Genomic DNA, 72,089 nt, shown 5'->3' with positions numbered 1-72,089 from the left:
TAATACATGCATATTTCAACTTAACCAAAACATCTACACATTTCGAACCAAGTATAAACCAACCCATAACCATCACCAATTCAAGAACACAAAACAATATTAACCGCTACTGCTACTTGCCTTCTTCAAACCAATCGGCCACCACCTCCGATCATATTTGACTATTGCTATTCTGTCTCGGTTCAAAACAAGCATCACAACACACACCATCATCGATCGCTTTTTGATTCACTTTGGCAGAGAACCATCAACCCAAGACCTGCAAAATTTTTGCTGTTGGATTCAGTCACCACTTGTTCGATACCTGGAGGCTGCTGATTCCTCTTCGGTTTTGTTGTTCGAAGACCAAAAACCACCTGCACTCCTTCTTCCCTTCTATTTCAAATTCGAACACCAATAGCCACCAAGAACACCATGAGCCTCTGTGATTGAACGAATGCTGCTGCAAGCCTACTGTTTCCTGTGTTGTTGTCATGAAACCGACACCACATCATCCTCAAACCATCAAATTAACACCACTTGTTACTTATCACTTGCTATCGAACAAACCCAGCCAAACCTCTTAACCAACTGCGTATTACCTGCCAAATAAACCCAAAACCATCGAACCTGTTACAACTGCGTCCCTTCCCTGCCCCTTTTCTTTGTTTTCTGACCGAACACCATCAAATAACCATCACTATCATCACCCTTGTTAGTTATCAAACACATACCTGCATCTGTTTATCTCTAATTGCCACTCGATAATTACAAACCAAGAACACCATTTATTACTGTAACATCCTCAATCGGGCCTAGTTGTAAGATTACTATTTTGCCTTTAAGTTAGTATTGTGTTATTATATGCTTTTATTTTTATTTAATGTTTGTCATTATTTAATGATGTGGTTAGGACCAGTTCGTGACAAGGGTCACAGAACAGGTTTGTTTATTTAACTTGAACTTCGTTTGGGTTGCCAAATGATGTACGAAAGATATCAGATAACTGATAAATACCCGTGTGTTGCACAGTGTAGGATTTAACCCACTTTAAGTGACTAGTGCTCCCATTTTCTTCTTTGGGTTTCCAGAAATTTCTCACACACAAACACACCCGTACTTCATCTTCTTCAACTACCAAAACCCTAAATTCTAATCCTTGTTCTTGAGCTCAAATCTTTTACATTATCTTGTTCCTTTAGATTTACTGAGTCTATCAAGGTAAGATTTGTAGCATTTCATGCTTTAATCATTGAGAAAATTGAGTTTTTGTGTTAGTTTTTACAAAGTGTGTATTTTGGGTCAAAAGAGTTAGATTTGATGTAGTTTGAGTCTAAATCTTGTGGGTTTATGTTTCTTAATGTTTAGTGTCTTCGATTTGGTGAGTTTTGAGGTTAAAAACGAGCTCTAGATCGAGAATTGATGAGTTTGGTGAGAAACCCGTCACTTTGGTAGCTGCTGCTGCAGATGAACTACCATTGACCGATGGTCTCTGACCACCGACCGATGGTGTGTGACGATCGGTCGATGGACTAGACGATCGACCGATGGTGGAAGTCCTTCGACCAACTGTTGTAATTTTAACGATCGGCCGATAGTGTGGTCGATCGGCCGATGGTGTAGTGACGATCGGCCGATGGTTTATGCAGTAGAAATTTTTACTAAGTGTTGATTTTTAGCCGTTATGCTGCCCGTTTTTATTTTGATGATTTTGATGTAAATTTTAATTTTGAAAGTGCATAAGTGTTAAGCAAAAAATTTTAGCGAATACTTTTTCTGACAAAAATTTCTGTATTGTGCTGTTTTCTGCTATCGGATAAAAACTAACTTGTGTATATATTTTTCTCAGGAGAAAAGGAGAAAGAGAAGGTTCAGTGATTAGATAGCTGAATACCTTCTCGTTTGCTGGTATTTGGTGAGTGGGACTAACTGGAGAATATAGTATATAGAAGCATGTTATATTATGATTGCCATGCTTGTTAGATATACTTATTGTTGTGGTTAGTTAGTTGTTGTGATGACTGCATGTTAGTTGATGCTTGTCTGCTGGAGCCCAGTGCGTTCCTATTGTGTGGTGGCCTCGGTAGGAGAGATCAACCTGCAGGTTGGGTTCCTCATGTGGTGGCCTAGACAGCCGTGGTGTATATATATGTGAATGACGCGTCCGTCGCGTGTGGATTATGTATATACATACGGTGGTGGAGGAACTTCTGGTAAGCCCCAGTCCGATCAGCTGGTGGTTAATGGTTTGGCCGAGCCGCCAGAGTCTCTGTAGACGGCACTTGGGTGATGTTTGTATGTTAGACTATTGTGACATGATTAGTATAACACTTATGTATGCTATGGCATGTAGTTAGTCGTACTCACTTAGCTTCGTGCTAATTCCCCTCCATCTCCTCCCTGCAGGTTGTTAGCTTTTGTAGATAGTGCTTTTGGGAGAAGACGGGCATGATGATGTTATGTTTGACAGGATTAACTCTGATGTGGTCTTTTAGAATATGAACCGTGTACTTTTGAAAACAGAATGTATTTACGTCTCTTCCTGTTAATATGTAAATTGTTTTAATGACACGTGATATCGGTTTGTACAAATGTCGATATCGTATTTAATTAATATTATGCTTCCGCCACGTATTTATAAAAAAAAAAAAAAAATTAGCGGTGTCACAATTACCCTTTATGTTAATCCAATTAAAAAGTACACTATATATATATATATATATATATATATATATATATATATATATATATATATATAGATGAAGAAATTAAGAAAATATCATTAAACCAATTACCTATTTGATCATTAATGAACCGATTACATAGTTGAGTGATGAAGGATGAACGATGATGATTCTGATACAATAGATTGATGACCTACTATTCGGGTTGATTAAAGCTCGAACGATGATGATGATGAATCGACGACCTAATAAACATTGGTGATTTTTGCTTAGTCGATTGATTAATGATGTGATGAACCCTTGAATTCACGATTTTTCCTTCTCCTGCGTGTGCTATCTTCAATCTGTTTTAGCCGACCCGTTTCCCCTTTTAATTGGAATCGATGATGATTGTGAACCCATAACATACTGTACATCGGTGGTTGTTTGATCAGTTGATGAATCTAAGAACCCTAAAACCGTGATATGTGTTCTGCACCTTATCTCTGTTAACTTCGATCTGTTTTGGGAAATCACCAACAACACACCTGGTTCCTTTATATTAGGTATATATAATCAGTATTATTAGTTTTATTATTATTAAAATTATTATTATTATTATTATTATTATTAATGTTATTATTATTATTATTATCATTATTATTATTGTTATTATTATTATTATTAAAATTATTATTAATAATACCATTAATATTATTATTAGTATCATTTTTATTAAAAACTATTATTTATATTAAAAGTATCATTTTTACTATTATTATTATTATTATCATTATTAGAGAAATTATCATTTTTTTTATCAAAATTATTATTATTACTATCATTATTATTATTTTGACATTAATATTATTATATTATCAATATTATTATCATAATAACTATTATTATTATTATTGTAAAATAAGACAACTTTTATTTATTATTATTATCAATATTATTTTATCAAATAACAATTAGTTATCTAAAACCATGTTTACTATACATAACATAACTATATTAATACTTTTATAATAAATATTAATAAATATAATTAATTAAGTTATTAATAAACCATCCAGGCATAGCTTGGATGGCCACCAACACTTTCAATGAAGGTGAGGTCACGAGTTCGATTCCCTTCAAGGCACTTCAAACGCTTGGGGCGAACTTAAGAGACCAATAGCCTGAGGATGCTTTACCTGGTAGCGGTGGAGGGTTGGCTTGCCGTTTACCCGGGGTTTACCCTCTGCGGGGGGGCCAATGTGCCCGTTCGTAGTAGGGGTTCCTCGTAAAAAAAAAAGTTATTAATAAAACACCTAATTAAAATAACAATTAAATCACTAATAATATATAAATTTGTTCGACTACCATTATATGTGTTAACATATATAAATGATATAGGTTCGTGAACCCAAGGTCAACCCTATACTTGTTCAATGACGTCATATGTATTTTTACTACAAAATACAGTATGGTGAGTTTCATTTGCTCCCTTTTTAATTGCTTTTGCAATATATATTTTTGGGCTGAGAATACATGCGCTGTTTTATAAATGTTTTACGAAATAGGCACAAGTACTAAAACTAATTCTACATGGATTTAAACCAGAAATATACCCTTAGCTTGGTAACATTAAACTACTTGTCTATGTACGGTAGGCGCGAATCCTAAAGATAGATCTATTGGGCCTGACAAACCCCATCCTGACTATGGGATGCTTTAGTACTTCGAAGTTATATTAAACACACCTGATCTGGTGTACTTTAGAGGGTAAAACATGAACGTTAAGGCTTGTTACTGGGTGCCTACAACTTATAGAGTACTTTTATATACTTGCGAGTGTACATATATTTATAAACAGAAATCTTGTGGTCTATTAATATACTGAAATGATTGTTATGATAAACCTATGAACTTACCAACCTTTTGGTTGACACTTGTAAGCATGTTTATTCTCAGGCATGAAAGAAATCTTTCGCTGTGCATTTTCTCATTCTAAAGATATTATATGAAGTCGTACATGGCATATTTAGGTCAATACCTCGCAATGGGACCAGATGTTGATGACTTCGTCCAGTTGGATTAGGATGGGTCACTACAGTTGGTATAAGAGCGGTGGTCTTAGCGAACCAGGTCTTGCATTAGTGTGTCTAACTGATAGTTGCTTAGATGCATTAGTGAGTCTGAACTTCGACCGTGTCTGCATGTTAAAAGTTTTGCTTATCATCCTTAAGGTCTAGACATATCTTACTGCATTGATTGCATGAATAGTGTATAGACAAAATTCATATCTTAGCGTATCTGTTATTGTTACCTTTGCCTGACAGCTTCCGTAGATTCCTCCGTAACTTATGGGATTTTAGTATTATATATGCATATGTAAATTATGTATTGCAGGGTACTAATCTACATCCTATAATTTATTTCTTATCGAAAATCCTTCATCTGATCGTACGAGATGAATCCCTCAACCAGTTCGAATTCCTCAGATTCCGACAGCTATTTCGATATGGAGTTTCACCTAAGCTCCGAAAGCAGTGTCACTAGAATGAATCAACCAATCATCCATCCCAATTCATCTGATGAGTTCGTAGTTGACTTAATCAATGGAGACACGAAGAAGGCGATCCTTTCCACCAACCGAATTCACCTCTTGACGGAGAATCCGAAGCACTTACCGGCGAACTAGTCTGAAACACTATTTTCACCCTCATTTCCCGAATACCACGCCACGATTATATTCTATCTAAAATTCTAAACCTTATTCATTCGCTCGTTCTTACCGACAATCATCCCGGAGTAATCGAAGAAGTCATCGAGCTTCGCGCTCGAGTAATCAATTTGGAGAATATGGTGCAAAATTTACCAGCTTCAACAACATCCATGGCACCAACAGTACCATCAACAATCCATGTCTCAACATCTCATTCTGTACCTCGAGCATAATCATCGTTCTACATGACGTTCTACATTATTTATCTTCGTTCGGCATGACAATTATGTAATCTCTAATATTTTAGAGATTATATATTCTTGTTCTAACGGTAAATCAAATGAGTTTAATATCATATTAACTCATTAAATCCATGATTATATCTGAAGAGAATATATATGTAAGTATATTTTCATAAAGATTGTAATTAAAAATTCTTTTGTACAAACTGTTAATGGTGAAAATATTTTAACGGGTAGGTAATACCCGAGGAAATATTTAACTTTCATATTAACATGTTATACTGTACATTCTTCAAATCTGATTCAACGGTCATTTACTATCCTACTTACATCCACAGATATACGTATTTGTTTACAACAGAATAACCATTTTCCTTCAATTTCATATTTGGATTTTGACCTATCAGAATCCAACAAGTAGCATAATGAAGAAAACATTGGACAAAATAAAATTTGTTAGAAACAAAAAAATTAACTATGAGAAATTTTGTTAAGAATCCACGCTAACCAAATCCTAGCTAACTGTTCCCAGCTAACTGATTACATTTTATTTATCACAGTTTATTTATTGCAATTTAATTATCGCAATTTTATTTATCGTCATTTAATTTCTGTTATTTACTTTACGCACTTTATTTATCGTCATTTAATTTCTGTTATTTATTTTACGCACCTTAAATATCGGGACACGTATACAAGGTTTTGACATATCATATCGACGCATCTATATATATTATTTGGAATAACCATAGACACTCTATATGCAGTAATGCTGGAGTTAGCTATACATGGTTGAGGTTGATTCTACAATAATATATATAGTTTGAGTTGTGATCGAGTCTGAGACGTATACGGGTCACGACACGTATTAATTAATTCGAATATAATATATTAAACTATATATGAATTACTAGAATGTTAACTGTGGACTATCGACTGTGGCCTAATAACATTGGACAATTAAAAGGAATTAAAATATTGATTATAACATATGAAACTAAACAATTCTTCAAGTTTGCCACTTGATTTTATCTTAAATCTCATTTGTATCTTGAAGATTACAAACTGCGTTCAAACCTTTCATGATTCTTGAAAACACCTCAATCGAGGAGATGAACCAACCGCACTTCATCTACGGAAGAAAAGATTAATGCATATAGTATGCACCTGAAAAACTCTCGGAATCTGGGTAAATGTTTAACACATAGCTGTGCTAATTCCTTTAGTGTTATTATTACTCAAAATAATTTGGTAATCCCTTTCAAAGTAGCAAATTTTGTCACAACTCCAACAAGTCAACTTCGATTTTTTGTCCGAAACAACCTTATTATAACTTTGATATATATGCGTGCTCCTTATTGTTATCGGGGAACCTTTTATATTTTACCATATTACCATCAACGTTTAATCATCTAAAAACACAATTCTTCTTAAACCACCCCGGATTGATAACCGATGATTCAGATATCGTAGCATTAAATGCAGAGGAAATAGAAAAATTGTAGATGATCTAAACGGCCAAAAGTTTGATGATAAAGAAAGGAGTGTTTGGAAACGCTCAATAGAAAATTTAGTACCGAAAAGCGGATTATGATAACTATGAAGGAAGCCGTGGACAAATCACAAAGACTAAACTTGCCTTCACAGAATCCAAATAATTCAATGCCCGATGAAATCTTTAGAGAATATTCTACTCCGAAGTCATGTTAAAATCTTACGGAAAAATTTTCTTCATCAACTTTCGAACTTAGAAGTTCCAAAATATCATCATAAATATCTCCGATATTTCTGAAGATATTTTCCTAAATATTCTCATCCGAAACTATATACCTCTTCGTGCTATCTGTATTCCATTATATTGAAAACTTATGTAAAATCTAAGTATAAACTATGAATGAATAGTGGAGAAGTGTTGGGAATTGAAGCATGGGTTAGTATAATATAATGACGCTTGGCCAACGTGATTATATTACAGTAAGTCATTCTGAGTTTCTAATAGGACATGATGATTCACAGATTATAACGTCATCATGTGCCATGTTACATAACTCTTTCATTCTACTTAACTTCTGAACATATCAAGAAAATGTATTCTTGATAGTTCCATCTTCTGTAATTTTGATAAATTTGAAAATCAAATCGTGCAATCACGTTCCATCCTGCATAAAACATTATAATCATTCGAAACTCTATATCTACGAATTCTGGACCATTATTCGCTTGACTTGGAGTCGGGAAGGAAAAAAAAGAGAGCATAAAGCTCCGAAAAATAAAGGAAAATATAAAGCCTATCACAAACACAGGAATTACAAACCGTGTATATCAATGTTTATCGCAACATAAAGACACGGGAGAATTAAAAACATTATAACCCCAAGGGCGAAGTAGAAGAAAACAGATTCCTCCGGTGGTAATTGGAAAAGGAGAATGATTGTTGCGATAGTGAGGATAAGAACAAGAATCAGAACTGGATTAAACATTTTCACAGTCTTTTGAATTCAGGGATTGAGTATAGAAGTGGTGAAAACTAATGGAACGGAAAAGGTAAATTTATAATGGAAGTATCAGACGTAGTAATCGGGACAGATCATCGCATTTAATTAAAAAGATCCTAATTTCCTTAATCCCGAGGAAATCAGATCTTGTTCAGATTTCAAAGATTTTCTTCAAATCCCTTGAATTCCGAAATTCAACCAAGACAACGTCAAAAGAAAAAATGCCCCTTATTTTCTAAATTCAAACGGAACTACGTTGAAAGTTAAGATAAACTTGACTTTCCTCATTTCACTATTTTATGATAGCTTCATCCGTACGCTTCGAGTAATCGAATTATTTTATCTATATTACTCAATGATGATAAAACTCTATTTATCAACTCATATTCGTCATGAAAACATTTTTATTGTTAGTTATGACGACCTCGATCAAATTTCGGGACGAAATTTCTTTAACGGGTAGGTATTGTGACGACCCGGAAAATTTCGACTAATTTTAAACCAAACTCTTGATACGATTTAATATCTTTGACACGATAAGCAAAGTCTGTAATGTTTAGTCTCAAAAATCTTGAACTGTTTTCACACAATCAATTATCCTTCGACCATATCCGACGATTCACGAACAACAAATTGTAAATAAATGTGTGTATATATATACATATATGTATATATAATAACTTGAAATAATATTATGCGATTTAATTATTAGAACTAAATATGTAAAATAATGTACAAAATAATTAAGTTGTTATTAAAATGAAATTATATATATACATAAAGCGTAATAGATATAATTACTAAATGATTTTAATGCTCGTTTGACATCTCGATTGATAATGAACAAGTCTAAATTCAAACTTATGAGAAGTTGAAATAAAACGTTGGTCCATAATTAAGTTTTATCAATTTTAGTTTGACAAAAATATAGTTGTTATAGTAAATGGTGACGGCTAACAAATTAACACGTATAAATCTAAATTATATTATAATCATTAATTGGAAAACACTGTGCTTGAATGAATCCCATTTCAGTTCATATCGCTTTCGTATTATATATATATATATATATATATATATATATATATATATATATATATATATATATATATATGTATATGTATACCATCTTGATTAAATTTATATATGTAGCAATCATATAGCAAATTGACAGTCACGATACTCTTTCTTCCACTCAATTGTGTCTTTGTTCTTTGTTCTTTTCTTTGGCAAGCACATGTATAACATCACATATATACGTACATAACACCTATTAGATATATGAGACAACTTTAATCACATCACCTATCATTATCATTTACTCATCTTTTCACTAACACCACAAACAAAAACCCCAATCACTTCCTTCATTCATGCTAACTATTACAAGATTCCTTGCTAATCTTTTTCTTGTGTTAATCTATGCAAGTGGGAAAGGGCTTTTATAAATTGATATAATATAATACATGCATATTTCAACTTAACCAAAACATCTACACATTTCGAACCAAGTATAAACCAACCCATAACCATCACCAATTCAAGAACACAAAACAATATTAACCGCTACTGCTAGATACATGTTACTAACCAAAAGTAGTGGTTGGGTCTACATTAAACTCAATGATATCAGCATGTGGCACTGGTTGAAAACCATCAAGAGCTTCTTTGCTTAATAAAAGCTTTGTATTAAATGAATTGGAAACTTGACACTCATGAGTGTTAGTTGCTTTTCCATTCTGAAAGTTCCTGCAACCATGAATACCACTATATCATCAAGTCAAGAATGACATATAGAACCTAAAGAGCGAGAATAATCATTTTTACTCATAGTAGTACAACTATTAAGTCAATCTCATCCATGATCCATCATTGTCATTTTAACATACAAAGTGCATCTATAATATAAAACAATCAAATTGCAACACCATTTGATTTTGTAAAAGCCAATTACCATCAACAATACTGATCAATTATTGAATGATATCAACACCTACCCATTTCAACCCTTGATGACAGGTAGCATCACTGCATCAGTATCTTTTTAACTTTTACAGATTCAAGTATTGTGTTCATTGAGACATAACCACAAACACCTAGTGTGCAAAACCAACTTAAGAAATTTTGAAACTACCAACACAATCATCATATATATCACTTTACAAATTTAAATCATCTCTTTAAACCTCATGTGAATATAAAAAATAAAGATAACTTACAGTGATTATTTAAACCATAATCATTCAAGGAGAAATTAGTAATATGAATATGAAATTTCATGCCGCAAAATAATATAAAAAACCACAAATATCATATCATAATCGCATAAACAGAATCGCATCGCTCGATTCAACTTCAAAATTCACGGATTTAAACCCTAAAAATTAACAATTCCAATAACTGTTAAAAGAAAGTAGAACATTAGATAGGAACCAAAAATCGTAAATGAGAAAAATACCTGTTGAGAAGAAATCTTGATTGCAATCGGCCGTTTCATTGAATCTCAAACCAAAGAAGAAGAAGGAAATGAAAAGATGATGGCGGTGATGGTGGCTGTAAGTGTTTTTTGATTTGTAATTAAATTAGGGTTTATAGTCAAATTAAGATGTATTCAAAATTTAAATTCTTATTGAAGAGATGGAGATGGCGTGCAATATATGGAGTATAAATTTAGGGTAATGGAAAATACTGATTTGTCTTGGAAGAAGGAAGCGTGCGTGCAGTTTTTTTTTTAATAATTTTTTTTAGATTTTATTTTTTTTAATATAACACATTAAATTTAATTCTAAAATAAATTTTTTTATGACATCACCATCCTTGCTTCTCCTTTTTTGTTTTTTATTTTGATTTTTTTTAAGCATGAGTTAACCTTGTTTATGACATCATAGTTTTAGGCTAATATTAGATAAGAATAGATTCATTATAAAAACCGAAAACCAAAAGTTTTATAAAAGAACCAAATCATATCAAACCATAGTTGCTCTCTATAATTCTGGTCGCAAAACACAACAACTCAAATTTGTGAACCTTCAATTAACTGAAAAAGTAAGTCTAATTATCTGATAGGAGAGACTTCTTTGCTTTCATGGTTAAAGACTTAACGCACAGCGGAGATGATCCCCGTTCTTGTTTGAGTAAGGTCTATCACCAAATACTTGTGTAAGGTCAACTGTTTTAGTACCTTCAGGTGTCATAGTAGAACCACACTGAAATAATTATAACTGAAAGTAAGATGGAAATATTTTAATTAACCATAGCCTAAATAATTACAAATATTGCAATATGATAGTAAAACAACTAATATAAGAATTTTCACCTCATTTTTCATATTTCTTTGTCCTGTATTTGTAAACACAATTGTACAAAATACAATTATTATTATGAAACAGAAGTGAAATCTATGAAGTTGTCCTTTGATACCTGATACATGGAAGTTTAAGTGGATATTCTAGATGAAACTTGATCTAATAAACAACTACAGTTGCGTAGAAAATGGCCACAGTAAGATGGCTAGACCTGAAAATGACACATATACCCTCCAGAAGAGAAATCTCTTCCTCCTTGTATAATAAATTAACAACCCATAAACCTTTTACTGTAGTCAAAATCGCAATTCAACAGTGAATGAACTCAATGGTTTATTGGTTCACGTGACCTTCACCTTAAATATTATACAAAAGGAAATATAAGATTGGACTTACAAATTTAGACTCACTTCTACATAACTCTTTAAGAGTTTATTCCAGTAGCGAAACTCCTCGAATATAGATATCTGGACAATCACATGGCGTAAAAGTTACTCAAACCGTATGCTTATAAAAATAACAAATTTTACATGCTAGAACTACTGCATCAAGTGAACACTGTAGTGGAACTTATATACATAAGAGAGTGAAACAAAATAGTAGCTTGAAACAAAATGCAGCTTTTTAAAGGCTATCGATAGAATTTGAAAGTGACTATATACGTCAAATGTATATGGCATTTCATGAACTTGTACTAACAAACTTTCTTATATAATATTATAATATACTTAACCTAATTTACGACAACTATAACCCGTTTCACCTATTCGATCCATTGTTCAAGTTCACCTTTTAACAGTAAAAGTTCAAGTTCATTTGACTATATCTGAGTTATACTAAAACCAAACATCTATTCATAAATAAAATAAGTGCAATTGCCACCTTTAAATGTGTGAATTAACAAAATAAGTGCAATTGCCACCTCTAAATGTGGGCTTAAGAATGTAAAATGATATGCATTTGTATGTACTTCCGGCTAACTTTCACTCCATCTTTTTCTATATAAGGTTTTAACTTAGTTTGTTTTTCGTGTACTCTACACCCAACTCCTCAATTCCAATATTTTTAGTTTAAGGAGTCAAATGGGCTTAAGATGCCAAACAGGTTAGAAGTTAACCAAAAGTGCATTCGACTTGTGTAACCTTTTATACTATTCTATTTATATATATAAAAATAATATTTCTTATTGTAACCAAAATGTTATAGTATTGACATATTATCAATTTGAGGTTCTTAATATATGAATTTTAAAGTGTGTTTGATGTTCAACAAGACCGACTTGGCCGAGGTGTTTTTTCTTGATTCAATTCCAGTATGAACCTTTTTGTGCCCCATTAACGAACCATGTTAACCAAACTGCTCAAACCACCCATCTTACCACCCGTAAATAGAAATAGGCTGATATTTATGGACCTGATCTTGAGTTGCTACAATGAGGAAATATGAGAAGAGTAACTTTACCTAATACATATGGCTTGGTGGTACCTCAAAATGAATCTTAACGAGGGGTGAAACTATCATGCTTGAGATCTGTCCGAATACATTTTGTCCATATAAGTTTACAACATATCCCACATCTTTTCAGACCTGTTTATTGATGTATGAGTATAGCACGAATCATTAGAAAGTATAAAAAATGCTTGCGTTTATAAATACAAAATATAAAGTAGCTTCTTAGGAAACTAATGTCCAACTCACCGCTATGGACCTAATATTGAACTATATGTATCTATTATTCAGCAAGGGTAATGAAATCATTCTCATATAATAAAGTTATCAAACATATTATAAACTAAGAGTTAGTACTTATCTAAAAAGGGTTTTAACATCTTTTTAAGGTCAAACAAACCCGTATTTGATCTTAGTCCTTTTAAGTGAAAAAAAGGAGGAAATAATTTTCCAAAAATAAGCACATTATTCTAACGGAATAAGAGGATATATATATAGTGTTCGAATAAGAGGAGACATTTTTGTTAAAATTGGCACATTATCCTTACTAAATAAGAGGACATATATTCAGATATGGACTATTAGATGATAACTTGATAGTCATTAGTTTTACCAAACTGTATTAGCAAGACTCACACATGTACCAGCACCTGATTGAGAAATGTATTCAATAAATTGACTTGCAAATGCAACCCATAATGTGCAGGTAATTTTTACACCAACTATATGTGATAATAAATAAATAAATAAATATGTATGTATATAGAAGCAGTGAATAAGATTACTTGCTCTAAGTCAATAAAATTGACATTGAGGTATTTTGAATTGAGCGCTTCACGTTAAGCATACTGCTTAAGTTCAGTCTAATCTTCGACCAGACCATAACATCTATAATAACATATAGATGATAGTTCAACCAAAACTTGACTAAATTTATTACAATTTAAAATAATCATGAAAGTTTGATGATCACTTACCAACAATCACACCTTTGCCAATGGGTAATGATTTAATATCGCAGTAAGAAACCAACATAAACCCATTCGGCCCATTCCATGCCTCTGCTTCAATTGATTTTACAGTGGAAGTGTAAGTCAATATCAACTTAAAGTTATCATTATAGTGGTTTAATCACCACTTGGGTAGATTATCAACAACACTTATGCCTCTGATGACGTAGGCATTGTTCTCATTCATTGAATTCGCTAGCATTGGTCAAAGTTTGCTCTTAATGGTGAGCCCAATCTTGTATCCCAGGTGAGCTAAATCAGACCGCAAGGCAACAACACAAGTTATCGACTATGACACAACCATTAGACTCCCCACTGCTCATTTATCTGATCAAACATCAAATCATCTTGGCTCCATTATTACCAAATCGTGGTTCCCATAGTACAAGTGATAAGGCTAAAAAGGAACATATATTTCATAGCAATATCCCTCCTAAATAATAGGTTTTCATATGTAATTGTATTATATTTTCATTGTAATTGTTTAAATAAATAAGTGCGAAGACAAAAGGCGAAAACGAAGATTTGAAGACGCAAACGTCCAAAAAGCTCAAATGTACAAGATACAATCCAAGTGGTTCAAATTATTGATGAGAAACGTCTAAAAATGACAAGAGTACAAGTTACAAAACGCAAAGTACAAGATATTAAATTGTACGCAAGGGCGTTCGAAAATTCGGAACCGAGACATGAACCAACTTTCAACGCTCGACGCAACGGAGCTAAAATTACAAGTTAACTATGCTCAAGAATATAATATAATATTTAAATAATTCATAATAAGAATAATAATAAATAATAAAAAGTTGTTAATTGAGCATAGTTAAGGGGTCATAAGTGAAAATTTCAAATCACCAATTGTCTATAAAATGAAATTCACGGTGTAATGAAAAGAACACCTTTCTTCATATTTCTTTCTCTCTTCTGTAATATGTAATATATATTTATATTATAATTTTAATATAAGTTAATTTTAATAATAAAGTTATAGTTTAGTTGGGTTATTGTAAGAAATGTTTTACGGGTTTTAAGTCGAAATTCTGTCCGTGCTACGCTACGCGATTAATCACCACTGTAAGCTATGTTCTTCCTTTTTAATTTAATGTCTCGTAACTAAGTTATTATTATGCTTATTTGAGCCGAAGTAATCGTGATGTTAGGCTAAAATATTAAGATGGGGTTATTGGATTTTGTACCATAATTAAGGTTTGGGCAAAAGACCGACACTTGTGGAAATTGGACTATTGACTATTAATAGATGGGGGGTATTGTCTAATTAAGTGACAACTCATTGGAGTCTGTCGAACCTATCTTCAAATTAATTATCCTAATAATTAATAATGATTATGGTTGTCCTATTTAGTGACGTTCATATGGAATCTATTATAATCATTTAATTAATTATTCGGGTTGGGTAATTGATTATTCAAACTGATCAAGTGGGTAAATTAATATTCATATCTAATCAAAACAGGGGTGGATTACATACAATGATAACTGGTGTAATTGTTGACAGAAGTGATAACTGCGTCACAGTTTAAATCCTTAATTAGTGGGAATATTTGACTTCGGGTATAAGGGTAATTTGACGAGGACACTCGCACTTTATATTTATGACCGATGGACTATTATGGACAAAAACCAGATAGGTATCAAATAAACCAGGACAAAGGACAATTAACCCGGGTAACAATTAATTAAATCAAAACTTCAAACATCATGATTACGGAAGTTTAAATAAGCATAATTCTTTTATTGTATTTCTCATTGTATCTTTATTTACTGTCATTTCATTACTCGCAATTTTATTTACTGTCATTTTATTTATTGTCATTATTTTACGCACTTTAATTATCGTCATTTATCTTTGCGTTTAAAATATAGAATCGACAAACCGGTCATTAAACGGTAAAACCCCCCCTTTTATAATAATATTACTACTTATATAATTATATATATTTTGTATAAATATAGTTGTTAAAAATATAGTAAGTATCACCAGCTCCCTGTGGAACGAACCGGACTTACTAAAAACTACACTACTCTACGATTAGGTACACTGCCTATAGTGTTGTAGCAAGGTTTAGGTATATCCCATCCGTAAATTAATAAAACTTGTGTCATATTTTGTAGTATTTTGTATTAAAAATAATACTATTTCGTACCCTCACGCTACATCATCAAGTTTTTGGCGCCGCTGCCGGGGAGCGCTAAAACGCTATATTTTTAATTTATATCTGTAAAAATATAGCTATAAAAAAAAGTAATTTCGGGGACACTTTTTGTGTTTTCACGGAGTATTTAAGTTTTTTTTTTTAGTTTTTGATTGATTAAAGATATATTAATTTAAATATAATAATTTAATAAATATAATAATATAATAATATTGAAATAAAATATAATAATATAATAATATTTTAGAATCAAATTTGATACGTAAAAGTTTTAAAAGTTTTAAAAAGTCGTATTTATTAAATATTTCAGGGGTATATTATGTAACTTATAATTAATAATTTCTATAATGTCGCTTTAATGTGAATAGTAAATTAATTAATTTCTTTTCTTTACTATTTTGAATCGTAAAAGTTTTAAAAGTTTTAAAAAGTCGTATTTATTAAATATTTCAGGGGTATATTATGTAACTTGCAATTAATAATTTCTATCATGTGGCTTTCATGTGAATAGTAAATTAATTAATTTCTTTTCATTTACTATTCATGAATAGTAAATGAGTTAAAAAAAAGTTTTGAAAAAAAATAATAATAATAAAAAAATTATTAATTCGTTTTAAAAAAAAATTTAAAAAAAAAATTGTGTAAAAAAAATCGTTTTTTTTAAAGAAAAAAAAATTCGTTTTAAAAAAAAAATTTGTAAAAAAAATCGTTTGTTAAAGAAAATATTTTTTTTTTTTTTAAAAAAAGTTTTTAAAAAAAATATATATAAAAAATTTTTAAAAAAAAAATTTTAAAATCCTTAAAAAACGAAATATAAAAAAAAAATTAAAAAAAAGTTTTTTTTTTGTTACCTTTAGATTTTTAGACTCTAGTTACAATTTTTAGTATTAAGTTTAGTTTTGCCATAGTTATTTTTATTTCTAGAATTTTTAGGTTTGCCGTAAAATCCCTTAAGTGCTTATTCCTTAGACTAAGATTTATGTGCTTTAGAATTTTGCGACGCCGTTTTTCGCGCTACTTTCTTATTTTTATTTTTCGACGCCTATTTTTTGACCTTTTATTTTTCGACCTTTTTCGACGCGTTTTTCTTTCTTTCTTATTTCTCGCTATTCTAGTTTTAGGATAAGATTTTTATTCTACTTCTTATCTAAATTTCTTAAAATTACGAAAATTTATTTTAAGTGGTTAAATTGATAGACATCAAAATTTTCTGGTTCGTAGTAATAGTTGGATTTGTACATGGACCGGGTTATTGGAGCCAAACAGTACTCAATTATATTGAGACCAAACGAATCCTGCCCCTCTGCTGCATCTTTTGGCTATTCGAAACGTGGGCAAAATCAGAAAAGTCTATTAATTGGATAACTTATATAATTTTTCTTTCCTTTTAAAAACTAATAGGATATTCAGTGAATGCACCGAGTAAAACGTTCACCACCTTTCATACGTTCACCACCTATAACTCGATCAAGACATCTAGCCAATATTGTCGCCGTTGATTTTTCTTTAGAATCATCATCTAGTCGACCAAGAACTCCCACTCAAATTTCCGATAATCCATTTTGAACCCGACCTCACAATTGAGAATCCAGAGAATATTCAGGGACAATTCCAAGATCCAGAACCACTAATCATTCCTCCTGAACCACAAACCATTAAATCAGAATCTTCTAGTGATTCATATTCAATAAATTCAATTATGGAAAATCTGGAACCTCTAAGTATGGAAGACCGAATGAGAGCCACACGCACGGGCCAAGGTCACACCATTATTCAGCCAGATGTTAGAGCATCAGATTTTGAAATCAAAGGACAAATCCTACACATGATCACCAATCAGTGCCAATTTGGTGGTACAACAAAAGAAGATCCAAACGAACATCTTCGAACTTTTAATCGGATTTGTAATCTCTTTAAAATCCGAGAAGTTGAGGATGAAACTATTTATCTTATGTTGTTCCCATGGACTTTAAAAGGAGAAGCCAAAGATTGGTTATAATCATTACCTGAAGGAACGATTGACACATGAGATGTTTTAGTTTAGAAATTTCTTCAAAGATTCTTTCCGGCATCTAAAGCCGTGAGACTTCAAGGAGAAATTGCCACGTTCGTGCAAAAACCAAATGAAACATTATATGAGGCGTGGACAAGATTCGGAAGGATGTTGAGAGGATGTCCTCAACACGGATTAGATACTTTTCAAATAGTGCAAATCTTCTATAAAGGCGTAAACATCGCTACACGAAAAGATATCGACACAGCAGCTGGTGGTTCTATTATGAAGAAAACCGAAACTGATGCTTACAAAATTATTGATAACACTGCTTCCCACTCACATGAGTGGCACCAAGAAAAAGATATCGTTAGATCATCTAAAGCAGCTAGAGCCGATTCTAGCCATAACTTTGATTCTGTTTCCGCAAAAATAGATGCTTTTGAGAGACGAATGGAAAAGATGACTAAAGACATTCACGCAATACGAATCAGTTGTGAGCAATGCGGTGGACCACACTTAACGAAAGATTGTAATGTTGAACAAACGATGGAACAACGTGAGAATGTTTCCTACATGAACCAAAGGTCGGGAAATAATTATCAACCGCCAAGGCTAAACTTCAATCGAAATCAAAACATTCTTTACAATCCAAATGGAACCAACAATAACTCGTACAACCAACAAGGTACGAATAACCAACCAACTCAAAACAACACTTTCAATCAACAAAGACCTGGCTTATATAAATCACCACAACAAACCGACGAGAAGAAGTCAAATCTGGAAGAAGTGGTATTTAAGCTAGTTGAATCTCAAACACAATTTATTGAAACTCAAACCCAAACGAATGAGAGGTTTGATCAGTCATTTAGAACTCAACAAGCTTCCATTTTGAATCTAGAAAAACAAGTAGGTACTCTTGTTAGATTGATGAGTGAAAGGGAACAAGGAAAGCTACCGAGTAATAATGAAGTAAATCCTCGGAATGAAAATGTTAACATGATATCAACAAATTCTGAAAAACCAATACCAGAAGATGGGAAAGTTTTAGATGTAAGTAACAATGAAGAAGTTACAACACCACCACCACCCGAGTATGTAAAGCCAGTGGTGGCACCATACAAAACACCCATCCCATTTTCAAGAAAAGGAGTTGAGTATGAGCAAGTGATAGGTAATAAAGTTTGTGATACCTCTGGAAAGAAGAAGAAGAAGAAGAATAAGAAAGTGCAAGAAATAAAAACTGTAGAAGTAAACCCGGTGAAGACAGTTCCACCAAAACCTGTACCTAGGATAGGTGATCCAGGTGAATTTATTGTTCCTTGTCTACTTAGTGATTGTGTCATGTATGATGCACTAGCAGATTTAGGTGCGAGTATAAGTGTTATGCCTCTTTCATTATATAAGAGATTAGGAGTAGGTGAATTAAGTCCAACGGATATGAGTGTTCGACTCCTTGATCAAACCATTAAGCACCCAGTTGGAATTGCTGACAACCTACCCGTTCAAGTAGGTAATTTAACCTTTCTAGTCGAATTTATTGTCATTGACATAGAAGAGGACTCAAACATTCCTCTAATTTTAGGTCGACCATTCTTAGCGTCCACCGGGGCATTTTTTGATGTAAGAAATGGTAGAATGACACTTAGTATTAATGAGAAATCGATCACCTTTATGATTCGAAAGTCTAAATCTCCACCAACCAAAACCGTTGAACCAGCGGAAATGATTGGTAAGAACCATGTTGTTTTACCAACTCCAACGGTAGTGCTTAACAATAATAAAACGCCTAAGTGTGGGGAAAATGAAGTAACACCTAATGATGACCTGATAACAAAGAACCCCGTTGTTGATACGAAATTAAATGATCCCGTTATTAATAGTTCAATGAAGAAACTTATTAAACGGATTCGTGATGCTAAAACCAAGGGGAACTCTAAGTTATGTAACCGGTTAGTATCCAATCTATCGCCTAAAGAAAAGGCAAAACTAGTTGAAATTGTGGATATTACACAGGAATCCGACCAATGGCTTAAAAAAAAGTCATAGATATGCAAGTTGATTATGGTCCAAGAGAAATTGACGATGAAGTTAATCACAATTTCGACACCACATCTACCTAAGTGTGAGGAGATTCAAATATTCTAAAAAGAAAATGCTGTTTGGAGTTAGTTGTTCTGTTCTCGTGTAGTTCCGAGAATGGAATCCGATTGGTCTTTTTCACTAGCAGACACTAAAGAACTAGTTTTCTCCCCCCATTCTGAATTTTTTTGTTTTTTAGATTTTATATGAAATTAATATGTTTTCTTTTTAAGTTTTGTGTGAATTTAAAAACAAAAATTTACTTTATTTCATTAAGTTGAAAAAAAATGATTTCTAAAATTCGTCGTGAGTTGAAGACTAGGTCGTTGAGCCGAAATTACTTTACCCGAGGGCGGGGCGAAAAATTTTGTCATCATTATTTTTAATTTTATTGATTTAAAGTATGCAAAAAAAAAAAAAATTATTTGATTTTATAAATTTTTGAACGTGGGGTAATATACCCAACTTTAAAAATATGTATATATGTTTGTATTTTATCATGTAAACAACAGGGTAAAACAACGCACTTTCAAAGACTAACATTAAGTTCCGCAAAAGCTACTGATTTTGACGACAAGATGCAAAACAACAAATGTGATATAATAAATGAAGGAATGAACGATGAGGCGCGCCATCTATCATTCGACGAGCTTTGTAATTACAAACTGGGTATTTTTAATCACTTTCCTACACTAATCACCCTCATGAATTTATAATTATAGTCTGATTTCATGCAAATGAGGGCATTGCATGATCTAAAGTGTGGGGAAGGGTTATAAATTCTCTCGGGTTTATACTTGGCTTATTTTCTAAATATTATGAAAATTTTAAAATTTTATACTTGGCTTATTTTCTAAATATTATGAAAATTTTAAAATTTTTTAACTAAATGAATTCAAAATCATGTTTATACATATTTATGAACGATAAACCTAGGTGTTAATGCCGAAATTATTGTTACCTCGGAAAAGACATAAATTGAGAAACAACTAAAACGCTTGAATTTATTTATTAAGATATAAAAAGACGCATGAAAAAAGCCAAGTGTGGGGAGAATGTACCAAGTTATTCAATTAAAAACTATCTATCACATTTTTGTATAAGAATTATTGCAGGTACTTTTGCTTTGGACGATACTAATCAGTTTTACCCGGTTTACTGTAATATATTTTAAAGAAAGATGGATCTACACGATGAATCAATTCCATCATTAAAAGAAAGTAAAGTCTTCCGAAAAAGACACGCGCTTCTTGATTTAGGTCAAGAAGTTGTCGTCCAGACCAGCTGTAGGTTGACGAAAAATCTAGAAAAGTCATCTCTAAAATCAGCAGGAAATCCACGGACCTCAGCATCAAACAGGGTCGCCAAGTGGTCAGATTTATCCTAACTATGAGAAGGATTTATCTCGTACAATGGGGGGGCACCATGCAAATTAGCTTGATAAGACTAATGAATCAGATCCCCAGAAAGGATAATCTCCTTAAAGATTAAAAATCAGCTTTTAAGACTGATATTACTCAATCCTTGAGATTGACCTTAAAGATTGAGAATTCAAACTCATGGAATTCGATGATATCTAAACTCGAGTTTGAACGAGAAAATATTTTGATCAAAATACAAACCGATTTGTTTTCTGAAAACCTATTTTCAATGTGTTCATTACCATTGAATGTAAAATCCTGAGAATTCATTGGAATTCATTAGGTCACCTGAACCAAATCGGGTGTCAACCGTAAGAACGGTGGTTGCATAGCATGGTCGGAGACAGGACCTTGTGCCAAACCGACAAATTATAAGGGTGAGCTTTACTATTGCTCCTACAAAGGATAGTAAAAGCATCCGACACTTTTTTGGACCATAATTAAAAGCATGTCACGGGACATTGCCTTAACAGTTTCTTGTTCATCGCTTTCCTTTACAACCGGACGGTAGTTTACCGAAAGGTAATATACGGAACAAGTAAACTGGACGTGTTGCTTTCCCAATACAAGGTTAGCAAGTGGGTAACACAAAACCACAAGTGTTGAGCTAAAATTTTCAAATCTGAAACCCACACAACCCACAAAAATATTTTGCAAACACCGGTGAAGGGTTATTCCGGAAAACTTATCTAGGGTAAAAGCTAGATTAAATTTTCAAAAAGATCAAATGTTTTCATAAAGATCCAATTTCCTTAAGGATCTACATTTTCATAGTCATGTGGGACTGTAAACCACCTTTCAAATGTGCACTTTGCTTTGAAAACCGAAAGTAAATCGGCTATTTGATTGCAAGTGTCGTTGACCTAAACCCGAGGCAACTGTGGATGACACACCCACCTTTAACCATGGTTCTATCGTTACTATCATTGTTTATACCACCATATCAAAATCACTGATGTACAAAGTGTGATGAATAAAAAAGTGATTCATGTATGTTTTTATTTCAAGTTCTGTATTGCTTGAGGACAAGCAACGCTCAAGTGTGGGGATATTTGATAAGGCTAAAAAGGAACATATATTTCATAGCAATATCCCTCATAAATAATAGGTTTTCATATGTAATTGTATTATATTTTCATTGTAATTGTTTAAATAAATAAGTGCGAAGACAAAAGGCGAAAACGAAGATTTGAAGACGCAAACGTCCAAAAAGCTCAAATGTACAAGATACAATCCAAGTGGTTCAAATTATTGATGAGAAACGTCTAAAAATGACAAAAGTACAAGTTACAAAACGCAAAGTACAAGATATTAAATTGTACGCAAGGACGTTCGAAAATTCGGAACCGAGACATGAACCAACTTTCAACGCTCGACGCAACGGAGCTAAAATTACAAGTTAACTATGCTCAAGAATATAATATAATATTTAAATAATTCATAATAATAATAATAATAAATAATAAAAAGTTGTTAATTGAGCATAGTTAAGGGGTCATAAGTGAAAATTTCAAATCACCAATTGTCTATAAAATGAAATTCACGGTGTAATGAAAAGAACACCTTTCTTCATATTTCTTTCTCTCTTCTGTAATATGTAATATATATTTATATTATAATTTTAATATAAGTTAATTTTAATAATAAAGTTATGGTTTAGTTGGGTTATTGTAAGAAATGTTTTACGGGTTTTAAGTCGAAATTCTGTCCGTGCAACGCTACGCGATTAATCACCACTGTAAGCTATGTTCTTCCTTTTTAATTTAATGTCTCGTAACTAAGTTATTATTATGCTTATTTGAGCCGAAGTAATCGTGATGTTAGGCTAAAATATTAAGATGGGGTTATTGGATTTTGTACCATAATTAAGGTTTGGGCAAAAGACCGACACTTGTGGAAATTGGACTATTGACTATTAATAGATGGGGGGTATTGTCTAATTGAGTGACAAATCATTGGAGTCTGTCGAACCTATCTTCAAATTAATTATCCTAATAATTAATAATGATTATGGTTGTCCTATTTAGTGACGTTCATATGGAATCTATTATAATCATTTAATTAATTATTCGGGTTGGGTAATTGATTATTCAAACTGATCAAGTGGGTAAATTAATATTCATATCTAATCAGAACAGGGGTGGATTACATACAGTGATAACTGGTGTAATTGTTGACAGAAGTGATAACTGCGTCACAGTTTAAATCCTTAATTAGTGGGAATATTTGACTTCGGGTATAAGGGTAATTTGACGAGGACACTCGCACTTTATATTTATGACCGATGGACTATTATGGACAAAAACCAGATAGGTATCAAATAAACCAGGACAAAGGACAATTAACCCGGGTAACAATTAATTAAATCAAAACGTCAAACATCATGATTACGGAAGTTTAAATAAGCATAATTCTTTTATTGTATTTCTAATTGTATCTTTATTTACTGTCATTTTATTACTCGCAATTTTATTTACTGTCATTTTATTTATTGTCATTATTTTACGCACTTTAATTATCGTCATTTATCTTTGCGCTTAAAATATAGAATCGACAAACCGATCATTAAATGGTAAAACCCCCCTTTTATAATAATATTACTACTTATATAATTATATATATTTTATATAAATATAGTTGTTAAAAATATAATAAGTATCACCAGCTCCCTGTGGAACGAACCGGACTTACTAAAAATTACACTACTCTACGATTAGGTACACTGCCTATAGTGTTGTAGCAAGGTTTAGGTATATCCCATCCGTAAATTAATAAAACTTGTGTCATATTTTGTATTAAAAATAATACTATTTCGTACCCTCACGCTACATCATCAACAAGTCAGATTGTATTTTCTACCACGTAACCCGAATTCGAATTATAGCAGACCTGTTACTAAATTTGTAAAATACCTAAATCATTCACGTAAAGCCACAAAATAGTAAGCAATATGGCTCAATGGCATAAACTACATACTTCGGGATATCAAAAGTTTAGGATGTCAATGAGTTAAAATTTGATATTGGACATAGTTATAACAAATTTCGACTGTACATATTTTGTATCAAATTTAAAAGTGCTATAGCTGGAGACGTGTAAATCGAAGGGTAAAATCAAGGAGCATTAAAGGTTTAGATTCAGATCACAATCAAACAAATGATCAAAATAAAGTAGAAAAACAAATTAAACGTGTTTAAAAACAGATTAATAACCCTAACAAAAAAAATCATCATTAACGAAAGTAAAAACCAGCGTATTTGTAAATAACAGAAAAACAATAATCAAACGAAGAACGAAGCGTACAACCACAAAATCGGAAAGAAGTCTTGAGCAAATTGAATTGGTACCTTTTTGCATAGCCTGAATTGAAGATCAGCATACGATATTACTTGTTGGTCTCCATGGGTTGGATTTAATTTTGCAGCCAGAAGGGATGATTAGGGTTTCAAACGCCTTCTTCAACCATAATTTAGCACTCCAATCAGCCCTAAAACCACTTAAAAACTCCTAGAAGGGATGATTAGGGTTTCAAATGCCTAATAACTCCACATTCGATTGTAAAACACTTAATAACTCCAATATAACAAATTTGAATACAACACAAACTCAATACCTTCAATTTACTAATTGCCTGCAAGCAATGTTCTTCGGTTAATGCCTGGTGAGGACCTTTTTGTTTCTGACAGTACCTATAGAATGTATGATCAAAGCAAAAAAAAATTAAATAAGATCCAAAGAACAACTCCAACATGTAACACACCTTCTAAGCCCTTGAACCACATCAAGATCCAACTTCTTAATATCAACAATCTGCAACCAAAAATCACACAAAAGTAATTAGGGTGATATTGTTTTGCAGCCATAAGGGATGATTAGGGTTTCAAACGCCTTCTTCAACCCTAATTCAGCACTCCAATCAGCCCTAAAACCACTCATGAAATTAAATTGAACCTGATGCAGCATAATTGGTTTCAAATGAAAACCGTGTGTGTTTGTAGTTGACATACCTTTAAGCCGTTTAACCGTCAGGATTGGAGAAAACAACATATTTATTAACAGATTCTGGTTGTGTATTCTGACAATAACGATGATTGCTTCATGATGAAAGTTGAACTTTATGGAATCAGATGCATAGATCAACAAACACGGCTGTAGATCGTCATTCACATACATAGTATTGATTGAATGGGTTTCGATTTCGTGGTGTTTATTAGATTCGAATTTTGGAACCCTAATTCAGAAAATGAGGTAGAACGTAACCGAGAAAGAAACAGGTTTGGTTTAAACCTGAAAATACATACCTATGTGAGAAACGAATGTCAATTCTGGTCACCGGAGTTGTTTCCGGCGGTTTCGAAGATTCGGACGATAATATATAAAATTTGTATGGTTATGTCGAGAAAAACGTTACGGATTCGTTGGTGGTAGTGGCGTCTCCTAATTCGACGGCCTGAAGGCATATCGTCGATGAAAAGGATATGAGGGTTTTTACTTTTAAAGAGAGAGAGAGGTGGGGGGTCATGTGGTAGAAAACTAATTCAGAGTTTTGAGAATTGAGGAAGTGATTGGTACAGGTGTAAATTTTCTAAGAGCAAATAAATTAATACGGATGTATTTGTTAAATTACACGTGGACAGAAAAAGTTGTAGTAAGGACACTCCCTATTGTGGCTAAACTATTCATCCTCTTAACTTGCCACATCAGCGCCACATCAGCACTCAAATTCTATAACTAACCCATAAAATCCTATAACTAAACACTGTCTATAATGACTAAAACATTTTTCTATTAACTGCCACGTCATTAATTAATTTTTTTATATTTATTTTAACTAACATAAAAATAATTATTTTTTTTAAACTACCACTTTAATTATAAACACAAAGTGGAATAGTAGTGTACATACCCAAATGTATACGCAGTAAACAAAAGCTAAAAATAATTATTAAATTTTTTTTTATAATTATCTTTTAATGAATATATCTGCTTTTCAAAAATAAAAAAATAATTATTAAACACTCCATCTTCACCCACCTACCTCTTTCCATCTTCTCTATTCTTCTATCAAAATACAGAACCCATTACATTAGTAATACTAATTTTTTGTCATGTACATCTCATCTTCTTCCTTTGAGACATTCTTCCATTAACAGTATAAAAATGAGTTTTGTCATGTAGCTCACAAAGAGGAAAGAGCCATTTAAACGGATAAATCTGATCCAGTGGTCCCACTTCAGTTTAAAGGCTTCGCCAAATTCATGGTGATTGTAGGTAACGATTGCAGGTGACGAATTGCTGCCTATAGCACCAAACAGGTAACGATTCGGTAACTATGGGTAACGACCGGCAATTGCTCCATAGGGAGTGGTCTAAATGTAACTTTTATGCTTTGTAAAAGATAAAGATAAAGATAGAGATAGAGATGTTAATGTTAATGTTAATGTTAATGCTACTCCCTATCGTAACTAAACTATTCATCCTCTTAACCTTTCACATAAGCGCCACATCAACACCAATATTCTATAACTAACCCATAACTAAACACTCCCTATAATGGCTAAAAAAATACTCCTCTTAATATACAATGTACAAGCAATAAAGCATTAAGTCCAAACAATAAAAAGCCATTGGGACCCACAATTACTATAACCAACCTTCATACTTTCATTAAATCCATGGTGGAAGCGGGTAATTAAAGCGGGTAACTAGCTCGTGCCTATGGTTCATTAAGAGTAATGACGGGTAATGAGCGGGTAACGGACGGGTAACTAACCATAGGGGGTGGTCTAATAATGTTAATAATAATAAGGGTTTGCTATCTTATACGTGAGCACAAGATAAAGATGACTAATTAGGGCCTGTTTCTTTTTTTTTCTCATTATGTTATGTTATCCATATAGATAGTTTTATGGGTATAGATGTCAATATGGAATATTCTAAAAATGATATAATGGTGTTTACTTTTATGAGCTAATGAATAATCTGAATGATGTAAATGACAAATTTATCCCTTGAATATTTATTGTTTTATTACTTCCTATTTAATAATTAAACTTAAAAAAATTTCTAAAATAATAATCACTACTAGTAATACTAGTAATATTCATATTTTCATTTCCACTCGTAAACCAAATGAAAATCAATCAATAATTAGATAACAATTTATTTGACAAATCAAACTTTTACATGCTCGCAAATCAAAATCAATACTTATAATTTGAAAATGGTAACTCAATCATAAACAATCATACTTATCAACTGGAACTGGTAACTCAACCACTTCCATCAAATCATCGTCTCGGGTTATTCATTTTTTCATCTTCAATATAATGAATAAGAGATTATAGAAATTATAGATTGTAAACTTCACTTCTGTCATCGTCATCTTTGATCTATTGAATTAGAAATTGTAGAAATTACTACGTATAAGAATAGAAAAAAGGGTCCAAAATAGGGAAAATGGTAGAAACAAGAGATGGGTAATTTCCGTCACACACCGTTATCGTCATCTAGAGAACAAAATATTTTGGGGTTCCTGGTGCGTTTACTCCAACCATCAATTTATTGATTCCTCAATTTGAGGATTTATTTATTTTATAGACTTTTTTGCTCAGTTGGTCCCTCTATTATATCTCAAATCGCTACTTTGGTCCCTCGGTTTTTAATTTGGCAATCAGCGTCCCTTAATTATTTTAATTTTTCAATCCGCGTCCCTCCGTCAAATTTCTGTTAAAAAGGTCCGTTAACCCTTGTCATGTGCAATGCATGTGAGGGTAAAATCGTCTTTTTACTCTTTTCTTCACTAAACAAGGGACCAACGGCGCAAAAAAAATCTTATTTTTATATATTTTCAGAAAATTATTATTATTAGTTTGTATCTTTTCATTTAATTACTACTCTGTATTTACTATTAATAAATAATAATAATTATAATCTTGTTTGTTCTTTATTTAATTAATTCATGTTCTTCATCATCTTGTTTGTTCACCGGTATAAATATATAAGCATTTGAAAACCACCACTATAAATCATACATTCAATCAAAGATTTGTCTCTAATTAACAACATATCACAAACATATAATCAAAAATATAATATAAACAGTGCTCACACACTCAAAAGCTTAAATCGATGGATTCATTATCAAAATCGATGGATTCATCGTCAATAGATTTAAAAATTACAAATTCATTTTAAATAAAAGGATTCCTCATCAAAAGCTTTACATAATCCCTTATTATCACCGTCGCTACAACCATAGATCCACTAAGACCCATTAAGATCGATGTAGCAAAAATAGTTACTGGAACAATACCCAATACAAAAAAAATCTAAACCCTATGTCAATATACATACATAATAACAAGATTTGAGCAACGTGAGTTAAAAATACGAGCTACATAGTACAGCGGATGAACAATTTTAGTACAGCGGATGAACAATTTTAGGTAGTAGAAGTTTATGTTCTCGTAAAAAACCTCAAATCAAATCTGGACGTCGCCGCCGCTTACCCCATTTCTAAACCACCATTTGTGATCGACGCTTAAGGATTTATATTTACAGTACCATAATTCATTGAAATCATTAGACACAATAATTGAGGTTGTTGATGTGAAAAATTGGTGTTGTACAAATGGTGCTCAGGAATGACGAAGAAGAATAGGGTTTTGTTGGGGTTGTTTTTAAATTATGACCTTTTGATTTCATTTATTTTTTTGTGATATTAATTTTTAGTTTATGGTGTTTATAAATTATAAGTGAAGCCAATGATGGAATTAAATTGACAATCTGCTGAATTAATTGTTGAAGTCATCGTGGTGCTATTTGGCTTTATTTCTATTTGTTAATAAAGAATTAATTGTGCCGTGATATATTAAAGTAAATATAGAATATAAATATAAATATAAATATAAATATAAATATATTATAAATATATAAATAAAATATTAAAATATATTAAATATAAGATTTTTGCGCCGGCGGTCCCTTGTTTTTAGTGAAGAAAAGAGTAAAAAGACAATTTTACCCTCACATGCATTGCACATGACAAGGGTTAACAGACATTTTTAGCAGAAATTTGACGGAGGGACGCGGATTGCAAAATTAAAATAATTAAGGGACGCTGATTGCCAAATTAAAAACCGAGGGACCAAAGTAGCGATTTGGGGTATAATAGAGGGACCAACTGAGCAAAAAAGTCTATTTTATAGAAGAAAAGGTAAAAAGAGGAGAGGGGCAATATAGATAACAGGTGGATTAATAAGGAGCCATATCTGGACAAGCGCCCTTTTTGAGGTGACCGAAACAGCTTTCCAGGAAGGCATCTCATTTTTTCAAGCTTCAAGTAAACAAGTTATTCCAGTGACCGAATAAGCCCTTCAAAACACTCAGCCCATTAATGCCTATGTAAACAGGTCCTAAATACACTCAATATTTTCATATATAACTCAAATTTCATTTATCGAACTCATTTCATTTCCATTTATACGTTACTATTAATTAGGATTCATATTAACTTAGAAAAATTATACTTCATTTAATGTGTTTATCATGTGCCCTTAGGGCATTCTTTAGCCAAACCTAAATAATAATATAAGTTTAACTCTCTAGGGATATAATTGTAAATTTATGAGACAAAAGTGTAGATAAATTAAAAAGTAGTGTGTGAGAATCACCTTCCAAATCATCCAAATCATACCGGCCATTTTTTTTAATTATAACGCTTAGTCCTTGTGTTTTTAAAACGCACGGTGATGATCTTATATTTTTCTTTCTTTTTTTCTTTCAAAAATAACATATATACCAAGTCTTTTCATCGATCGATGCAAAAAGACGAAAAAATACAATCTAACCAAACGCAAGCCAAGGCTTGAAAACAGTAAACATACCCTAATACTAAACAAAGAGCCTAAGCTAACCAAACCCGAACCTTGATCAACCGTAAAACTACAACGAACAGAACACACAATCAAAAAACAAGAACCAATACCAAATCCAAATCTAACCAAAAAACTACAAACATAAAAACGAACCAAACCCGACCAAAAAACTACCCGTCAACTACTTTACATTTACCTTTAACTTTCCGAGTCTTTATGATCGGCTTGACAACCACGCCGTCAACCTTCAAACGATTAAATTTCTTGCCTCCCGATTTTTAACGATTGTGCCATTAAATAAGTACATGTGCATTGCACATTACATTAAGTAAATCAATGAGTGTCGTTATTTCTTAGATATATTTCATACACTGGTGCATGACGCTAAATTCGTTATTTCTTACTCTGTTATTTCTGCACCGTGAATATGTTGTTTTTGTACCTAGCTAAATATGTTGTTCTTAGATGTATTTCATACAGCGGTGCTTGCGGTTTTGAAATGGGATGACCAAAGTTTTTGGTTAGATATTCTAGGGTCTGTGAAACATGCAGGCGGCTTTGAGCTTCATTTCACAAAGAAAATTGGCTGTCAAAAAGTGTCAGATAGAACACGTTCGATTATGCTCACGTTTGGTTGATGGTTCAACAAAGTGAGCATTTTTTTTCTTCGAAGGTGGTCAATTAGGAGACTTTAGGTGATGGAAGGGGTGGATAACCGTGTAAGTCCCGGAACTTGAGCTTTCTAGGATTGTTGAGGGTGTCGGGAACTCGGTGTGAGTTTGGTAACTGGCGGAAGTTATCGAGCTAGTGGGAGTTGGACGACTAGTGGAGTTGTGGAGATGGTTGAGCAACGTGTTTGTCCAATGTTCTCAAGTTTAGTGCGCTGATTCCAAATAACACTAGAGCTTCGACTACTTGTTTTACTCTCCGATCGTAAAGAAATTGGCAACTGACTGGTGGTACGAACCAAGCTTTTTCTCGAGTAGCAGCGGTTTAATTCTTGCTCGTACATTGGGAGCGTGCTTGGTATGAGAAGATGGGTTTTGTAAAGTTCATAACACTATGAAGAGGTCAGTGTACCAGCAAAGTGGTAGATTTCGAGGTGGTGACTGCGTCCTCACTGGGTACCATGATGAATATTCTACAAAGGCGTCTGTTGGGATTTTTTGATTGCTAGTAAAGAAAATCATAGATAGACCGATTAGTCTGTATGGGTGATCATTGACGTGTCGGTGGCAGGATCGAACATGTCGAGAGTGATGGGTGAAGCGGTGTTGTCTCATGAAAAAAAATCATGTAATTGAAGTCTCACTCGCTTCAATGAATCTTCTAGTTTAAGAAGATGATCTTCTGGTTTAAGCAGATGGTGGCGAAGAAATCGAGATGACCCAAGCTACTAACTATGAGATTGAATTATCGCTCAACGGTGTTTTAGTTCTCGGAAGACTTAATTCCCTCGTAGCATAGCAATGGAAGTGCGGCGTGATTTGGGTGTCTCATCCGGCAGTATCAAAAGAAATTCTTAATCAGCTAATATGAGGTTTGTTGTGGGTTGTATAAACATAATTGACAGTTATGATAGAATTTCAGTTGAAGATCGGTATGGGGTTTGTTTAAAGTCTCATTCGAGTGGAAAATTGTTGGAATGCGAAGTTGATTCAAACAAGGAACTGGATTTCGTGTTTGAGTAGAAATCTCGCGACCAGATTGATATTATCGCGATCGCTCAAAATGGGGCCAGTAAGCTGGAATTTGATTGAGATTACAAATCTTTGTTTGCTTCTAATTCATTGTTATTGGCACTATAAATACATTCTTATGTACCTTGTAATTGTCTACACGACATTTATAGTAGACAATCTTTTGTTTGCGCTTGTAGAGTAAACTCTTCTCCGTGTTTTGGAGTTGGGATATAACTACGTTAAATCCTTATATCCTTATGTTGTTTATGCATTTTTTATCATCTTTATCGTTTGTGGTTTAGTGATTGGTGTAAATCATTTGTCTTGTTGAGTCTTAAATTCTTAACGGTACCCTCCACTAATGAAAAGAAATGGACTTATTGGATCCCCTTAAGTTAAACCACACTTGATTGGAAATCTTTGGTCAGACTATCATTGACTAGAATTGAGGCCTGAGCTGGATCTAAACACATATTGAAACATCAATAGCCATCGACGGATCTTTTTGTAATAAGACATTACTTCACTTAGCATAAGTGGGCTATCCAAAATATGTCGCACGGAACAAATGCCATTTGTTCCGGACCAATAGCTTTGCAAGCAATTTAAATCCGACTTTGCGTAATTCAACACTATTTATATATTGTATCTAGTTAGTAGTAGTAACTAAAGATAAGCTTCAACAAATCTGACAATGCATATCAATGCTTGGTTAAATTTTGTTATGCATCTCAACGTTATATAAAAAATAGAAACAGAACTCAGATTTTTGAGCACATAAACAAGTAAATAAAAAACGTTGACAATAAAAATTCAAATAAAGCACACCTTTACAAAAACAACATTGGTTATACAGATAAAAGAACTAGGGCGTGGACATGTCTTCAATATTACTCCACATTACATCACTGTACAAAAGTGTTCCACAATACCATAATTACCATAATAATTTATCAGCTAAGTAAAACTGTAAAAGTCAGAATTCCTACAATTTCTGCACAAGTCAACAACTCTCAGTTTTCACCTAATTGTCAATGCCTACATAAAGAATCGAAATTCCTGGAAAATTTAACATAATAATAAGAACAACAAGAGGATACACAAGTGGGGATCTGGGGATCAAATATACATATAACAAGCAAACGAAGCAGTTTCATTTTTCAATGCCCTGTTGCAGATATTGAATCAGATCATATCCAGCAGTTGACCATTTATCATATGCATCGGCACAAATACGCATCATGAAATTAGCTGCTTCTCTCTCACTCATCTCTGGATGAAATCTCTTTCTTAGATTGCCAATCGGGTCTCCTCTGCTAAAACATGGTAATCCACTTTCAACCATCATTAATACTGTGTTTATGATCCCGTCCATATACCGACGGGCTGCAAGGTATCCTTTCACGCACAAGCTGTAAAAAAAACAACACGTTTATATAAGAGAGACTAGGAATATTGAGACAGAAGATTCGATAACGTAATGTGTCCAGGCTAACTTGTAATATTAAACTTGATCTTTGTTAGTTGAGGTGATCAACTGGCAGATAAACCAGGGGATAATGGGCCAAATGGGTTCCGGTCAAAATGAGCAGTTTCATTTACTGGTCGAACGGTGTCTAGAAAAATGAACAGATACCTTTTTGATATTTTTATGTCAAACTCGTGCCCCAAATGAATAACGTATCGGCAGTGTTGCAAATCTCCTTATTTCTCCCGGAGATTTCGTTTTTGGAATGCAGGTCGAATGGTGTCTAGAAAAATTTCTCAGATTTTCTCGCTTATTTCTCAGATTTTCTTGTAAACTCTCGTAAAAATGTATACATATATAAATATATTTATTTATATATATGTATTTATATTTAAAAAAACTAAAAAGTCAACGTAAGTCAACGTCCGAGATCTCCCCAAAAATGTCCAAACGAGATCTCCCAGAGATCCGATTTCTCCAACCTTGCGTGTCAGTATGAGTACAGGTGGGTTGCTGGTATGTGAGGGTCAAAAGTCAAAACAGGTCAACATGCATTTCGTTGACTATCCAACACTTTCATAGAATAATGGCCCTCTTTTGTTTAATTTTAGTAAATAAGTAATTTATTATATATGAAGCAATATTATGATTAGAATTAGAATAATTATGAAAAGTCTTTCCAATAAAACGAGGTTCCGTACACTGCAGTCATCTATTACCTATTTATTGACCCATTCCAAAGAAATAGGTTAAATCACCAAAGCTAAAAAGAGGAACATGTTATGCTTACCTTACAAATAAGAACCAAGTTTCACTTTTCATCGCACCCGAGGGATCAAGCAGCTGGGTCATTTCATGACTCAGCTTAAAGTGAGCACTTTCAAACCGCATGTTTCCACCAGGTGACGTCTCCAAGATGAAACCAAAATCAATATGGACAAGTCTTCCAGAGCTGCACTCACAAATGTTCAGCTCAATATTTAATAAATACTTGACACGTCATAACAAACAGCTTCATTTTTATACAAGGGAATCAAGACTTTTGGAACTTACTTATCAATTAAAAGATTTCCATTATGTCTATCTTTTGGCTGAAGCAACAAGCTAGCAACAGCATACCCGGCACTACTGATAATGAAATTATGACGAGCAGCTTCGAAACTCGGAGACCCGACAGCTCCAAAATCCTGTTGAAATATTTCATATAAACCACCATCAGTCGTCTCACCCATCTGGCTTCTACTTCGTGTATTTGGAACAACCTGCAAAGACAAATAATAATATATTGGGTTTCATTTAAATGGTTACAACCCAAATTAACAACAAAATTATGTATGCAACTGGTTAAAATTAAACTTTAAACCCTAAACCCTAAACCCTAAATCCTAAACCCTAAACCCTAAACCCTAAACCCTAAACCTATTATATTTTAGAAATAAGGTTTGGAGCCTCAAAATATATCGTATGAAAGAAGGCTTACCTCAATTATTCCTCTTTCTGGATCAGTTGGAAGTACGCCATATGGAAACAAATAAAGATCGAGTCCAACTGCTTCAAATATGTCCTTCAGAAGTGAAATAACTTGTAACGCAAGCACATCTTGTCGGCAGTCATCTCCAACCTGCATCAATCAATAATAGTTAAAGAAATAATTTAGTGTCCTATTTTACATAAACCGCATAGTAATAATAATAACAATCTTAAGTATAACTTTTTTAAAATGTTGTGGAGTAATATGTAATCACTTATATGTAAGACCTTTAATTTACCCATCGACTATTTATCAGTAAAGTACCACTTGACTTGATCCATCTTTAAACGAGTGTCTTCAATCTAACCTCTAATTTCATATACAAAAATCCATCTATTGTAAATTGTGAAAATTTAAGCATATTGTTAGCCACCGCCCATCAAATGACTTTCAAGCCGTTCAACCTGTTTCTCTTTACTCACATCATTTAGCTTAAACTACATGACCTATAGAAAAAACAACGCCAAATTGACCCATTTACAAGTAATGGGTCTAATTTTCCATTTCAATTTGCAACCACATAAAATTAACAAAATAGCTTCAATGGTTTACAAGATTGAAATCGTGATGATGTTTACCTTAAAAATACAAGCTTGAGGTTTTGTAACATTAGGATCCCCATCTCGATCAGCTACGTCAAACGTGATCATAATTGGCACTTTTGCAGCTGATTGTAAAGGTATTCCACTGTTAACTTGAATACCCTTGACAAGCTTATTAGGAGCTGTCGGTAGATAAAGGTCATCACCATCCAACTGAATCTTTTCTAACTCTCTGTACTCAAATTAGTCACAAAACACATTGATTAATCATTAAAACACTCAAAAGAATACAATTTCAAACAAGAGAAAGATACCTTCGTATACCATCTCTTCTCTCTTCTTTTGGAAGAGGATAAAGAACACCTGATATAGAAGTGACTTTTTCAAAGAAATCAAATTCTCTGCGAAAAATGTCACGAGCCTTGGGATTGAAACCATCGATGATGTGTTGTCTAACAAGAGGCAGCAGAGCCAGAAATTCTGTTGTCTGAAAGATATTATAACGATATATGATTAGCTTCGTCTGTTTACAGAACAAGCGACGGTATATAAAATGGATAACAGGATATACCTTTGCTGATACTGCTTCTTTACCCTGCTCGGGTGCACAGGTCTCGCCCTGCACTCAAAAAATACTTCAGTTACTAACATGAAAATATGAAAGTTATATATATATTTTTTTTACGAGGAACCCCTACTACGAACGGGCACATTGGCCCCCCCGCAGCGGGTAAACCCCGGGTAAACGGCAAGCCAACCCTCCACCGCTACCAGGTAAAGCATCCTCAGGCTATTGGTCTCTTAAGTTCGCCCCAAGCGTTTGAAGTGCCTTGAAGGGAATCGAACCCGTGACCTCACCTTCATTGAAAGTGTTGGTGGCCATCCAAGCTATGCCTGGATGGTTATGAAAGTTATATTTATTTATTGAAAAAAATAGAAAATTGTGGTGACCTGTAAATGCCATATGAGAATATGAGAGAACACATCACTCCTTTGAGCAGCTCTGATCAGGTATCCTTCAACCAACTTCTACAGACTCACACAAAGACCCATCAGTTTAATTATATACTAGATAAACATAAGCTATTCAGTGGGACGAAAAGAATGTTATTCCAGTATTATGAATGGACTGATGCTGTGTTTGATTGCCTCTTAATTTAATGGTTCAACATTAAATGCTAAACTGTTCAGAATTCAGTGCGTTTGTTACTTGACATCTGAATGATAGATGATGCGAAACCACTCAACAATATGTGTTGAACCATTAAGAGAGTTGAAATACACTCTTAACCATTCAGCAGCTTCATTTTCTTTGATATGTTCCTTAGAATATATCTAAAACACTTATTAAACACTTATATTCTTTTATTCATTCATTTAAAATGTTAATACATCAATTTTATATCATGCATAGGCTAATGATCATCAAACAGGTTATTTGTCGTTCAGAACCTTTGAATCATTCAGCACTTAAAACGCACCCTGAATATTGGTTTGAAGCTGCTTCAAGCTCATTATAGTTAAAGTAGTTATTAAAGTCAGCTTCTTATAAACGAAAGCTTTTATCAAACGCAACCTGAATATTGGTTTGAAGATGCTTCAAGCTCATTATAGTTAAAGTAGTTATCAAAGTCTGCTTCTTATAAACGAAAGCACTAAAACTATATAACATAGATAAACGTGATGGAGCTACCTCATCGTCATATCTTAAAGCTTGTATTAGCTGAGGCATGAAAAAGGTAACACGAGATGGAGGATAGGACTCCAAGACCCTTAGAATATAAGCCATAACACGTGGGTGACCTTTGTATGCTGGAGTGAAATACTCAAGTGCTTGTGTGATTGAACAAGCTGCCCAGTGTACTAACTGTTGCAAAAGCGGAGAATCTTCATCGACTGCCCTAGTAGTCACAAAATATGGTAAAGCCTCCGGTATAGTACGGATCTCAAGTATATGCGCCTGCAACATTAACAAGCACAAGTGTAACTAAGGATGATAAAATAGTTCTAAACGTATAGTTGCAATGGTTCAATGTTATTAGGGGTAGTTTCAATAGTTGTTTCTGAATAGATCGTAGGGTCTATTCATTCAAGCAGACTTGTTGAGGTCTGTATCACGTTGTAACTTGATCTTCGGATCCTTTTGATTTTAAATCTGTTTTTTATCAAAAATAATAATAATAATAGTGCTGCCCAAAATGATCACAAAAAGAGTTAATAATTCAAATGCTATTTACTTTAACAAAATAAGATCAAGTTTTAAAGATGAAAATGAATAATCTGGATGGTTGGGTAACTGGTCAAAAGAAGCAGCTTTCTAGTACAAGTCCCTTTTTTGTACAATGAAAAATGATAAGGGTTATGTTAAATATAAAAGAAATATAATTATAGTTCATAGTGCTAGCAAGACACATGATGTGGATTGTTTACAGATAGATGCTCCCTTGATGTTAATGAGAATTAAATAAAAGGAGGCATTTTGTGTCCACGGAATATCAGGAAATAAAATAATATTCAAAATGGTCATATCTACCTGAACCAATTGTGTGAGTTCAGCCTTCAGATAAGAATTTGTAGGAAATCTAGCACCCAAAGAAAAAGCGATCCTGGGATCAATTGCGAATGCAGTTCTTGCATGTTCAGTCCATTTGTCCGAGTTAATTTTAAGCCGAGAAGATGTGCTCTCTCTGAGAATAAAAGAGTTAATGGTTATATGCACGGGATTATAAATCATAAAAAAATGATAAAATCAAAAACTGACAACTGAAAATAGATGTTTATAGAATTTACTTGGAGCCAAGAGGTTGTGCCCAGACATCAAGCCTTTCAGCTTCATGCTGGCATAGCATTAAAAGTAGCTGCTTCCTCTTCTCCATACTGACAGCATTATTCTCCATTGATCCCCAAATCGGGTGATAAGAATCTTTCTGAAGTTGACAATTGAAGATTACATGATCAGAACAATCAACAATTCAACATAGATTAAAAGAAACATGCATAAACACAGGTGATTGTACGAAAAAAGACCTTACCAAATTAATCAAAGCATTCCCATTTTCCTGACCGTGACCTTTAAAATTATTCTGAGGAACATCCATTCGGTGATTTAACAGAAACTGGAGAAAAGCATGAACAGATTGAGCCTCACTGTGTGCGAAATTCCCATTATTTGTCTGGTACCACTCGGGTTGATGGCAAAACCAGCCTAAAGATGCCCTGCAAAAAAAAAAAATGCCAATTCAGTCTTCCGTTGACTACCTCAAATTCCAGTCAGAAAATATTCCATAAAATTTCGCGGATGGTCGTCGTGGTTTGTATAGGATTACAGAAATGGTCCCTGTGGTTTGCACTTGTTTCACCGGTGGTAAAAGTTAACGGATATTTTTAATGACGGTTACTGACAGGGACCACCGGTGAAACAAGTGCAAACCATAGGGACCATCCTTGACGGAACAAAAAAGCATGTGGCCTATTTCTGTAACCCTACACAAACCACAGGGACCATCTGTGAAAGTTTATCTAGAAGTAATGTGAAGAGAAAATTATATAAAACAACACCAAGTAGAAAGTAATACCGGTAAATCCTGTCTTCTAGCAACTGAAGTCCTAATTTAAACCTTTGTAGGTTGACCTGGTATTGACATGAGCAAAGTTTGAGTCCAAGAAGCATAATAGTGAAAAATGTACCCGTGGCAGCTGGATGGCGTGAGAATCTCCATGGGAATTTTGTAGTCCCTTGCAACATTCTGCCAAGAAGCAAAAGTTGTTCTACACTATCGTGTCGAACTACCTGTAAAAATGTAAAGGGTCAGAGAAGAAAGAAAAAGAAATGAAATGATCTGTAATTATTCACTAATAGCAGCCTATTGCATTAGTTCTTTAGGACCATAATCTGCAACGTTTTCACTGAAGTCCAAAGGGTATAGTTAAAGTCAAAGCAAAACCATGTATAGGTTTCTTAAAATTCTTCAAAACTTAAATATTTAGAGGAAAAGGGGAAAAAAATCTAAGAAGATAAAACAACAAAACTCGAGGTTGTAAGGAGATAACAACCTCCTAGCAAGTTGTCTCATTAAAACAAAGAGCGCAATTGAATGTTTGGATGTACATCATTTAGCAAGTACATAACAAACAAAACAATTGAATGTTTATCACATTAGTTCATTCTTCCCTTTCCTTTCAAGTGAAAAAAAACCCATCATCATGAATCATGATTAATAATTATAATCCCATCAAAATTTTAAATTCATCTGAGCTAAATAGCCAACGAGAAGCTCATTTCAAATCCCAAAAGAAACAAGTTGAACCTGTAAAATTTTTCCAGTTTTAACACTACGGTTTTTTAATGTCAATGACTTGCAAACCTATTTTAATTTATCCCAGGACAAGCTACAATGACGAATGTAGCTAAACAATAATGATTAAAATAAAGAAAGAGCATAAATACATCTAGCTGTATTTCAAATACAATTTTTATAACTTTAGAGTTATGTAAATAAACCTCACCTCAAAGCGATCGATGAAAAACCCGAGCCATAGCCTATGAGCTAGAATTTCCTGAACTGGGTCCTTTTCGGGTAGTGGTTCTGGCTCACCAGGTGCAAGCTGAGGCCTTAACTTGGCAGCTGGTCCAAAGAACCTGACTTCAGACGCGAAGAGTCCACGTTTGGTATCAATGGTCCATAACCAAGCATCAACAAGCTCGGCTAAGACTACAGAACCCAATTGAGGAGCAGCAGAAACCAACCATGTCCAAATGAACACACCGGTCTCCATTGCATCAGGTGTAGAAATATAAGCCGGACACCAGCAAAGTAGTCTCAGAAGCTGTGAGAAGCTCTCGGCACTCGGTTTTTTATCTGACGCCTACAAATATCATCCAACAATTATTTAGTAAACAAACATTTTAATACGCACTCCCACATACACATATATATATTATTTTTTATTTAATTTTTATATTTTCATGCATTTGGGGCAGCCGAAGGTACTTCTGGAAGGAGTCTCTTCGGTATTACAGTCTACATCTTACCTCCCCATATGCCACTTCAGCGGGATTTTGGGTAATGTTGTATTTAGCCACAAAAAAAAAAAAAAAAGGTGTTGCACAAGATAATCAATACTATAATACCCTATACCCTACTAATATGATTATATACAAGGATTATATACAAGAATATGATATTAAGGGTATACATAGCTAGAAAATGGAATTTTTCATTTTTGAGGAGAAAGTTATCCTTCTTTTTCTTCAGAGATATCTATAGATGTAGTGCATATCATCAATGCTATAATTATAGTCACATTTCCTAGTATGGAATGAGTTGGGCCACTGAGTACATTCGATAGCACATGCTCACCATTGTCCTACATATATTTCCTCGTGGTAACATTATTGAGAAATAAAATTAACTGTAAAATATAAAACAAAATAAACTTAATAGCAATTTGTCCTACATAAGAGAAATGATAGAGAAAGATGTAGAAGTTAATGCTTTGACACATTCGTAAATTAAAAAGGCAATCCAATAAAACTGTAACTTTTAATCAACTTTCTTAACCATAATATTTTCACATTCAAGTCTAAAAACTAGTGTTTACCAGATTTGAGAGAAGTAGTGCAGTTGCCTGAGAACAAGTTTCACGAAATGACAACTTGTCAACCTTCCCACCTTTCTCTGAAGTGGAAACAAACTTTTGAAGAAGACGCACAAACTTGTTAAGTAATATCTCATTAAATGATTGCTTTTTGGGCCTGGTCAATTGTGGAAAAGATCCAGATACCAGCCTTGAAAAACCATTAGATCCAAAACCAGACATAACAACTTCATTATCATCATCTGCACTCTCCATATTCTCATACAATCTTGTCATACCAGCAATTTCTCCTGCATGATTACACTTAACTGTAGCACTAACAATTGCAGTGCTAAGAACTTCAATGTTGAATGACTCCAATAATTTTAGGTTTCCGCCTGACGCAGCAGCTGCAGATGCCATTACGGCAGGGATGTTGGCGGTTTTTGTGCCGGTCCAACATTCGATTTTACCTGTACCTATTTGTATTTCGGATAAAAGAGAAACAACATCTGTTGTGGGTTGTGCTTTTTGCCATGTGTTTGCTTTACAAAGTTGCTCCTGAAATCAACAACAAAATAAGTCAACCGGAGACATAAGTCTAATCAACACGCTGCAAGACTAAACTATTTATCATGTGTAACCAATATTCAGAATATATTTAACGCGTGAACAGTTTCTAAACAGCAAAACTAGAATTAGAAAATCAAAGAAAATGTAAAAATTTTGCCATGCGACCATATACAGTGGTACTGGCCCAACATGAAGTTAAACAAACCTGAAGAAGACCCTGGCTGGTGCATGGTGCATATGATAGTGAAACGACAATCCATTCCCGAACAACTTTTTTATACAAAGAGCGAACAGAAGCAATAAAAGCAGGATCACTGACAAGAGTTGAGGTCGGGTTATCATTTACAGAAAAGAGAAGAGAATCCAGACAAGATGATTTCCACAAAACCTGTAGGCATAAACAAGTAGAAGTAGAAGTTTTACATTAAAAACTAATAAAAAAAAATTAAAAAAAAAAAAAAAAAAAACTGATATTAAATGTACTATACCTGAGGGAATCTCTCTCTCAAACGAGACAACAGATTAACCGATAAGTCTCGGATGTGATCTTCTCTCATAGACATACTCTTTATGAGGAAACAAGCATGGACAGCCAGAGTTGACTCCCTAATCTCCGCTGCATCTCCTGTCTCGCATATTTGAGACTCCTGCAGCCATTATAAAATTCATTTTGATAAAAACATGTGCATCAGATTATTATACGTTTAGCATAATCCGTGAAGATTTGTGTAGCAAGCAACTCTAAGATACCGTCATGAAAACAACAATAAGAATCATAAAATAACTTGTTCCCTAATAATCTAAAATGCATTACACTAAAAAAATACAATCAGCATACAAAGCCCAAACAAGTTGCCTCTTGTTCCAAGGAATGAAAAGTAGTTGGACCCACACATATTATATGACATTATGTTCTAAAATGTGTAGCTTCATCCCTCCATTGTTGAACAAATAACAACCATTAACAAGGCCAGTATAACCATTAAGTTAACAACAACAAAAACAATAAACAATCATACGAGTGTGAGGCGTGGGGAAGGTTAAATATAGACAATAATTACTCCACCCTAGGAAAAAGGGTTATTCTCCACCTAAGGGCAGAGAAAGTCATCCATTTACCCAATCAACAAAAGAATACTAAAAGCCTTTAGACTAATGATGGTGTCAAAGCAAAAAAAAAAAAAAAAAAAAAACAAAAGAAGCGAGAAAGTCATTCTAACACCTATGACATGTAAAATGTAAACCCCATAAACAATTTAATTTGGCACAACATCAGATTCACGATGAACTTTAACCCAAAGAAGATAGGTCACACGCAAAATAAACATAGAGCGGGTTTAACGTAGAGAAGTATTAGGAGGATTTTGGTGCCGACATGTGTCCTGACGCACCATCTTTACACTTTGCTGCACCATTTGCATTACGTGATGAGGTCTTTTGGTGCAATAGTGCGTAATGTTAAAAGTGATGCATCAGTACACATAGCAGCATCAGAATCATCACTACACATTTCTATGTAAAGCTCCTTTTTATAAGCAAACATCAACAAGTAACTGATAACCGATCATGAGTAAAAAGTTATCATGAATAGATAACAAATTAACAATTAACAAATTAATAATAAAGGATAACCAAAACAAATATGGAGTAATAATTAATTACCAGCCATGATATTGCTGTCTCAAAAGCACGATGTACAATGGCAATTAAGCATTGCGATACAGCTGGCATGAGATTTGGGCTTTTAAGATACTCAAAAACACAGCTGAAGGAACTCCTAGAAGTAGTAGAGCTGGGACCACTATTAAGGATGCCACCATTGCTACTAAATCGTATGATTTCCAAAAATGCAACAGCAAGAAGATAAGTTGCCTTCACCCCTGAACATTTTTAGAAAAAAAAACTTTCAAAAAGTAGAAGTAAACCCGGAATTTCTAAAAGTGCAACAGAAGAAGATAAGTTGCCTTCTCCCTGAACCTTTTTAGACAAAGAATGAAAAAAAAAAAAAAAAAAAGTATTTCAAAAAGTAGAAGTAAACCGGACATCTAACTCAAGACGACAAACACAAAAATCTTCCAAACCAATAGTGGGGATGTAAAAACCATCACTAGATAGCCCAATGGTTGGGGCCATGAGTTACTTGCAAGAGGTCTTAGGTTCGAATCCTGTCTAGGATGAATATTTAGTGGTGTCCAGGGATGGGTTAGAAACAGCCAGGGAGTAATCCTGCTGGACTGCGTACATCAGAGTGTGTGGGGTCGGATTACTCGCCCTCCCCGGTAGCCTGAACAGGGAAAGGACTTCTATCCTTTTTAGTGGGGATGTAAATAATAATGTGGGAAGAACATAGTTCATCAGTAACTGATAACATACTTGTGAAGAGCACACTGCAAATACATGTGCTACCAATGCACCAAGTAGCAAAGGGCTGTAATAGAAATCTAGTAGTGTATGCAACGTGAAGTTATATGATATACTAACTAGTACTACCTACCTGAAATTGTGGTCATTGCTCCAACTTCAACGCGCCCTCCTAATGAAGCAGAGAGTGCTGTTCTTTGGCTTAAAGCAGCTTTCTCATTTCCACTTCCTCGACGACTACCAGGATTGTGAAGGGCATTTAGTTCTAATTCATCTTCTAGCCATTTTACAGAACTAACAACCTGACAAATGGGAAAACAAAATCACATAATTATGAAATAGTTTAGCAGGTTTTCTGCATTTAAATAGCACCTGTCAACCCAAAGTTTAAATCTGTATATCCTCAATTTCCTGAAAGGTAACTAGTAACTACTTCCAAATATTATAATAAATCATCAAATCAAAGTATTCATTAAAGTTTCCAGTGAATGCTAACATACAAGGGGTGGAGTCCCTTGAGATATGCGTTGAACAGCAGAAGACCACTCGGGATTCCACATGTAGGGTCCACCGACAGCTTGAAGGGCAACCGCACTTGTGTTCCCTCCGTTGCTCAATGTTGTAGAGTTTGATTTTAATGGGATTGCGGAATTAAGCACTGGAGGTGCCAAGCCAAAAAGAGCAATGTAGAACCACAGGTTACGAAATAACTTCAGGAGTGACGGTTCAATATCCGCCGTTGGATCAAAATCAGAACATATTTCAGCCACAGCAGGAAGTAAAGGGCCAAGAAAATCAGCTCCGCTGCTGCAAATCAGAAAAAAATGCATTGGAGTAACAGCATCAGACGCATATCTAGTATTAAATGCCTCAGTAACTTAACATTCTAAAGAATGTACAGCAAAAAATCAAATATATATATATATATATATATATATATATATATATATATATATATATATATATATATATATATATATATATATATATATATATATATATATATATATATATATATATATATATATATATATAGGGGCAGGATCAATGGGGAAGTAACCAATCGGGGGGAAGCGGGGGGAAGCAAAAATTTTTTTTTTGGAATTTCTTTTTTCAGGCATCAAGATCACGTGAAAATATGAACATTTAGAAAAGACACTTCGTGATGAATGTTATTATTTAGGCGGAAAAACGATCGACAAAAATAACATTCAAGATAATATAGTTCGTGAAGAATGTTAACGTTTTTTTTTCATGTTTTGTGAAGTAAAATTTAGCCCGATTTAGAGTTTAGGGTTTGGTGTTTTGGGTTTATTCCATAAACTCAAAACACCAAACCCTAAACCCTAAACTCTAAACCGTTCGTGTTAAAAACTCAATCTAAATCCTAAATCTAAACCCTAAATCTAAACCCTAAACTCTAAATTTCTAAACCCTAATATCTAAACCCTATAAACCCTAATATCTAAACCCTAAAACCTCAACATACGCTCGAAAAACACGATAATTGTTATATATTAGTTCTTCGAGCGTTTTCCCGCCAAAATAAAAACATTTATCACAAAGTGTCTTTATTAAATGTTCATATTTTCATCCAATCTATAATGTTCGTGAACAAAGTTTTTTCAAAAAACGAAAAAAAAAAAAAAAATTTGCTTCCCCCGATTGGTTACTACCAATCGAGGGGAAGCGGGGGAAGGAAAAAAAAATTCGTTTTTTTTGAATTTTTTTTTCCCGGCATCAAGATCACACGAAAATATGAACATTTAGAAGAGACACTTCGTGATGAATGTTATTATTTAGGCGGGAAAACGATCTACAAAAATAACATTCAAGATAATATTGTTCGTGAAGAATATGAACGTTTTTTTTTTTTCATGTTTTGTGAAGTAAAATTTAGCTCGATTTAGAGTTTAGGGTTTGGTGTTTTGGGTTTATTCCATAAACCCAAAACACCAAACCCTAAACCGTTCGTGTTAAAAACTCAATCTAAATCCTAAATCTAAACCCTAAACCCTAAATTTCTAAACCCTAATATCTAAACCCTAATATCTAAACCCCAATAGCTAAAACCTCAAAATACGTTCGAAAAACACGATAATTGTTATATATTACTTCTTCGAGCGTTTTCCCGCCAAAATAAAAACATTTATCTCAAAGTGTCTCTACTAAATGTTCATATTTTCATCTCATCTATAATGTTCGTGAACAAAGTTTTTTCAAAAAACGAAAAAAAAAAAAAATTTGCTTATATATAGGGGTAGGATCAAGAGGGAAGTAACCAATCGGGGGAAGCGGGGGGAAGCGGGGGGAAGCAAATTTTTTTTTTTTTTTTTTTTTTTTTTGTTTTTTGAAAAAGCTTTGTTCACGAACATTATAGATTGGATGAAAATAAGAACATTTAGAAAAGACAATGTTATTATTTTGGCGGGAAAACGCTCGAAGAAGTAATATATAACAATTATCGTGTTTTTTGAGCGTATGTTGAGGTTTTAGACATTAGGGTTTAGATATTAGGGTTTATAGGGTTTAGATATTAGGGTTTAGATATTAGGGTTTAGAAATTTAGGGTTTAGAAATTTAGGGTTTAGATTTAGGATTTAGATTGAGTTTTTAACACGAACGGTTTAGAGTTTAGGGTTTAGGGTTTGGTGTTTTAGGTCCTAAACCCTAAACCCTAAACTCTAAATCGGGCTAAATTTTACTTCACAAAACATGAAGAAAAAAAAAACGTTAACATTCTTCACGAACAATATTATCTTGAATGTTATTTTTGTCGATCGTTTTCCCGCCAAAATAATAACATTCATCACGAAGTGTCTTTTCTAAATGTTCTTATTTTCATCCAATCTATAATGTTCGTGAACAAAGTTTTTTCAAAAAACGAATTTTTTTTTTTTTTGCTTCCCCCGCTTCCCCCCGATTGGTTACTTCCCCATTGATCCTGCCCCTACATATATATATATATATATATATATATATATATATATATATAGCACTTTTTTGGGGGGGAAGTAATTTTTTTCGTTTTTTTGCAAACATTAAGATCACATGAAAATATGAACATTTAAAAAAGACACTTTGTGATAAATGTTATTATTTTGGTGTGAAAACGCCCGAAGAAATAAATGATAACATATATATCATATATATCATATGTAATGTTTTAATTAAAGTTTGTTTTTTAAGGTGTTAAAAATAAGGGTTTAGGGTTTAGAAATTAGGGTTTAGGGTTTAGATTGATTACTTAACATTAACGGTTTAGAGTTTAGGGTTTAGGGTTTAGGAACTAAACCCAAAACACTCAACCCTAAACTCTAAATCGGGCTAAATTTTGAAAAAAAGAAAAAAAAAAAACTTCAAATAAGATGAAAAAAGAACGATGATGAAAAACTCTAATTAAAACATTACTTGTTATCATTTATTTCTTCGAGCGTTTTCCCGCCAAAGTAATAACACTTATCACAAAGTGTCTTTTTTAAATGTTCATATTTTCATGTGATCTTAATGTTTGAAAAAGAATAAAAAAAAAAAAAAAAAATTACTTCCCCCCAAAAAAAAGTGCTTCCCTCTTGATGATGACCCTATATATATATATATATATATATATATATATATATATAGTGGTAGGATCACGAGGGAAGTAACCATTCGGGGGGAAGCGGGGGGAAGCAAAAACTTTTTTTTTCTTTTCGTTTTTTGAAAAAACTTTGTTCACGAACATTATAGATGAGATGAAAATATGAACATTTAGTAGAGACACTTTGTGATAAATGTTTTTATTTTGGCGGGAAAACGCTCGAAGAAGTAATATATAACAATTATCGTGTTTTTCGAACGTATTTTGAGGTTTTAGCTATTGGGGTTTAGATATTAGGGTTTATAGGGTTTAGATATTAGGGTTTAGAAATTTAGGGTTTAGGGTTTAGATTTAGGGTTTAGATTTAGGATTTAGATTGAGTTTTTAACACAAACGGTTTAGAGTTTAGGGTTTAGGGTTTAGGGTTTAGGGTTTGGTGTTTTGGGTTTATGGAATAAATCCAAACCACCAAACCCTAAACCCTAAACCCTAAACCCTAAACCCTAAATCGGGCTAAATTTTACTTCACAAAACATGAAAGAAAAAAAAACGTTCATATTCTTCACAAACAATATTATCTTGAATGTTATTTTTGTCGATCGTTTTCCCGCCTAAATAATAACATTCATCACAAAGTGTCTCTTCTAAATGTTCATATTTTCGTGTGATCTTGATGCCGAAAAAAAAATTTCAAAAAAAACGAAAAAAAAAAAAATATTTTGCTTCCCCCGATTGGTTACTTCCCCATTGATCCTGCCCCTATATATATATATATATATATATATATATATATATATATATATATATATATATATATATATATACTGCATTATTATCATGAAATACAACAAAACACAACACTCACCTTCCACTTTTGGACTCAGCAGCTAATCCTACATCTGAGCATAAAGATAGAAGGCGGTGACGAAAGTCCACTCGAAGTTTTCCATTTGTTAGGCCTCTAGCTATCAATTTAAATCCTGCAGGAAGAGTCTTGAAAGTAATTGAACTTAGTGAGCATACAAGATAGAATTGATATTACGAAGTCCAATTGAAGATGACAGTAAACAAATTGTTATGTTAAACCAGTTTCAAAACCACCATTATTAGAATAAATGAATAAAAGTATAAATTAATGCAAGCAAATTTTTAATGCCTAGTCCAATAAGAATCCAGTTGCTACAAGGATATACCTCAACACGTTCTGTATTGGCTTCAGCTGGCAAGGTCTTGCTTTCTGCAGATCCAATGCTGGAAAGTTTACTTAAGTAGCTTCTTATCATAAGCACAACAGATTCACGATACGACTTCTCAAAACCTAAACTCGCGATGCGAGAAACAGCATCAAGAAGCTGCAGTGTGTCAAAAAAGAAAGTTTGAGAATGCCTTTATGTGAACACTTCAATGAACTTTATTGTTATAAAAAAAGCTAAAGATTCAATCACTTAGGTTAAAATGTTGTGGCCCAATGTCAAGTATTGTAATAGCCGTGACAATATGGACATGTAAGCCAGATTGAGTAACGAGTACAACAGGATGGCGCTGAAACAAAATGCTTTTTATACAAGCCAAAAAGGGTCAGACCGGGTTGATTTGACCCACAGTCACTCCTGTTGCACGTTTAGACCCGTTGGAGATATTCAATGTAAATCAACCCATGCATAACTGAATGGATTGAAGTTGCCAGCTCAACATTTAATCAAAGTTGCTTTGATAGTGATTGCAAGAACAAAAAAAGTGATCCCGAAGATAAAGGAATTATAATCATATAATAAAACATGATTTATGATAAGAATCGTACTCGGAGACGCAATAAGCCAGGTGTAGAAGCATCACCCTCCTCCAAACTTTCAATGAATAGTGGCAATACATTGTCCACCACTTCAACTTTCTTAACTTGTATATTTAAGTCTGCAAGCAACCGAATGACATTGAGCTGTACAATGGGAACTGTCTGCTTCTCTTTTGCATCCTGAAGTTATATGCACCGATCATAAACATATAATGTTATAACAAATGAACGAAAATTCCATCCCCATGTAAAGTGAATTCAAATCTTATATAACCCTAAAGAGTCACTGTTGAACTTGTAACATCCCGCCTTTTTCAGTCAACTTTTCCGTTTAACTATTTTAAACTCCGTTATATGTTTATAACATCTCCCGTTAATACGCGTTTCAATTATTTGTTTTAGGTAATTTAACGCACCCGATTGCAACTTGAGGGACTAGTTTCGCCAAGACACCAAAGTGGTGACTAGCCACTTGACTAGTCAACCTCTTCCACCTCATTTCTCCATTTAATTTTCCTTTTCATCTAATACTTCCACCATTTCTTTAATTCCATCAAAAAGCAATTCATCATCCATATTCAATCGATCAAGCTTCGGGCCAAACAAATTACATATTTGAACTCCTCGTGATCTCCTCTTCGATTCCATACCGATTTCATCAAATTTGGGTAACTTTCTAAAATCACTAATTTTATGTGTTCTTGAGTTTTTGAGTTAAAAGGTTGTTAATTAGTGTTTATGGCTCAAGTCTAGTATGATTATGTGTTTTGTATGCTTGTTCTTGCTATTTTGGTGTAACTAGCTCATATTGAAAGAATGCTTGTTTAATCTTGAGTTTTAGGTGAGTTTTAGGTGTACATATGTTATTTGATGATGAAAATTCATGTTTTAATTGTGTTCCTAACATCACTAGCTTCAAATTGGTATGTAGTTTGACATGGATTAGTTTCATAAGCAAGATTGTTGATTTTATGATTTTGGGTTAGGGTTTGATAAAAGTAAATTGAATATTTGATGCATTAAATGCTTAGCAATGTTAATTGTAAGTGTCTAGTTGTGTTGTATGCTTGATTATCTTCAAAACGGCGTATTACACATGTGCATTAATTTACCGAATCATAATATGGCATTTATGAACTTGGAGTAATAAATGATGAGCATTAATGGTGATTTTGATATAAGTTGTTTGGTTTTGATTGAGTAAATGCGTTTAGTTATTCTCCTTGTCAAATTACCTTTCTCATGTTATATGATATGCGTTTTAAGTGTTTTCGGTGCATGAAATATGTTAAAATGAGTTTTGGTTCGTTACTTAAGTTATTTTTTTTTTTTTTCTGCAATCAGCACTTCCCCAGGTTATGCGCGCCGCGCGTGCACCTACGCACCGCGCAAATCAGAAAAACCAAATAAATGGTTCCCTTGGTCGAGTTCTGACCTGGTATTGCACATGGGTGCGCGCCGCGCAACCCATTGCGCACCGCGCAAATGGCCCAGGCCAACTTCCTTGTCTTTAAACGCTCCCAAAATGTTTCCCGCTTAACCGTAACTCCGATTAACATGAAACTTGACTATTATGCTCGTATATGACTTCTCATCATGAGAAAATTGTCGGACACCCGACCCGACCTCGTTGACTTTGACTTTGACCAAGTTTGACTTTTAGTCAACCTTAACCAAACGATTATACAATCGTTCTAACATGCTCAACTACTTGTATCTTGCATGAAACTTGACAATTTGATTCACATGCTTTATTAATCGAGTCGTATTGAGCCATAGGACTAACGGAACATCTTTGACCCTTCGTGACTATCGTTATTGATACAACCTATTTGTTTAGGTCAAGACTAGCATTGTTCTTTGCACACGTTACTTGTCGAAGTACTTTTTGTTCGTGCATACAAGGTGAGATCATAGTCCCACTTTTACTTTTTTTTTTAACTTACTTTTGGGATGAGAAAACATAAACGTTCTTTTAAACTAAGTGAACACAAGTACAGGAAAACAAACATTCTACATACGAGTTTGAACACAAATCCTCAATTCGATTATCATTAGTTACACTTGACGGGTGTAAGAGAGAACTTATGTTATATGGCCATATGGGTTTGACAAACCCTCACTTCGGACGGTTCGCTACCGTCTACGGGTGAAATATATTTTCGAGAAACAGTGTATGTTCTAACACTATTATGATGGGGTTCAATGGAAGGAAACGTTAAGCCTTGATAATTGGGTGCTCGTGAATATTAACTTTTAGAATGTATTACTACTTTATTAATGTTGCAAATCTTGTGGTTCGACTTACCTTCATTCACTTACTTATTTAAACCTATGATTTCACCAACGTTTTCGTTGACAGATTCTCTATGTTTTTCTCAGGTCCTTGAACTTAGGTGATACATGCTTCCGCTCATACTTTTTGATACTTGCATTGGATGTCGAGTATACTTGCATACGTGGAGCGTCTTTTTGGCTACTTTAAACTATGTCGCACGTGTTTCATATGAACTATAACTTTTGTTATGTACTTGCCTTGGGAATTACTTTTGTAAACATTGAAACATCCTTTTATGAAATGAATGCGACATATTTTCGGTCAAACTTTGTTATAGATGCTTATAACCATGTAATGGGACCATACGTAGTCGACGCCGTCACTTGACGATTTATCGGGGTCGCTACAAGTGGTATCAGAGCCTTGGTTGTAGGGATTTAGAGTTCATTGGTGTCAAACCCAAGTCATAGGGTACATTGGTGAGTCTAGACTACAACCGGCATATAGACTTGACATAGGAATTACTTGACTACTTGTGCATTTATACTCGAACTCTCTCACTCATATCTACTCTTATTCTATCTAAACCTTGCGTTGTATAATTTAATTGACACGCCACCTTGACTATATGATGTAATGTCTAATGCACATATGAATTAGGGTAATATAATTCCCGGAAATTATATTACGGTGACTCATATGAACATACCGACATTATGACATAAAGAATTTAAGGCAAGTCAAGGATAATTTTCTCTTTATCTTTATTCCATATCACGGTTAGTATTATTTAGAATACTAACCAACGGTATTCTTGTGTTTTGAAGGAACAATGGCTCGTCGACGCGCCCCTCCCGAAACTCCCGAACAAGCTTTGCAACGCATGATAGCCACCGTCGTGGATGCGGCCATGGCCGGTCACTCGTCCAACAACAACAATAATAACAACAACAACAACCAAGGAGCCGGTAACTCTAGCGAAGGGTGGTCCTACAAAGCTTTCATGGGGTGCAAACCTCACTCGTATGATGGGACCGGTGGACCGGTTGTGCTTACTCGTTGGTTTGAACAAACCGAGGCCGTCTTTAGCATAAGCGGTTGTCGGGATCAAGACAAGGTCAAATACTCCACCCACACTTTCTCCGGGATTGCTCTAACATGGTGGAACACCTATGTTCAATCGGTGGGTACAGATGAAGCTCATGCCCTCTCTTGGGCCGATCTAAGGGAAAAGATGATTGTTGAATATTTTCCGCGTGAAGAAACCCGCAAGCTTGAGGAAGAACTAAGAGCTTTGAAAGCGGTCGGAAACGATCTTAAAGCTTATAATCAACGCTTCGCCGAACTATCCTTGATGTGTCCTAATCTTGTTAACCCCGAATCTCAAAGGATTGAGCTCTACATGCTCGGTCTTCCAAAAAGCATCAAACAAGGGGTGATGTCATCCAAACCCACTACTCATCAAACCGCTATGAACATGGCTCGCCAATTAATTGAAACGGTTGACGAAATCGTAGTACCGGCTCCTAAGGCCGAGGACAAGTCGGGTGGCAACAAAAGGAAATGGGAAGTCACTCCATCAACTAACTACAACAACAATACCTTCACCAAAAAGCCTTTCAACAACGACGGCAAGAAGGGTTATGTCGGAAACTTACCTCTTTGCAACAAATGCCACAAACATCATTACGGCGAATGTAACAAGCTAGTTTGTCACCGTTGCCAAGGAGTTGGTCATAGGGCCAACAATTGCACAAGCGCCGCCCCCGTCGCTCGAAAGGGGCCCAATCCTCCAAGAACGGCCACTTGTTATGAATGTGGTCAACCGGGTCACTATAGGAACGAATGCCCGAAGAAGAAAGCCAACCCCAACAACCGAGGCCGAGCCTTCAACATCAACACCGAGGAAGCCCGAGACGATAACGAATTAGTCACGGGTACGTTTCTTCTCAACAACACTTATGTTACTTGCTTATTCGATTCGGGTGCCGATAAATGTTTTGTGTCTAAGACTTTGACTCCTACTCTTTGCACTCCACCACACCCTTTAGATACTACTTATTCCATCGAAGTGGCCGATGGAAAACTCTTAAGTGCCGACACATATTACCGGGGGTGTACTTTAAACATTTTGGGTAATGAATTTGAAATTGACTTGATACCCATGGAACTAGGAAGTTTTGATGTAATAATCGGTATGAATTGGATGGTCAAAAATAAATCTCACATTCTTTGCGACCTTCACGCAATCCGAATTCCTATCGAGAATGGTGAACCATTGATTGTCTATGGCGACAAAAATTGCACCGGACTCAATCTCGTTTCGTGCCTTAAAGTTCGAAAGCTACTTCGCAAGGGTTGTTTCGCAATTCTTGCTCACATTAAGAAAGTCGAGGCCGATGAGAAGCGCATCGATGATGTGCCAATTGTTAGTGACTTTTCCGATGTATTTCCCGACGAATTACCGGGTCTTCCACCTCATCGACCGGTTGAATTTCAAATCGATCTTATTCCAGGAGCCGCACCCGTAGCGCGTGCACCGTATAGACTCGCTCCATCCGAATTGCAAGAATTGCAAAGTCAAATCCAAGAGTTACTTGACCGTGGTTTCATTCAACCTAGCCATTCACCATGGGGCGCTCCGATTTTGTTCGTTAAGAAGAAAGACGGATCCCTACGAATGTGCATTGATTATCGTGAACTAAACAAATTGACGGTTAAAAAACGATATCCTCTTCCTCGCATCGATGACCTCTTTGATCAACTACAAGGGTCTTGTGTATATTCAAAAATCGATCTCCGTTCGGGGTATCATCAACTAAGGGTTAAGGGGGAAGATGTCTCCAAAACCGCTTTCCGGACTCGTTACGGTAGTTACGAATTCCTTGTCATGCCTTTTGGTCTCACTAACGCTCCGGCGGTGTTCATGGATCTCATGAACCGCGTGTGCAAACCATACCTCGACAAATTCGTTATCGTGTTCATTGACGATATTTTGGTCTATTCTAAAAGCGAAGAGGAACACAAAGAACATCTCCGACTCGTGCTTGAACTCTTGAGAAAAGAACAACTCTATGCCAAGTTCTCCAAGTGTGAATTTTGGTTGAAGGAAGTTCAATTCCTCGGTCACGTCGTAAGTGATCAAGGCATTAAAGTCGATCCCGCAAAGATCGAAGCCATTAGTAAATGGGAGGCTCCTACTACTCCTACTCAAATTCGTCAATTCTTGGGTCTTGCCGGATACTACCGTAAATTCATCAAGGACTTCTCCTTAATCGCTCGTCCTTTAACCGCGTTAACTCACAAGGAACGAAAATTCGTTTGGACATCCGAACAAGAAACCGCATTCCAAATCTTGAAAACTAAGCTAACCACCGCTCCTATCTTGTCACTTCCCAAAGGCAATGATGATTTTGTTGTATATTGCGATGCCTCGAAAAACGGTTATGGGTGTGTGCTAATGCAACGAAAGAAAGTCAATGCTTATGCCTCTCGACAACTCAAGGTTCACGAACGAAACTACACGACACATGATCTTGAACTCGGTGCCGTCATCTTTGCACTTAAGTTATGGAGACACCATCTTCTTGGTACCAAAAGTACCATCTTTACCGATCACAAAAGTCTCCAACATATCTTCGATCAAAAGCAACTAAACATGAGACAACGAAGGTGGATTGAGACCTTGAACGATTATAATTGCGAGTTTCGTTACCACCCCGGGAAGGCAAATGTAGTGGCCGATGCCTTAAGTCGAAAAGAAAGAGCGGTGCCTCTTCGTGTCCGAGCTTTAAACATCACCATTCACTCCAACCTTAATAGCCAAATTCGTGTAGCCCAAGAGGAGGCTCTTAAAGACAACCACATTGGACGTGAACTTTTAAACATCCTCGTCTCTCGATTCGAAGTTAAGGAGAACGGACTTCGATATTACGCCGGAAGAATTTGGGTGCCTAGATATGGCGACTTACGAAACCTCATCCTAGACGAAGCCCACAAATCGCGATACTCGATTCATCCCGGCGCCAATAAGATGTACCATGACCTTAAAGAACAATATTGGTGGCCGAATATCAAAAAGGAAGTTGCTAGATACGTTGCCAAATGTTTGACTTGCGCTAAAGTCAAAGCTGAACACCAAAGACCGTCCGGGTTACTTCAACAACCCGAGATCCCACAATGGAAGTGGGAAAGGATCACGATGGATTTTATCACCAAACTACCGAAAACGTCGGGCGGTTATGATACTATTTGGGTCATTGTTGACCGCCTCACTAAATCCGCGCACTTTCTTGCCATGAAAGAAACCGACAAAATGGAGAAACTTGCACGACTTTACGTTAAGGAGATTGTAGCCCGACACGGTGTACCTTTATCGATTATCTCCGACCGAGATGGTCGTTTCGTCTCTAGATTTTGGCGTACGTTACAAGAAGCGTTGGGGACGCGTTTAGACATGAGTACCGCATATCATCCCCAAACCGATGGGCAAAGTGAACGTACCATACAAACATTGGAGGATATGTTACGGGCTTGCGTTGTTGATTTTGGAAAAGCTTGGGACAAGCACTTACCCCTCGCCGAGTTCTCATATAACAATAGTTATCACGCGAGTATTAAGGCCGCACCTTTTGAAGCATTATATGGCCGAAAATGTCGCTCTCCTCTTTGTTGGGCCGAAGTGGGTGACGTGCAAATTTCCGGGCCCGACCTCATTCACGAAACCACCGAGAAGATTCTTCAAATCCGAGATAGGCTTCGGACGGCCCGGAGTCGTCAAAAATGCTATACCGACAAAAGACGCAAAGACCTCGAATTTCAAGTCGGTGACCGCGTCATGTTAAAAGTCGCACCTTGGAAAGGTGTCATCCGTTTTGGGAAACGTGGGAAACTAAATCCGCGGTACGTTGGTCCTTTCGAAATCTTAGAACGTGTTGGAACCGTTGCGTATCGTTTGGATCTTCCGCCTCAACTAAGCTCCATCCATCCTACTTTTCATGTATCTAACTTGAAGAAATGTCTTGCCGAGCCCGATATCGTCGTTCCTCTCGAGGAACTTACTATTAATGACAAACTTCATTTTGTGGAGGAACCGGTTGAAATTGTGGACTACGTCGAGAAGGAATTGAAACAAAGCCGGATCCCGATTGTCAAGGTCCGTTGGAACGCCAAAAGGGGACCCGAGTTTACTTGGGAAAGAGAAGATCAAATGCGAAGGAAACACCCTCATCTATTCCCGGTTCCGGAAACGTCAGATTCCGAGGAAGAAACAACGACTACTACGCCTACCTAAATTTCGGGACGAAATTTCTTTTAAGGTGTAGGTAATGTAACATCCCGCCTTTTTCCGTCAACTTTTCCGTTTAACTATTTTAAACTCCGTTATATGTTTATAACATCTCCCGTTAATACGCGTTTCAATTATCTTGTTTTAGGTAATTTAACGCACCCGATTGCAACTTGAGGGACTAGTTTCGCCAAGACACCAAAGTGGTGACTAGCCACTTGACTAGTCAACCTCTTCCACCTCATTTCTCCATTTAATTTTCCTTTTCATCTAATACTTCCACCATTTCTTTAATTCCATCAAAAAGCAATTCATCATCCATATTCAATCGATCAAGCTTCGGGCCAAACAAATTACATATTTGAACTCCTCGTGATCTCCTCTTCGATTCCATACCGATTTCATCAAATTTGGGTAACTTTCTAAAATCACTAATTTTATGTGTTCTTGAGTTTTTGAGTTAAAAGGTTGTTAATTAGTGTCTATGGCTCAAGTCTAGTATGATTATGTGTTTTGTATGCTTGTTCTTGCTATTTTGGTGTAACTAGCTCATATTGAAAGAATGCTTGTTTAATCTTGAGTTTTAGGTGTACATATGTTATTTGATGATGAAAATTCATGTTTTAATTGTGTTCCTAACATCACTAGCTTCAAATTGGTATGTAGTTTGACATGGATTAGTTTCATAAGCAAGATTGTTGATTTTATGATTTTGGGTTAGGGTTTGATAAAAGTAAATTGAATATTTGATGCATTAAATGCTTAGCAATGTTAATTGTAAGTGTCTAGTTGTGTTGTATGCTTGATTATCTTCAAAACGGCGTATTACACATGTGCATTAATTTACCGAATCATAATATGGCATTTATGAACTTGGAGTAATAAATGATGAGCATTAATGGTGATTTTGATATAAGTTGTTTGGTTTTGATTGAGTAAATGCGTTTAGTTATTCTCCTTGTCAAATTACCTTTCTCATGTTATATGATATGCGTTTTAAGTGTTTTCGGTGCATGAAATATGTTAAAATGAGTTTTGGTTCGTTACTTAAGTTATTTTTTTTTTTTTTCTGCAATCAGCACTTCCCCAGGTTATGCGCGCCGCGCGTGCACCTGCGCACCGCGCAAATCAGAAAAACCAAATAAATGGTTCCCTTGGTCGAGTTCTGACCTGGTATTGCACATGGGTGCGCGCCGCGCAACCCATTGCGCACCGCGCAAATGGCCCAGGCCAACTTCCTTGTCTTTAAACGCTCCCAAAATGTTTCCCGCTTAACCGTAACTCCGATTAACATGAAACTTGACTATTATGCTCGTATATGACTTCTCATCATGAGAAAATTGTCGGACACCCGACCCGACCTCGTTGACTTTGACTTTGACCAAGTTTGACTTTTAGTCAACCTTAACCAAACGATTATACAATCGTTCTAACATGCTCAACTACTTGTATCTTGCATGAAACTTGACAATTTGATTCACATGCTTTATTAATCGAGTCGTATTGAGCCATAGGACTAACGGAACATCTTTGACCCTTCGTGACTATCGTTATTGATACAACCTATTTGTTTAGGTCAAGACTAGCATTGTTCTTTGCACACGTTACTTGTCGAAGTACTTTTTGTTCGTGCATACAAGGTGAGATCATAGTCCCACTTTTACTTTTTTTTTGAACTTACTTTTGGGATGAGAAAACATAAACGTTCTTTTAAACTAAGTGAACACAAGTACAGGAAAACAAACATTCTACATACGAGTTTGAACACAAATCCTCAATTCGATTATCATTAGTTACACTTGACGGGTGTAAGAGAGAACTTATGTTATATGGCCATATGGGTTTGACAAACCCTCACTTCGGACGGTTCGCTACCGTCTACGGGTGAAATATATTTTCGAGAAACAGTGTATGTTCTAACACTATTATGATGGGGTTCAATGGAAGGAAACGTTAAGCCTTGATAATTGAGTGCTCGTGAATATTAACTTTTAGAATGTATTACTACTTTATTAATGTTGCAAATCTTGTGGTTCGACTTACCTTCATTCACTTACTTATTTAAACCTATGATTTCACCAACGTTTTCGTTGACAGATTCTCTATGTTTTTCTCAGGTCCTTGAACTTAGGTGATACATGCTTCCGCTCATACTTTTTGATACTTGCATTGGATGTCGAGTATACTTGCATACGTGGAGCGTCTTTTTGGCTACTTTAAACTATGTCGCACGTGTTTCATATGAACTATAACTTTTGTTATGTACTTGCCTTGGGAATTACTTTTGTAAACATTGAAACATCCTTTTATGAAATGAATGCGACATATTTTCGGTCAAACTTTGTTATAAATGCTTATAACCATGTAATGGGACCATACGTAGTCGACGCCGTCACTTGACGATTTGTCGGGGTCGCTACAGAACTTTCCAACAACGTTATGGACAATTGACTAAAAGTAGGAAAAGGATTTGAGTTACATAAAGCCGAGGACAGAAAAATGGAACTACACTGGAGAAAAATGAGATTTATAGTTCAGAAAGTTCTTCTTAAGGCCTAAAGTTGCAAAGGTTGTTAACAGTTAAACTTTCTTCACAGGGTCATTAATACAATGTAACAGGCACAGTTTGGTGACAAGAACATAGAATAAAAATAAAACTAACCTCTTCCTCATAGTCATTGCGATCACGTACAATTTTGGCCAATCCTGTAATAAATGTATTATTCACCAGAGCTGAGTCCTTAGTCCATCCATATTCAACAATTTCACAGCATGTTTTCAAGACACTTTCAAACATTGACCCCTGGCTACTTCCCCAAGTATCAGCCTACCAAATAAATTTATACATTAAGCATTTAAAAAACTAAACTAATATACACAACCTAACCAGATGATACATACTTGACGACATGTAGATATCACAAGCAACTTGAACCGTATGAACAGAACTGGAAGTAAATGACCTCCACGGGTAACAGCAATTTTCGATATCCCATCAAGCAAGGAACTGAAAAGATCTTCACAAATTCGCAGCTTACGCCACACTGAATAAACACAAGCTTCAGCAGCTTCTACCAACAGAGCCAAAGCTCCATACAACAATTTCTTTGACGATTTCCCATCCGAATCAAGGGACACAATACCTACAACATATAACTTAACTGCCGCTTTGTAAACAGAAAGTTTGGTATTAATTCTAGTTTTCAGTGATGCCCCCTGCTCCGTCCAATCACGCTTCCTTATCTGCCCAACCAATAGAAATTCACAAATTATCTCCAATAGTTCCAGTTGTTTTTGCAATGTCAATGAACTACATACAAAATATAGCACACTCCCTTACATTAACACAAACCTTACCTTTAGAAAGGATGAAATTGATTTGAGTTGATCCTTTGTAATTATGTGAACCTGTTCCAAAAGCTTGGGATCAATCTGCCCTTTTTCAAGAATATGTCCAATTAACTTAAAAACAATCTCCTGTTTCTCAAGATTTTCCACCAACTCATCTTCAAAGTAAGAAACCCCTTTCCTATCACTACCTGCAGGAGTCCCAATCGTAGGCCAAGCACTACCGTTCCCCCCATTCGTAACAACACCCTTCGAATTCGCATCATCAATACCACCACTAGAAGAACTAGACGCAGCAGCATTACCAACGCTAATGGGCGAACTCTGCGATGAAGAATTCGAGCCCATCATTCCTTTCGGCGAACTACTACTTAAAATTCCAGAATCCATTCCATCAAGTAAACACGAAACCAGCTTATTTCCGTCTGACGGTACAACAGACGGAAAACTCACAGACACAGCACTTAAAAAAGCTTTAGTAATAACCAAATCACCACACTTATCATTAACAGCAGCAAACACAATATCTCCAAAACACCTTGCCACGTCAGATTCAAAATCCGGATACAATTCACTAGCTCTACAAACATATCCAAACAATTCAGTATAAAACATAGCAATCGAAGCATTACCGAATCCTTTCGGCCAAAATGATTGATCAAATGAAGCTGGAATTGCTTGTATGAAGTCAAGTACAATCGTTCGAGGACGTGAATCGTTGTAATTATCGCATTTGGCTATGAATCGAGCTGTTATAAGGATCGCATTGAGCTGAGACCGAGTAATTTTCGGAGATCCGGATTGGAGTGAGTCCGATTGAGGACATCGGTTGCATATCCAAGCGATTTTGTCAGGAAATTGGCTGGGGTTTTGTGCGATCAAATCGCAAAGTTCCGTCAATGCTTCCATTGGTAACTGATAGATCAAATGGAAGAAAATGAAATTGAAAGAATTAGAGCTTCATAGTGAATTCTAGGGTTTAATTATCGGAATTGAGACACGAATTTGGGGGAAAACAATGAGTTCGTTGAAAACCCTTGAATATAACTTTGTCTCTCTTCGTTTACTACTTTTTTCCCGATTTTAATCTTTTCACTGAATGCGAGTACCACAGTCTAGTAGGGTAAATTTTGGGGTGTTGTAGCGATATGCCGATATCCATATGTCTAAAGTTAAAAAAACTATGTACTACAAGACGACAATTTTAATACACATGTTTAGAAGAATGTTTTTTTTTTTTTTTTTTTTTTTTAGCGGCGATTTTTTTGACATCAATAGATCATTTCTTTCAACGGCCCTCATCATTTGCATGTAACACACACAACCCGATCGACGGTACCCGGGAACACATCCATTCGGGCAGTGGTTCCGGGTAGGGGTCCGTGAACGAATCCGGTAAAACCTCCCTATAGGGTCAATATATACCACCATTATTGGTGTTCAATTGATTTAAAGAAAATCATGTCATCCCTAAGGATCGAACCCATGACCTCTCCCTATCCCATGACACAAAGTACATGGGGAGAACCCTTGGGCTATGCCCGCAAGTTCTTAGAAGAATGTTAAATTAAACGTATGGTAAATTTTGGGCATAGGAAGATTTGTAGGTTTGGTGGATGCCTTTAGATGGGTAGTTTATCCCGACTACCATGCTATTGTACTTATGTCAAATAGTTGTTTTATATTTTGGGTCAAAATAACATCTTTTGTTGTGTAACGAATCGTTGATACTCAATGGATGTATGAATGTTGTTAAGTGTATTTGAGGTGTTGGTTTGATGTAAATTTCAAAGGTAAAGAGGTTGCAATTGAATGGTGAATGTTGAGGTCGATTTGGGCTGATTATAATGCGTCGAAATAGCAAAAAAGAAGCTGAAAACAGGTACTGAGCAAGTGTGTGTCGCGCACTATAGAGTAAAAGTGCAAAAAGAGATTTCATATTATAGCCGCGTCGTGGACTTTTTTGCTCGTCGGGCGCTATAACTGCCCCCTAAATGTTTTTTCAGTCTTGAGTCGTGGTCGTTTCGGACAATTCATGGAGATGAGTGCAACATGGGTGAGCGGTGTTTGAGTTACAGTCCCAACCGTTGCGAATTGCAGTTGAGTTTGGTTTGAGATGGTTGTCTCCATGAGGTGACCCCAGGTGGTACGTGATTAGAATCAACCATGGTGTCATTTTCGTACTTTTTCTAAACAAAGTATGTATTTGTGTGAGTCCCACAGATGGCGCCAATTGTTTGTACACTTTCTGACGAGCCTTATTGAAGAGATAAGTTTTTGTAGTTCTAATCACGGAGGTAGTTAATTAGGGTGAACATAAAGGGTTTATGCTCTTATTGGCGGTTCCCCGAATGTAGCAAGACGTGTCTTGCTTTACGCCATCAAGAGATAATGTGGAGTATGTATGTGTAACATACGAGTGAAGTGATCGTGTAATGAGAACATAAAGGGTTTATGCTCTTGTTGGTGGTTCTCCGAAGGTAGCAAGATATGTCTTGTTTTGCGCTACTAAGAGATAATGTGGAGTATCTGTGTGTAACATATGAGTGAAGTGATAGTGTAATGAAAACATAAAGGGATTATAGCTTATGCCTCCATAACTATAGAAGGGCAATACCACCTTTTGAGGCATAGCTAGTTGACCATTCATTTTGAAAATATTAGTTGACTTTTCCAAAATGAGTTCATACAAAGGGAAAACAAAGTTATTCATTTACTTAGTTTTATTTGTGGGCAACTGAGCTATGAATAGTTTTCTTACCTTGACTTTTATTTGACGAGATTATGAGATGCTTCAATGTCTTTGGATAAGTATAAAGGTCTCTGCGACCCATCTGTTCGACATTTGCTTCGCGAGTCATCGTATATGAAGCGGCCATTAATATGTCAAAGGTGTGGTACACTATCAACGGTGATGTTAAAAAGCTTGGGTAATATAAACTAGTGTTGGAAGTGTTGAGAGCAAACAAGGTGATGTTATTTTACTTAGTGTTGTGTATAATGAGAAATGAATTTTTTTTTTTTGTTACGTAAAATGATATGAACTAAATGCACGAATATCGTAAGATTTTGTTAAGTGTAATTACTTTTGATACTTAGATGTTAATGTAGATATCATAATATTACTAGTTTTTTGGCCGCGCTTTCGCTGCGGGTTGGTTTCGAAGAGGAAAAAAAAAGGTACTTTAGCTACAGTAGCGGTTATTCGGGTCGGGTTGGTGTAGTGGGTCAGGAGATCCGGATGGTATTGAGTTAGTGGATTGGGGGGTGTTGGGCAAATCATGTTTTGAAAAGAAAAAAAAAAAAAGAGTTACTATTAACGCATGGTGTCAACCAATCATAGGTTGACACCATTTACCACAATTAAATATATGTATAATTAGAGTTTGATTTTGTGTTGAGAAACTAATATATTTAAAAAATGACGTGTTAGTTTTTTTTTTTTTTTTTTTTTTTTGAAAAGCCAAATTTCATTATAGTAAAAGATGATACAAAGCAAAGCATGTGAGAAACATGCTTGTTACAGGAAATCTAATACTAGACTACTATGGATCGAAACAGATCGGGGAAAATGGAAAAAATAAACAGGAAAACAGATGAATTGCTGTCTAAATGAGTTATCCATGGTCTTCAAAGATGCCAGGGTTGATCAGCCATTTGCTCCAATCTAACGCTTTTTTCTTTGATCTTCTCGAAATCCACTCGAACGACTTTATTTGGACTTCGTTGAGGGTCATGGGGCCGTTTCCTTTTTTTCTTTGGAATAGAATGAGGTTTCTATTGCGCCAAATCAAATACCCGCACACCCATTCAATTGCTTGCCATAGTGTGGAGGTTTTGTTGGGGTGTGTTGAATCGATAACCCCATGGAAGAGTTCTTCGAGCTGCGAGTAAACAGGACGTCGGAGGTTCCACCATCGAAAGACACGAAGCCATAGGTCTTTCGCAAATGGGCAGTGGATGAAAACGTGCTCAACGGTTTCCACATCATTGTCACATACCGGACAACGCACTGAATCAAGGTCTACGCCCCTTTTGTCTAGTTCAACTCTCACCGGGATACGTCGTTGTTTGACCCACCAAATGAAAACTCCTATTTTTTGTGGAATGATCGGAAGTCGAACTGTTTCTGTTTGTGGAGATGCATTTTGTGAAAGCTTGTCGTCAATTAATTTCGAGAGGATACACGTTGAGAATTCTCCATTCGGTTGTAGATTCCACTTCCAACTGTCTTTTTCCCCAGTACCGAAAGCAAAGCTTTGTAGCAGGTTCGTGAGTTCATTGTACTCCGTTTGCGTCCTACATGTCGGTTCTCTTATCCAATTCCAACTGAGGCGAATTCCTGTTTCGTGTTTGTTGACCCGATTCATGACCAGCGCCTCCTTTTCACTTTCTAACCTGTATAATCTTTTAAATTTCTCCTTGAGGATAAAGCCATTGAGCCACCTGTCTGACCAAAAACATGCGGAATCTCCTTTGCACAGTACCCTTTCGAATGAATTAGTAAAATCGATATTCAAGTTATTGATACAGTAACCAGCTTTTCGGATGTTGTTCCAAGTAACACCCCATCCCGAATTATTTTGGAGAGTTAAAACCAAACCTCCATCCCGCCCGTATATGCTTGTGATTATTTTGACCCAAAAAGCATTCTTTTCGTTTTGAAATCGCCACCACCATTTTCCTAAAAGAGCCATGTTTTTTGCTTTAAGAGACCCGATATTTAACCCCCCGCCCTCATAAGGAAGTAGAATGGTATCCCATTTGACCCAAGATATTTTTGTGTTATCACCCGTCCCGCCCCAAAAAAAATTTCGACGCAAACCTTCGAGCATGTTGATGACGCACGTTGGAGCACGGAATAGGGAGAAGGCGTATAATGGAAGGCTACTGAGGACCGATTTGATGAGGGTTAGACGACCTCCAAATGACATCATTTTCGCTTTCCAATCTCCTAGTCTTGAATGGATTTTTTCAATAAAAGGTTCCCAATCTCGAATGTTGTTCATCTTCTTCCCGATAGGCAACCCGAGATACGAGAAAGGAAGGCAACCCACTTGGCATCCATAGGAGTTTGCCATATCTTCGACTATGGATTTTTGAACCCAAATCCCATATAAACAACTTTTTGAAACATTCACTTTTAACCCCGAATAGATTTCAAAGCATTTTAGTATATTTAGTGCATTTCGGACGTTTCTTTTGCCCCATTCTCCAAATATTATAGTGTCATCGGCGTATTGAAGGTGTGATACAACTATCTTATCTTTGCCGACTTCTATTCCCTTGAAGAGGCTGTTTTGAATGGCTCGCTTAATAAGAACATTTAATCCCTCCGCCACAATAATGAATAGATATGGGGAGAGAGGGTCGCCTTGTCTTACGCCTTTTTGTACCATGAATTCCTCGGTGGGAGACTGTTGGTCCCTTAATAACAACAGGAGTATTGTAGAGGGGGGGTGAATACAATTCTTTTCTTAATCAACTAGTCAGTTAATCACGTTTAGTATTCTGTAGTAAATAATATAGAGTCACAGGTAATTTTCAACTGTTATTCTTTATTGATTAAATCAGAAAGAATCACAACTATCCTTGGCGGAAATGATAGTTGGTTGATACAGATTACCTAGATTATAGCTAAGAGACAAACTAAAGCTATTACACGGTTTGGACTCTAACAAATAAACCCACACCACTACTTTTTACAATAGTGGATACTACAATATATATAGTAGTTCTATTAACTGTGTAATTAGTCTATTGTCCACTAGTACATTGGATGCTTTGTACTTGTGGGGACAATTGTGTCAGAAGGCGTGCTTTCCTTCTTTCCTCTTAGGTAGCTATTTGCTGGAACACACCCATTCGGTTTGGCACTACCATTTGATTTAAACAAATGGAATGTTGTGTTCCCTAGGTATGATTAAAGTATAACACATGTCTGCACATGCGTTCCACTTCTGCATTCCCACGTGGTCTTGTAAGGTCACTTGTCAGCCGCCGACTCCTGTCCTTTTCTGTTCAACTTTGTCTTCGACTTCTGTTGAATAGTGCGTTGATGTAGACCACTCTGGGAAACTACCATGCTTGTAATGGAGCATGGCTGTCTTGTGTTGTATGCTAATATCCAGACTTACTGGTCCTTCATATGCTGAGTCACTTGATATTCTTGATTTGCTGGGTGCACATCCTGTGCTGATTCGAAGAATACATATCTACCTTGTGCTGATAGACTAGGCAGCATACTAAACACTCGACACAGCTATATTAGCTGACTATACATAAACAAACGTGTGCTGGCTGCACATAACACTTTAGTGCAAATAAATATTGTTTTGTCATAATTAAATCCTTAATTATTTTGGGGACTCAACAATCTCCCCCTATTTGATGATGACAAAACCTATGACTTGAAGAGAAAACACTAAAGCCAGCACTTAGGGACCTAGAGAGAGTAGACAGTAAATTCGTCCCTTTAAGTTTGTTTTGGGATCTTTTGATGAGTTATCTATATCTTATAATTTGATATGATTTTGAAGATAAACTTACTTTACTTACATTACATCAGATATATACAATAATTACAAGATAATTAAAAAAAATAAACAGTAAATTACAAAGATACAAGTTAAGCACATAGGAGACTATCTATCTTTATCCCTTTCTTCATCAGATAGCTCCTCTTGTTTAATCTTCCAGGCTTCAGGGAACAGGAGAGGTAATTCAGCAGGGTCAAAAACAGGGATGGAAGGAGGTAGAACAATTCGGCTACTCCCAGTTGGTCCTTCACCAGTAGGTTGCTTCCTTTTAGGCTTTTGAGCAAGAAATTCATCAACATCAACTACTGGTGCATTCCCAAACTTAGTTGCCTTCTTGAACAGCTGTTGGAGTTCAGTCTTAAGAGCACTCTTGATAGCACTCTCACCTTTACCAATGAAATACTCCAAGATTTCTATCCATTCACTGAATCCAAGAGTTCTCAAGTCATCAAAACTAATCCTTTCTTGAACATTGTTCTCCCTGACAACATTAAAAGCCCTTTTTGTCCCCCTGTTTACCTTGATAATTCTGCAGGGATTAGATCTTCTATTCATCACATTACCATACCTGCTCTTATAGTAAGTATCAGGAAACTCAATATTGTGATCAGGTACTACAGGAGCAGTGGTAGGTACTTCCTTAGCAGTTTCTATCTTATCAAAAACCTTATCCTGTTCTTTGACAATGGCTCTGGCTAGTTTGAGGGACTCAGCCTGTTGCTTTCTGTCAGCAGCCAATCTGTCTTCAATATCCTGAAGCCTTGAACGTTCAGCAAGTTCAGCATCAGCAGCTTCTCTGGCTTCCCTTTCAGCAGCTAAACCCATCAGATAATCATCATATGAAATGTTCAGGGATCTTACTGCTTCAACCATCTTTCTACCCTCTTCAGTACTAAGGGCAGCACAATACTCCCTTATATCCATACCCATCTGGAGAGCATCTTCAAAATGAATTCTTTCATCAGTAGTGGAGAGCCTGAGACCACTGTTATTCAAGTACACCCTAATGTCAACGCCAAAGTTTAGTGCAGCAATATAGTGTGGCTGATCAAGAGGGTGATGCAGCAGCCTGACTTGACGAATTCTTTCATTAAGTTCAATTTGTCTTTGTTCAAGCAACTCTGGAACAGTGATCTGAAGTCTGTAGGCATCTCTTTCATCTGGATTCATTTTTCTGATGTTTGGCTCACCATGGGTTACTGAGTCATCTTCCCAAGTGATATGTTTGTCATGAACCCTTGGGGAAGATGGAGGATACATAGATGATTCATAGCTGCCAGATGAACTAACTGGATGCTGATTGACCCGGTTATCCTGTGTTCTGTCAAAGTAAACTTGAATCTGGGGAGGAAGAGGAGATAGAACAAATGTTTGGCCATCTCTTCCCCAGACTGTGAAGTGAGCAGGATCAACCGTTTCATCACCTACTTGTTTAGCACCCAGCTCAACCGACTTTGCTGGGTCTTCAACACTTGTACTACCCAGCAGCACACTTCTGGCTGGGTCTTCTATCACAGCACTCCTTGCTGTGTCTTCAATGCCAGCTGACTGATTAGTATCAGCTGGCTCAACCACATCAGTACCTTCATCAGCTGCCTCGAATAGGGGTCCTTTCCTCAGGGGCTGATTGTCCCTAGGAGCAGATTTCACCCTGTATTTGTCAATAGGCATGGGTTCAGCTGATGGTTCTTGTGTTGGTACTGGTTGAATAGGAGGCAGGTAAGGAACAATAGCAAGATGCTCCCCCTGTCTAATAACATCATCATCACTAAGGATGATTGTTTCTGCTGGCTGTTTTTGTTGTGTAGCTGGCTGAGCAGCAGATGCTGGTTGAGGAGTAGAGCTGGGTTCTAACATAGCATCAACCCATTTCATGAAAATATCAGCTCTAACTCCACCAGTTGACCCAGTAGAATCAAGGTAATCCTTCATCTCAGCAGGAGTCATGTTCCTGATTCTTTCTGCTCTCTGTGCATACAGCTTTGCCCTCTGTTTGTCGAATTTGACCATGAACTTGGCATTTCTTTTTCTTGCCTCTTTTCTGTGTTTATCAAAGGCAGTCAGGTCATCATCGACTTCCAATGCTTTTGGACTCAGCCATCTTCTGTGCATAATCTTACGACGTTTAAGATCAGCAAAGGCCTCGAACTTGGCATTGAAGGCATCATCTAGTTTCTGCTGTCGCTTTTGATGTCTCTCTAACTTCCTCTTCATTTTACGTTCAATAGATTGAGACAGCACAAAAGCTTCAGCTACAGCCATATCAGAAACATCACTGGGCTTACTGCCAGAACCAATATCATCCACTGGTGTGGCAGACACACTGGGTTGAGTACCACCAGTTGCCTGTGCACCACCAGCTTCAGTATGAGCGTTGCTGGGCTTAGGGCCAGTGTCTTGACCATCACCATCACCATCTCCATCTCTCCTGGGTTGTTTATGAGCCTTTTCATGTTCATGCTCCCCCTCAGACTGTTTTCTCTTTTTAGATTTCTTTTGAGACTTTTTCTCCCCCTTTTTGTCATCAGCACGGACAGTAATAGAAGGGGAGACAGTAGCATCAAGATCACTGTCTGACTGAGGAGCAGAGAAGGCAAAATTGTTCCACTCAGCAACCTCTGGAGTAAGATGGGCACCAGGATCCACACCAAATTGTCGTAGCAGAAGATTGGAGGATCTAACTTCATTCCTTGCTACACCCATAGCCATTTGTTCAACGATGGCCCGAACATCACCTTGCAAAGCAGCCAGTCGTTGCATGTTTTCAACCATCTGAACATAGGCAGCAGCAGGAATCATGTTAGCCATTTGGGCTTCCTGCGATTCCAATCTCTCGTGTAACACCCTGTTCTCCTCATTTAAGAAAGTATTTCTGCGGTTAGCAGCATCCAAATCAGCTTGGAGTCGGGTGATATTTTCACAGTATTCATTGTGAGAGATAATTCGCCTTTGAAGCTCCTCTTCATCTTCATGGTGCTTTGTGATTGCTTCGACTGCCACATCAGCAAAAGCACACACCTGCTGGAGTTTAAGATCAATAGGAGTTGTAACAGCCTCTCCAGCAGATCTGACAGCAGCAGAGACACTATCAACAATAGCTCTGCGAATAGTTTCCTCCAAATTTGGTGTGATCCCTTGCAGTGTCTTATAGACAGCAAAGGTGGAAATATCAGCAACCTCATCTGCATTGAACTTTAAGTATGCAGAGGTTGAAGGTTGGTCAGCACAAGCTAACAGAGGAGTATCACCGTGGGGTGGTGGAGATGGAAGGTCAGGAGCTGACTCATCATCATGATCACCATCGTTTTTACCTTCGCCCGAAGGCTTAGAACCACTGATATCCTTGTCAGCATTACTATCAGCATTGTCATCAGTAAGATCCACTGGTTTGTCTTTGGAACCAGTCACGTTATCATGAGTGACTGGTTCGCCCTTACCAGTACCTTCATCAGCATCCTCATCAGAAGAAGATGAGGAGGAAGAAGCTGAGGAAGAAGAAGGTACTGGCGAATCAGGGACATTTTGCATAACACACTTACCAGTAGCAGGATCGATGACAAACTTGAGAGGCCTCCATGTACCAGGAAATGGCGAAGCAGCTGGAGCCATACCAAAAACATGATAGTAAGGCTGTTCATTGATTTGCTCCAGCAGGGCTATCCTCTCATAAATTTCTTCTCTAGCTGGTCTATCAAGCTGAGATAATAGCTCAACCATCTCTTCACGAGGTAATCTGCTGGCTGAGACTATCGCAGATTCGGGATCAAGGGTCAGCTGATCGACCAGCATAGCAATCTTGGGAGAAATCGAAGCTCCCTTGAAAATGAAGTTAGGAACAACTTCATCTGGATCTGGTACCTGCACAACATATGGCTTTGTTTCCTCAGTAACAGAAGCCTTAGTCGAATCAATCGTTGTGTCAGCAGAGGTACCAGCATCCTTAACATCAGCAACCTCAGCGGTTGGCTCAGTAGCAACCAAAATCGGACCAGTAGGATGACGAACTGCCGATTCTGTAAGAACTTGACGTTCCATAGAAGAAGAATCAGAAGAATCAGCAGGCTCATCAGGCATTAATGCAGGGTCCACTCTTGGCTGGGTGACAGGTTCATCAAGAAGAACATCCTTGACAATATTGTCAATAACCTTCTCAAGAACAGGAGGTTCTTCCATGATAACATCTTCCACACCAGCAGCAGCAGAATCAACAGTACTAGCATCAGCACCACCAGTAACAGAATCAGTGGCACCAACACCAGTAGCAGAGGCAGCAATATCACCAGTAGGAATAACAACATCTTTATTTTGCTCCCCCTCTGCCTGTTCATCTACCCTGCTAAGAACTGAAACAATAGAACAAGTTATGTTAGCAACTGTAGAACCAAATAAATTTGACTCAACAATTGCATCTGTTTTTGGTCTCTGGGGACAGACTTTTGATTTGGTCAGCCCTTCGAATGAGACAGAAGAAGGTGTCTGTAAGTACAGCGGTGACTCTGCTGACTCATTGGCAACACATGTTGACCCAGATAGTGTAAGAGATCTGGCTGGTAATGATGTAGGAGTGCGACTCTTAACAGTATCCGAGTAACATACTGGCTGTGCAGTCACCTGAGCTGGTTCAACACGATGAAGACCCAGCTCAAGCCTGCTTTGGGGGTCAGTTATGTTCTCTGCTGGTTGTACTGTCAGCAGAGAGTATTGCAATAAGTTCATTTCAGAAAAATGTGGAAGTGCCTGGTTAGACGAGTATGGGTTGCTACTCTTCTTGACACAAGTTTTAAAACCAGTCAGCTTGGGAGCCAGGGTTATACCGTTAACTCCCTCAACATTTTTCAAGTCAGCAGTTAAAAATATTTCAATTAAGTTAGATTGTTCTGCTGTTTGGTCTAGAAACGCACCAGGTTCCATAGCTACATCCTTTGCAGGAGCAGCAGCTGAGACTGGTGCAATCTCCCCTGTGGTTCGCTTGGAGCCAGCTTTAGCACGCTTAGGTTTGCCTGTTACCAAGAAATAGATGAGCAACGGATTCCAACACTAGAAATGGGTAGTCAGTATATAAGACTAGGGCTGTTCTTTATGATTAGAGAGCACTAGATTCTAATACAACTACTGCTTTACCA

General features: G+C 35.7%; 1 protein-coding gene and 1 long non-coding RNA gene across 2 annotated transcripts; both read right to left on the bottom strand.

The window, feature by feature from the left end:
- Positions 1-11,840: 11,840 nt before the first annotated feature.
- Positions 11,841-13,854, bottom strand: LOC139897955 (uncharacterized). Its single transcript, XR_011776832.1, has 3 exons — positions 13,632-13,854; positions 12,859-12,984; positions 11,841-11,864 (listed from the first exon to the last, which is right to left on the bottom strand). It is a non-coding gene; the product is annotated as an uncharacterized lncRNA (long non-coding RNA).
- Positions 13,855-33,147: 19,293 nt separating this feature from the next.
- LOC139902845 (phosphatidylinositol 4-kinase alpha 1-like) lies at positions 33,148-61,441 on the bottom strand. Its single transcript, XM_071885491.1, has 26 exons — positions 60,437-61,441; positions 59,981-60,322; positions 59,742-59,906; positions 49,524-49,694; positions 48,916-49,074; positions 48,588-48,715; positions 44,643-44,949; positions 44,276-44,444; positions 43,444-43,661; positions 42,270-42,428; positions 41,987-42,169; positions 41,233-41,769; positions 40,138-40,497; positions 39,207-39,421; positions 38,664-38,847; positions 38,422-38,558; positions 38,165-38,318; positions 37,325-37,591; positions 36,583-36,660; positions 36,203-36,250; positions 35,946-36,118; positions 35,668-35,863; positions 35,039-35,179; positions 34,612-34,820; positions 34,349-34,510; positions 33,148-33,502 (listed from the first exon to the last, which is right to left on the bottom strand). The coding sequence occupies exons 1-26, from the start codon at positions 61,334-61,336 to the stop codon at positions 33,244-33,246; spliced, it is 6,021 nt and encodes a 2,006-aa protein (XP_071741592.1). The 5' UTR covers positions 61,337-61,441; the 3' UTR covers positions 33,148-33,243.
- Positions 61,442-72,089: the final 10,648 nt, after the last annotated feature.

The sequence above is a fragment of the Rutidosis leptorrhynchoides genome, chromosome 3, assembly GCF_046630445.1.
Source record: "Rutidosis leptorrhynchoides isolate AG116_Rl617_1_P2 chromosome 3, CSIRO_AGI_Rlap_v1, whole genome shotgun sequence".
NCBI lineage: Eukaryota > Viridiplantae > Streptophyta > Magnoliopsida > Asterales > Asteraceae > Rutidosis > Rutidosis leptorrhynchoides.
Note: the sequence above shows the minus strand (reverse complement) of the source record. Positions and strands in the feature narration are given on the sequence as shown.

Coding starts and splice junctions, on each gene's coding strand:
- LOC139902845 (XM_071885491.1), bottom strand. CDS start 61,336: ATGGAAGCATTGACGGAACTTTGCGATTTGATCGCACAAAACCCCAGC. Junction 35,864..35,945: donor AGAAGAGATGGTATACGAAG/GTATCTTTCTCT, acceptor ATTTGAGTACAG/AGAGTTAGAAAAGATTCAGT. Junction 34,821..35,038: donor CAGAAAGAGGAATAATTGAG/GTAAGCCTTCTT, acceptor TTGTCTTTGCAG/GTTGTTCCAAATACACGAAG.